The following is a 70481-nucleotide window of genomic DNA, read 5'->3' on the forward strand; positions in this document are numbered from 1 at the left end:
TTTCTGTGGGACGGGTGATTCTCCAGAATGACCTGTCTGTTCCTCCGGGACATGAGTTAGTTTTCTCTGGTTTTGTCCCGAATTCAGACTACCGTGGCCCGGCTATGATGGAGCCGTGCGCTGATATTGAGGGCCTTGAGTTTGTCCCCTCAATTGTGTCCGTATCTGGTCAGTCGGTTCCGTGTGTGGTTAGAAATGTGACAACCCAGCCGGTGACGATTCCTAAGCGTTCAGAGGTCGGCCGGCTGGAGGTCGGTATCGCAGAGTGTCCGCTGTCGGGCGATCAGACCGCTGAGCGGGATTGGCGTGATCGGCTCGACCTGTCCGGTAGTGATCTTTCCGACCAACAGCGTGCCGCGCTCACTTCTCTGCTCGCTCGGTACGAGGATATGCTTGATGGTCGCCTTGGATTCACGTCTCTCGTCCAGCATCACATAGACACAGGAGACGCCCCTCCTGTCAGGTGTGCTGCTCGTCGGGTTCCCCCTTTCCTCCAGGAGAAGGTAAAGGCTGAGCTCGATCGTATGGTTGAGGCTGGTATTCTCGAGGAGAACTTTGGGAGTAGTTGGGGTTCTCCAATCTGTGTCGTTACCAAGAAGGACGGCAGTGTTCGGATCTGCGCTGACCTGCGCAAGGTCAATGCAGTGACCCGGATTCCTGCATATGGCATTCCTCGAATTGATACCATTCTTGACTCTCTTGCGGGTCATTCCATGTTTTGTGTACTCGATCTTAAGCAGTGCTATTACCAGATCGGAGTAGCTCCTGAGGACTGCGACAAGACTACCATAGTCACTCCATTTGGTTCATATAAGCACAGGCGGCTTCCACTAGGAATTAATAGCGCCCCGATGACATGCGCTCGACTTCTAGATCTAGTGCTCCGTGATGTGCCTCCAGATACTGCTGTAGCATACTTTGATGATATTTTGATAGGTGGAAAAGATTTTGATGATGTCATGAGCAAACTCGAGTTGGTTTTACAGAGGCTACGTGCCGCAGGCTTGACAATCAACCTGAGCAAATGCTCCCTGTTCCAAAGGTCTGTGAAATTCCTTGGGCACGTCATTTCTGCCGACGGTGTCGCAGTCGACCCTGAGAAGGTCGAAAAAGTCCGCAACTGGCCAGTTCCTCGAACCGCCAAGCAACTCGCTTCATTTCTTGGCATGGCCAGCTTTATGCGTAAACATGTCAGAGACTTTGCTAGCATTGCAGCCCCATTGCAGCGCCTGCTGCACAAGGACGTTCGTTTCGCGTGGACAGACGAAGCTCAGAACTCGTTCGATAGGCTACGCACAGCCCTGTGCGAGGCTCCGGTTCTCACCGTGCCGGATTTCAGTCCCAATGCTGGTGTGTTTATCCTGGAGACTGACGCGTCACAGGAGTCAGCGGGTGCTGTCCTGAAACAGCGGGTCGGCGATGATGAGAAAGTCATTGCGTATGGCAGTCACAAGTTTTCAAAGGCGCAATCCAATTACAGCGTGACTAAACGTGAGTTACTTGCAGTGGTTTTATTTGTTGATAAATTCGCTCCGTATTTGCTTGGTCGGCAGTTTTTAATCCGGACTGATCATGCCAGCCTCCGATGGTTACTGAATTTCAAAAATCCATCTGGTATATTGGCCCGGTGGTATGAGATTCTTGGCCAATTTCAGTTCGTCATCGAGCACCGTCCAGGGTCAGAGCACGTCGTGCCTGACGCTCTCAGCCGCAGACCTCCAGATGTGGACGACAAGGCCTGTCAGACTGAAGGTCTTTCTGTCCCCGTGTTTCGTGTCAATGCTTCTGACTGGTCAGTAAGCTACATTCGCGCTGAACAGGACCAGGATCCAGACTTGTCTGAGATCAGCAGACACCTGTCTGCAGGTCGCAAACCGAAGAAGAAAGAATTGTCTGCGGCAGCAGGTCGGTTTCTGTCGCAGTGGCACCGACTACGACTTGTGAATGGGGTACTTTTTCGTCTGTACCGAAGGAGACCGTTTGACTCTGATCAGCTCCAGATTGTGTTGCCCAGAGCTCTCATTTCCAGTGCCCTGGCGTCACTGCACGCTGGGCCTTCCGGTGGCCACTTCGCAGCTGACAAGCTGTTCGAACAGGCCAGACTCCGGTTCTGGTGGCCTCAGATGTTCACCGAGATAGAGTCCTTTTGTAAGAAATGTCCCCAGTGTGGTTCGCGCAACGCCCCAATTCCGGCTCCGAGGGCTTCGCTTGGTGAGCTCTCAGCAACAGAACCACTCGAGGTAGTGGGTCTGGACATTCTGTCATCATTGCCAGAGACTCCAAGTGGTCACAAGAATCTTCTCGTTGTAGTAGATCACTTTTCACGCTGGGTAGAAGCGTATCCGTTAAAGAGTCAAGAAGCAGCTGAAGTTGCTACAGTGTTCGTTCGCGAGTTTGTTTCCCGATTCGGCTGTCCGCGCCGGATTCATTCAGACCGCGGTGCTAACTTCACGGGTGAAGTCTTGAAAAAGACGTGCGAGCTTCTGGGTATCGCTCAATCCAAGACTACCGCGTTCCATCCCATGTCCAATTCCATCGTAGAACGCACCAACCGAACTCTGATTAACATGTTTGCAAAATTCCTTGAACAGCATGAGCACGCTGAGTGGGATAGAAATCTTCCGTTACTTTTGCTTGGGTTGCGAGCTCAAGTGCATCGATCTTTAGGTGTGTCACCCTATTGTGTCATGTTTGGAAGAGAGCCCCGGCTACCGATTCAGCTGGAGCTCGACACCCCTCTGAAGGGCCGAACCCGACCCATCACTGACTATCTTGATGAACTGCGATCAAATTTGCAGGCACTTCATCGTCTCGCGTTTGACAGTGCCAGGCTCAGTCATCGACGGAACAAGGCGGTTTATGATCGGAAGATAAATGACTTTAAGTTTGCCCCAGGTGACCGTGTTTATTTGCACAAGGGAGTGGTCCCAAAGGGATCATATTATAAGTTCCTCCGACCGTGGAAGCCCGCGGTTGTTATAGCCAAAGTCGGAGATATGAACTATAGGATAAGGTTAGATGGTGCCAAAGCGACACTACTTGTGCACCACAACAGGCTCAAGCCACGAGCTAGACAGGATCCGGACCAGCCGCGGAGCGGTGTCGCGACCGATCCCGCGACTGATCCTGTGCACCCAACAGGGGGGAGGGGACGTGTGGGTGACTGGTCTCGGGAGGTGGTGGGGGAGTCTCAGTGGAATGGCCATGCTGATGAGCCAGCTGTACTCACTCGTATTGCCCCTGATCAGTCGTATGTCCCATGTATTTCGCATCCGGCACTGAATTTGAGCCCCACTGTGCCGCTCTTGACCAGCGGTGTCCCCGGTGATTCGGGAGATGAGAGACCTGACCCAGGCGCGGGTGACAGACTGAGTCCCGCTGGTACTCGTGAAGGGCAGACGGAGGGTTCGGAGACCACCGCATTAGGCGATGCGCCTCTGAGACGCTCTGCGCGGAGCAACAAAGGTGTGGCTCCTGAGCGGTTGACTTATGGGTAATTTTGTTTGGTAGCTGCCGTTGAGCCGTGAGCACTGAGCATTGTCATGTGAAAGTTCTAGCCCGAGTCTCTGTGGTGAAAATAAAGTAGAGCGGACAATGTTGGGTCGAGGGCCCCGACTCCTTCATTTGTTATGTCTCTAGTGGGTTGAATGGAGACTCGTTCGATTATTGCCGCAGATTCAGAGGGATTTAGCTGGAATTTGTGCAGTGTTATAATGTGCTCCTCGATGGTGTCAATTGTCCGGCGCGTGTGTGATTGATTTCTGAATTGTGCTGCCGCTGTTCCGGCCGGTGTTAAGCTGACGTTGAGAGGACTGTATGCTCGTTAAGGGGGAAGTATAGGCGGTGTGCCGCGCAACAATCCGGCGGCTCTACGCCGGTTGCGGGAAAATCAGGTCATGTGACTCAGGTCATGTGACTCCCGCGGGTCGGGAGCCACCAATCGCTGCGCGCCACGATTGGCCGGCGGGTCGGCCGTCCGGGCCGCGCGGCGGCGACCCCGCCATTCGTGCACTGGTTCTGTGTGGTTCGTGACGTGTGCGTCTGCGTGAACGGTAAGATTTGCTATTTTGTTACTATGAATTGTTGTAAACCCTCATTTGTTGTTAACTTTGCTTTGCTTAGTGGTTATTTTTATCGTTGTCTGCATTTGTGCGTTTTAAGTTAATTTTAATCTGTTGCAGGACGCGGGCTAGTCTGTAGGGCTAGTCTGTGGAGCTAATAACAAGTTGATAGCGGAGCTTATGTCTGAGATTTGATATTTGAACTCCGCACCACAAATAAACTTACGAAAGCATAAGCACCGTGTTGTCAATGGGAGGCAGCAGTTGTGACGCAGAGCTCGGCACCCCGGCCCTACAATTAGGTATACAGTGTACCAAATTTCGAAGTTATGGGAAAAAAGCTACAAGAATGGCGAGAGGGGAAAGTTTGATAGAGGTATACCGTATAACTGAACTTGACATAGCGACCTGACCTTAAGTGACCAGTGATAATTTTTACGCAAGTGATGTAGGTAGGTATACCTACCTAATAGGTTATACCAAATTTCGCGGCGCTGCACGCCGCTTTGTTACAAGCGCACACATGCACATACGCACGCACAAAACTGGCAAGTGTGGCAAAAAAAAAACACCCCTACCCATCGGGTGAAGACTAGAAACCCGACCCCCACTCAAAAATCCGTGGCGACGCCCCTGGGTGTAGCTATGTCGAGCATTATGACTTTTTCTAAGGTAAGGTCACTTGACGACCTTGACCTAGAGTGACCTGGTTTGAAGTCTGGATTTGTTTCAGCCTATGCGGAAAAGACGCATGAAAAGGTGTGCCAAAAAAGAACGGTGGCGTGGAGCCCCACAGTTTTTTTAACTAAGCTGTGAAAAACCACATGGGGACGTTCAAACACTCCCGGCCCGGCGTGGATTAACCTGACCTCCGCGTCCCGTAACGGCGCACCTGTTCGAAATTCCGCAAACTGGACGAAATGGCGAGGGGGTTCGCAGGCCGAAACCGCTTTCGCCCCCCCCCCCCAGGTATGAAGAATACTTATAGATCCAGTGATGGATAATCTAGATTTGATAAGTAAAAAAAAACGCAATTTCTAGTGATGATTATAAAGACATTTTACTAATGTTTTCCTCTCTGCGATGATCTATACACGGAATTTTACTCCGTAACCTGTTGTTACATAATCTGCCGCCTATGAGTCGTTACGGTCGCTACAGAGTAATGTATGCCCTGTGATGATGGCGATGTAATTTACGTCGCTGATTTTGCGTCCGATTTCCTACCAGGCGAGTTTCGAGTCAGGCACGCGAGGGCTTAAGCACGGGATTTCTGACCCTTGTCATCTCGCCAATACGGCAGAATTGACCGCACTACGTATCAATTTGGCCGGCATGCTGCGCCGCAGGGGCATTGCGTGCTTATCCCATGGTGGGGAAGGTATAAAACAGGGAGCCCCTTAGTCACCTCTACAGTTGAGGGAACACTTCGCTACTCGCCATGAAGTCGGTACGTATATGGAGGCTGGTCTAGCTGCTGTGTCACGACCGATCCTTAGGACACAACATTGCAGTGTCAAAATTATACATATTTGATCTTCTATCATACCTTTTCTGCTCTTTTTGCTACATAAATGGCTTCTTGCCCCAAAATCTTTGTCTGATTGTTGCTTAAAATTAAAAGCAAAATTATCCAAAAAGATTTATATTTTTAACACAAAACTGTCCAACTTTGTTCAGAATCACTTCTTTTCTTTGAAATCCTAGTCTTTGTCTAGGATCGCTATTTTTTTCCAAAAAAAAATCAGTTAAGTGTTTTCGGTCACTATCCATCATCAGTCGCTTCGTGCGTTTCCACGCGTCAGTTCTGCTCCTTATCAATGAACTGGCTTATGATTGTTTAGTCTTCGATGAAGCAGCATAACTTTCGAATTAAAACGTATTATTTGCAGCTTGAAATTTTGTTTCGATACTATAGGACTTATACTCAATCTTTTTTTCTTCTTTTGAGGGAAGGTGTATTTCTCTCATGATGTACCTAACATGCGTGGCCCGTTAACATAGGTGGGGCATTCCACGATAGATCGTACCACTTTTTTCCAATTTGACACCCTCATCTCTCGGAATTTGACGAGAATTGGTCTCAGGGTAATCAGGGGCTCTGAATCCACCTGTAACAATTTCAGGCTTATCAGATAAGTATTTTTTGAGTTATGGTGTATAACATTTTTTGGATCTTGCTTTGCAGCGCTAGGTTTGGCGGACTGTAACTCTAAGACGGATTATTCAAATGCCAAATATTATATAACATTGAACTTGCAATTAAACAGAGATTAATACGTATTTTTGAAATTTCGAAAAATACGCTTTTTTTGGTATATGACATACCGAGTTTTCTTTCATTTGTATTTTTTGGACTTTGGGACCAATTTTTTTTTGAATTTTTATTTCTTTAAAAAAAATATTTGGCTCATTGTTAAGAAGTATGCAAAAAATTAGGAAGGTGTTCTTTTTATAAATGTATTTTTTACCTCACGATAACGGTTTCGAATAGTGATTTTGGGAGGGGAGCTTACAAATGGCGTGGTAAAGCTGCCTAGTGACAGCACTGGTTACTGAAATTTCAATTGAAGTCTGAGTTATCTGACAAAAAGTGAAAAGAGGGTTTATCCAACCCTCTTTCCTATAAACGCGAGGGTGAAAAAGGCTGTTTGGTTCTGACATTGTTTTGGACGCCAATGACCATAGCTGTCCGAAATGAACGTTACAGGACGCATACATGGTATCCTCCAGAGGTCTCACAACTTGTATATCTGGGAATTTTTTAAGGTAACATGAGGTCAGGTCGGTCACGTGACATCACTACATCATAAGTCAATGGGGAAATATAAAAACTGTTATTTTGGCGCCGAGAATGATCTAAAACTATCTCACGTACATGGTATCGTGATTTCATGCACTCCTTGCAAAATCCAATGCTTCACTTTTGCATTGTTAACCTTGCGTGACGTCATTTATGACGTCACTAGGGTTGTACGAGTTTTTCGTCAATAACTCCCGATCAAATGGAGCTAGAGAGTCGGGAAAGCCACCAATGGACTCGGGATGACCTTCCGAATCGAATGATATGCCATATGATACCCTTTGCCCAGCTTCGTGACCTGAGGGGCTCTGACCTGACCTTGACTCGAGGTCAACTTCTTAAGTTGACCTCACCATAGCAAAAAGTATACCATTCGATGCACCTGAGCTAGACGAACACAATGATGCCAAAATCGTGGCTCTGCGGCCATTTTTTGCGAAGTTATTTACTAAAAACCGAACCCGTAACTTCAGTCACTTGACCTGACCTCAGACGCTACCGGTTAACCTGAGACCTTAAAATCGGGTACCAATCGCTGCGACTTGTAACGGCACACACGCAGGTTTTTTCCGCGAGGCTCTAGCTCCATTAGAAGCGAAACGGCGTGCTGGGGTCGTATGAACCCCTCCGAAACCCATTTTGTTTGCAGGAAAATGAGGAACTTATAGAAAGAACACCTTTCTAATTTTTTTGCATGTCGATTTGCAATGACATGAAGTTTATTTTGAAGAATTAAAAATGTGAAAAATTTTGGTCCCAAAAGTCAATAGAGGCAAATGAAAAAAGATTAAGGTTTTTGCTCAATAATGAAAATTTTTCTTTGGAATTTTTAAATAGTAATATTAATTTTTGATTCATCGCAAGCTTAATGTTATTTACTTTGTGTTGGCTGCTTAACCCGTTCTTGAGTTATAGGCCATCAAACTTACCGTTACAAACCGAGGTTAAAAAATGTAGTGCAATATAACTCAAAAAGTTTTGATCTGAGAAGTCTGATATTTTGCCAGGCGTCTTTGGGGCATATGATTACCCCTAGGACCGATTTTCATTAAAATCTGAGAGATGAGGGTGACGGGCCTGGTACGATCTATCGTGGAATGCCCCAGGTAGTAAAATACCTAATTAGGTAGTTGAAGTGCATTCTGAAAGAACTTGTTACCACAATCAGTCCGTCATTCCTTGAGTGGACGCCCTGCTGCAAGTTTCACATGTAACAATTATTCGGATCTGTTTGCAGGTTGTGTTCGGTCTGATGCTGCTGGTGCTGGCGCTGCTGGCTATCAGCCAATCGGAAGCCACTGGGTACGTAACTCGCTGTCCTCAGGCTCCTATGCGTAATCAACAGAATTAGATGATTCGTAAATGTAAAAATAACTTTTTGACGCAGATTTCTCACCTGAAGTAAAACACCTTTTGTCCTTTCCCGTGCGCAAAATAAGTTGAATGACATTTAGCCATTAACCGTTACCAAAAATCGACATTGAATGTTGATAACGCTATGAATACTGTTTCGTTCAAGCTCAAAATAATGTGCACAAATGGGTACAGTTTTCTATGGGGAGTCATTGCACGATGCTTCAGAACATTTCACGCATTTTGAGTAGCTTATTCCCAATGTCCCAAGCTAAAAGAGCAAGCAGATACATCCGAGTTGTATGTACGTTTCCATTTATACCTTTATCTGTTACTGTGCGTTACTACCTGATGCTTGAACGCTATTACATTGTTTGTGCTTCGTGCTCGTTTACATTTGAACGTAAAATTGAAGCACGTCTCTCTCGCATGAACTCCCCTCTGGTCCCCATATTTCTAGCACACATCATCTCCACGGCCCGCCCCTATGTCGCTGCGACCCTGAACCCTAAGTTGACCGGTTTGTGCACATCCCCAACAGGTTCGGATACAGGAGATACCCGTACTACGGTGGCTACGGACTGGGATACGGCGGGCTGGGCGGCTTCGGACGCTACAGCAGTTACGGATACGGCTATCCGGGCTTCAGCTACTACGGCTGATCTCTTCTGTAGCTCGCGACGTTGCGTGTCTTGGTGTGCCAGCCAGGGAGGCCATTGACCTCCGATGCAAATGCTGATGTAAGATGGTTTTACCCGTATTTTACTGGCATTTTTATGTGGTGGTTTTGGCACCAGAATTCGAATATGGTGGAGGTAAATCTCTCGCCAGGTAATGTCATCTGGCTCCCCCTGCGATGAGGTGTTTTGAGTAATGTGTCTTACATGTAACGTTCATACCACAATATCAAATACATTCGTTGGTTACTGAAGCGAACGTTTTAAGGTGAAACATCAAAATGCCAGTGACATTCTTAATAGAACCTTCCAATACTTTTTCTCCTAAAGGTTGCTAAATCGCTTCGCATCTGCAGCAATGATCTGGTTAATAAGACCCACTTGATATGTAATTGCACGACACGTATACCAACTAAAAAAAAAACAAAATGGATAAAACATCATACTATGGACATCATAAAAGCATCTATATTATGCTCTCGATGCACGTCATGATAATAGGATAATTGTCTTTTCAAAAAAGTTATCCTAGTATTACGTACAAAGCAATACTTTCGTGACGCTTAGCACAAGTTAAAAACTGTAATGTTTGTCTGTCATTGGTCAATGGTGATAACATTTGACCGGGTGTTTTAGATCTTCCAATGCTGCTCGAAAAAAATTGCGCAGGGAGCATTTAACAACCACACAGTGACACAGGTACTTACAAACGAAAACACATTTCACAAACATTGGCCCATGCTTTAGAAACTGATAGTAAATTTCATCCTCATGCTAGGTGCATTTTTATTAGAATCTGTATGACACCACAAAGTATACAAATATAAAACACGATTTTGACTCAGAAACCGAACAAGGCGTCATACTTGCGCACGTCGATCCAGGCGGTTCCAGACTGGTCGGGATCACCGTGTTCCTGGTGGGATGATCAATGACATCACGTATTACAAATTACATAACGTGCAGGCTGCCGGCGCAACGAGAAGTAACCTTGGCAGCCCACGACCTAACCAACCATTGCGGATTAGCGGCGCAGTGATTCAACGCAAACGCTCAATGTCAGACGCTTAAAAATGAGAAATGACCTTATAGGGCTGTTGGTCAGAAAGAGGGAGGCGGGAACATATAGAGGCGGGGAACAGGAAGATGGACGAGAAGCAGAAAAGAAGGCGGGGAACAGGTAAGGATGGAACCGGAGAAGGAGGCAAAAAGATAGATGGAAACGGGAAACATGATGAGAGGCGGGGATAGGAGAGGCGGAAAGAGGAAGAGAGACTAGGAACAGCTAGAGAGGCGGGGTCAAGAAGAGGGTCGCGGAGCACAAAGGAAGACGACAGACATTCCTAGCCCGCGCCCAGCCGTGCGGTCCGATCTCTCGGGCAATCAGCAAAGAGGGAGAGGTGTTTTACGCCCCACTCTAACTCTTCTTCTGGGCCGCATAGCGATAGACAACGGACGACACTCAAAAGGTCGTTACGATCCAATATATCAAGAAGTTCTGACAAAAGCAGAGCGGCTTGTTGCTTGTTGGTGCAATTGAATTACGAGAATTATAATATTCTAAGCCTGAAATTGTGCAAGAACTAGCAGATCCTAGGAATAACTCATGAATGATGAGTTATTCTTGAGTTAATCTTGTATACAAACAAGATTAAGGCCAGATAGCCGTCTCGACACACTGACACAATTCTTAAATTGCTTGTATTGCGACATATGAGCTCGTTATGACCTGGCTATAACCATATGCCATCCACTGAATGCGTCATGACGCGAATTATAGCCTTCATCATTCGGCGTTTATCTTAACACCAAATTGGCTGATATCAGTTACCTTCAGCTTAGTCAGACAATGCTGTAAGAGACTATTCTTACCACTACAGTGTCACGCTTTGAAGTTTGACATTTGGCAACTGGCAGCACATGCAACCAAATCGCTGATTTGCCGCAAGTGCCTCTGCAAGTATTGAGCAATGCCAGCATTGAGCAGGTCGTACAATGTGCGCATTGATTCACTACTGCCTTAGTATCAGCCTACTGCACGTGTTTTGTGAGTGATTTGTTCCATTAGGTATACCGTATTCCTTTGGTCTTTGTCTGTAGCAGAGTGGCTAGACGGACTTTTTATAGTATTATCACGTTGCCGAGGTCATTCTTCAATCCACCCCAGACACATCAGCTCAGCTCACATATTAAATGCTCCAGAATTAGAACTGGCAGTGATACCATTGCCGCATGCTACGACAGGAAACAACTACGGCCATAATCTGATAAGGATGTCTAAAACCATGCTTCACGTATTTCGACCAGGATGTGAACATCGTTGATAAGATGGGATGGGATGAAAACTAATTCCGTTACATACCATCTCTCCTAAACAAAAGAGATATTTTACTACAGCTGCAGAAAATGTCTTACAAAGATGGGGAAAAAGAAAGAATAAGCCAGCAAAACTAGTTCCGAAAATCGACATTTCAATGTTTTCCTAATTTATTGGATATAAGTCATAGATTAACAATTGTCTTTCGATGCTCTGTGATTCCATATTTGTAGTTAAAATGCAATGGCTAGTTGTATTACGGACTACGCATGGCACCTTATGCCTCTTATGCACCTTATGCACCATCGCCTCTTGATTTAATTGTGGCAGAGGCTTGCTCGAAAGCTCACCAATCATCGAGGAAATCGTTTAATTAAATCATCTGCTGGCACATATCGGTAACAGCAAAGGATTTGAAACTCGCCAAAGGTAATGGGATAATGAGCCCGATTCAGCCGTATGAGAGCAGCTGAGTACTTGGTGATGCTTTGTTGTGTTTGTTGAATAGCAAGATCGGGGTCAGTCATGGGAGTCTCCACTCGACTTTCCTCCTTTCTCTAAAATGTTCATCCGATGTGTCAGGCACGCCGTGGTTGAGCTGTATGTCTAAAGTCTTCATGTTTTATCTTCTTATTTATCTTCTCATTCTAGCAGCTGCACGCCAACATAACTGTGAAAGCCGCAGAATATTAAAATGCTCATATCAGTTACTCTCTTCCCTTCTCTTCCCTCTCACTCTCTCTCCTCTCTCTCTCTCTCTCTCTCTCTCTCTCTCTCTCTCTCTCTCTCTCTCTCTCTCTCTCTCTCTCTCTCTCTCTCTCTCTCTCTCTCTCTCTCTCTCTCTCTCTCTCTCTCTCTCTCTCTCTCTCTCTCTCTCTCTCTCTCTCTCTCTCCAAGAAATAATTGAAAAGTTTAATTTTAAAAAGTTACCACAGCCGCGCGGTTATAGGGTGACCGGAGGGGTCATATTAATTTTTCGATGGATCAGACATTCTCCGTGCGCATGCGTACAGGGCTTCTTATTTTGTTCCTGTAAAAGGGTTATTTTCCGCAGGCTGCTCATTCATAAAAAGATACCTTTTTGGAATGCAGGTGATCAGCTTAAAGCTTACATAATATAATGCGTATGTTATATAAGCGGCCATTATGAAACACAGGGTGATAAATTTCACGCGAGGATCATCTTACATTTTGGCTTTGGCGCTTGAGGTGTTCCAGGGAAAATTTCAAGGGAGCAAGCACCAGGCTTTGGCTTTGTGGTACCCAACATAAACGTTGGAATTTATTATTATCCTCGACACAAATAGCAAAACGATGAAATTACAGAAGCCGGAAAACGTGACCACTTTTCTGGAATATGGGTCAATTGAATATAGTTATCTGGCACATCTGACTCACATATGGCAAATGAATGAGACCGAGAACCCAGTTACAATGAATTGTGCAACCACACTCTGCTTGATCGCGCAATCGATAGCGTTGCTAACGATTCGTGCACGATTAACACAGAAGCAATTGAGAACACTGAATCACTACCGTAAAAAGACGACAAGACCTTTGTAGCTGACAGGAAAAACGCAAGCTTTGTCCCAGATCTTGTTGATTTCGTTAGATCCCGTTGCCACACGGGGACCATCTAGCCTCAACTGAAGGGCGCGCCGGCTCCGGTGCAAATCCAAGGTCCGGCTCCGAGTCTGGTCCATCGTGCTGTTTCACGGGCGACGGCTGGCGATGATAGCGGACATTTCTACAGAGATTACTGCGTTAAGCGATTCAATCCCAGCGGCGGCGCCCCGACGCTTCAGGGTTTTCCGCGATGCACTAAGCCAGGTGTGAGTATAAAGAGTAGGCCGTCCGACCGACTGGCATAGTATCTCATCGGCAGCTCTTCAGAACACATCATGAGGGCGGTGGGTAACAGACAGTGCTGGAAAGGCGCGGCAGTGATGGGGTGGACAGAGTTCTATACTAGCGAAGGGCTGCGAAGGGGCGTTGCCGCAGTGTCAGTGCGAATGAAAACAATGGAGCCACCTTGTGCAGCATTTTGTGAGATCAGCGTTGTGCTTAATTTGATAACTGGAAGTGAAAGTTTTATCGGAAAAGTAAAATTGTGTAGCGTTTTTGGTGTTATTGCATCGATTTAGATGCATATTTGCTGAAATTACTTCATTCGCTCATTACTCATAACTTCATTGGCCGTCTTCTGCTATGTTATGCTAGGCATTTATCATGAACTCTTTTTCGGCTCTTCTAACACCTTTGGTTTTCATAGCTGACCATTCGCTCCCCTTTTCCGGCAGATCGCTATCCTGTGCGCGCTGGTGCTTCTGCTGGCCGTGGCCAACGCCACAAAGGGCAAGGGCTTCGGCGGCGGCGGCTACGGGGGTGGCTACGCGGTACACCACGTCTATCATCCTGTCTACTACCACCCGCAGCCGATCTACTACGGAGGATACGGCCACGGCGGCTATGGCTACGGTCACGGCGGCATCAGCCACGGCGGCGGCTACGGCTACTGGAAGTAGATTGACACGGACACGGCATGAATTATTGCTCAACCTGGGTCAGTCGGAATGGCGCTGAAAAGCTGTTTCGGCTGGGAGATGTGAAAATTATCGCAAACATTTTTTATACGGCTCACTGCGTTCATTTCATTGCTGGATATATGAACCATGAACTGTGAACAATACCTGTGACTGTTTGGCACTGATATCACCGTTTTAGTGTTGAATACATGTGATATGAATGTGTAGATTACATACATGCGTTTAAACGTTTCAAGATTTCCCACGAATCTTTTCGGATTATGAGCATGTGTAAAATGACACAAAAAGGTCAAAAGGGTGAGATTAAACTGAGTGACCATCCCACCTTTATATTAGTTTTGAGTTTTGAGTTTGAGTTTCGAATTGGCGAATGGGCTAGAGAGAGAATTTTTGTGATGCCTTCTGTTAGCGGGTGCAACTGATTTGTTTTTTCAAATTTGGGCACGAGTTTCCGGATTTTACCAAAAACCTGTGGCAGATGACGGGTCAAATTCTTAACTTTACGATCAAGTAAATCTCAACTAATCCTCTGCGAGTAGGGTGGCTTCCGTTGACCACATGCCTACTGCCATCAAAAGTTCCGGACGGCGACTGCCACCTCCCCTTATCCCTCCGCAGTCCGCAACCACTCCCCTCGGCCCGGCCCGCTGCGCTGGCTGCCTCCGCGTGTCAGGCTTCGGTCAGTGCTACCAGTGGCTCTCAAACATTTCCGCTCAGCCGCGGCTGGGACAGGTGGCGCCTTCCCTCAGAGTCGCGATACTTTCAAGAGAGACTATACCCCTATTCCTGGCGGGGGGGCCTCAGGAGCCCCCCCCCCCCCTGAGGTTTTTTGGTTATATCTCCCAAACGCTTTGAGCTAGGAAGCTCAAATTTTCTGACTTTTTCTAAAAGGCTTTTATGCAACATTTCTGAAAATTTTGAGTTGATCTGACCTCAGGTCAGGTCACCAGAGGCGGTTTGGTGACCCTACCTCAGAAAAGTTTGCAATCACGCCAGAGCTAGAGTTTTTGACCGATCAATTTCTTCTCTTCAGGCTTTAGTTAGCGTACCAGTATGTGCAATTTGTATATCTCAGAATTTTCATATCTGTGACCTGAGGTCAGGCCAGACTCGTGACCTTTACATTGCAAGCCTATGGGAAAATATTGAAACGCCTCCTGCTTCGTGTAAACGAGTCAAAACCACCCAGTTCTTTCAGTATTATGGAAGATTATCTCATCGGTGATGATCCTGGTGCCGCTAATTGACAGGGGCACCGGCAAAGGTCATCTGAGGTCATGTGACGTCATAAATCGTTTTTCTGTCAATAAATCACGACATGATGGTGCTAAAGGCTTGTAAGTGGTACCAAACTGCTCGCCTGGTCAAGGCGCGTCGTTTGGTATGCAGCATGACCATACCCCACAACCTCATTGATGAATGACCTGACCTTGACCTCAGGTCAAATTCTAAATTGACCTGTGAAGGTCATCACATACTTATTTCGCATCGCCTCGGCGAGAGCAACAAAAAATGTATTGGTTTTATGTCTCTATGTTTCTTAGTTTAAAAGTTATATAGGTAACTAATTCCAAAACATTTTATCGGTGATGACCTCTGGTGACCTCAATATTGACCTGACCTGAAAATGTTTCATGTAAAAGTTGTAGATCTTTAAACGACCTATCAAACGCCGTTCGCCGTTTGTCGCTGCGATGTGTAGTTTTTGAGATCTGAAGGGGGGCCGAATCGGCCTCCCCCCCCCCCCCCGCCAGTTTCTTGTCCCGGCGGAGCCCGCCAGGAATAGGGATACAAGGGCAGCTGATGACCAGCGATCACTCAAAAGGTCATGTTAGGTCATCAAAGGTCACCAGCAGTTTTTCGACCATAATTATGGTCGAAAAACTATGTATGTCCCATCAAAAGTTATAACTTTTGATGGGACATAGTACCTAGAGCAATCGATTCGAAACGGGCGGGTCTGGAATGTGTTCAGGTCATCAATACGAATCGACTGATTTGCATCGTGCTCGTTTCCAGTCAAGGCATGAACTTGACCTGAGGTCAAATTTTGAATTGAACTTTTCTGGTTCATTCGTTGCATCTTGACAAAATAAAGAATGATGGTAAATGAATTTCAAACGGTTTTTGACACCACTGTTGTTACAAAAAGTTTTGTCAAAACAATTTCGGCAAAATGCGTCTATCTTTTTTTTTTTGCCTCTTTGGCCAAATCGTTAACCCGCGCCGGGCCGGGGGGTGTTTGAACACCCCCCCCTGCGGTTTTTCGCAGATATCTCAAAAAACGGCGGCGCGGAGCGCCGCCGTTTTTGGCACACCTGTTTGTGCATCTTTTCCGCACGCGTTGTGAAAATTTCAGACCCAGGTCACCTTAGGTCAGGTCACCAGGTCACGCCAAGTGACCTCACCTCAGACAAAAAAATAAGAATGCTCGTCATAGCTACACCGATTGATCGATTGCCTTGAAACTTTCAGCGATTGATAAGAGCAACATCATCTATAAAATGTATATCTCGGAATTTTGATATCGGTGACCTAAGGTCAGGTCAATTTTGCGGCCTCTCCATTATAAGTCAACGAGAGAAAATTGAAAAGCGTCTGTTTTGCACGAACGCTATTCTAGACACTCTCAAACATCAAGATGTAGGTAAAATTGACACACTGAACCGGAAAATAGCACCTGTGACCCCTCGTTATGTCCCCGAGGTCATCTCAGGTCACGAACAGAATCTAACAGTTTTTCGCTAATAACTACTGATAGATACGTGCTAGAGCGCTGAAAACGCCTTAAATGTGTTCGGCTCGACGTTACGGATCGACTGATATGCAATATGACCTTTTCCGGTCAGGTCAGACCTTGACCTGAGGTCAAATTTTCAAGTTGACCTTTCAAGGTCAAATTATAGTTCATTCGACGCGTCTTGACGAGAGGAACACAATGGTGACAACAGTAATGTCATTGCTCTTTTGAGTCAAAAGTTATTGCTGAAAAAAAAAAACGCTTTTCGTAAAAAACGGCTATTTTTGGAGTTTTTGCCCTCTGGAGGCTAAACGTTTACCTGAGGTCAAATCTGAGAACAATATTCAGAAAGGTCTGTAAAAGGGCTATCGAATGCGCTTTCCGCGGCGCTGTAGCTCTATCGGTTCCCGAGATAGCCGTGGGCAGTTTCCAAAATGTTGAAATAGTCAACATTTTACCTTTGGTGACCTCTGGTGACCTGACCTTTGACCTGACCCAAAAAATGACCGAAGTGTTTTCGTCCTTATTTTGGACGTTCTTTCGATTGCCGCTTACCGCGTGTCGCTACGTGTCCCAGGAGCCGAGTTAGAAGGGGGAGGGGTGTTCAGACACCCCAGGCGAGTGACCTGGCCCGGCGCTGAATCTCAGAGCACCGACCCGGCGCGGGTTAATGTCAGGTCAAATCTGATGAAATGTTAGCAAAACCCTTTGAAATACCTATTGAATGCGCTTTTCCACGACCCTAGCTCTTTTGGTTTACCTACGAAATATACGCCAACGTATTACAGCTGTCAAAAAGAGGAATTTTCGCATTAGTTTTATCTTTGGTGACCTCTAGTGACCTCAGCGATGCAATCGAAAAATGACCTTTACGATTCTGAAAAAAATCGATAGTGAGCTATCTATGGCTTTTTCGCGTCTTGTTACTTATAGCCTTCTCAGTTTTTTTTTGGTGTGTGTGTTTGGGGGGGGGGGTTATAGGGGAAAGTGGGGTAAGACGGACACCTTAACTTTGGAGCCATTTTTCGGCCGGTTAGAAACATCATAGAAACGGGAAACTGAGTGAAAACCTCTTTTAGACATTTTACTTCCATTTGCCAGAAGATGAGACTTAGACCTGATTCAACAAATAAACTGCAGCTATTTTTGCAAAACCTTGCAAAAACCCGTCTTACCCCACCCCATGGGGTAAGACGGTCACATGGGTAGGGCAAGACGGCCAGCTTCTTTCACCGACCAGTACAGCTCGCAACAAATGCCCGAAATTAGCTGCATTGATACAGTCGCTCGTTGGTCTCAAGTGCCTCGGAAATGGCAGTATACAAGATTTGTGCAGAAGGCGTATGCTCGTATATAGGCCCTAGATCAGAAGTCATGTAGAACCGTTTTTCACATTCATCATTCGAGAATAAACTGTGCCGAAGGAATATTGCTAACATGTCTGTGAGTATCGGAATCGAAGATATTCTTATAAGAAATGCTTCTTTTTTTCCTACAGCAACAAAAATATTTTCACCATTACAGACCCATTGGATTCATAGTTGCCCGTCTTACCCCTAACTCAATGTAAGAAGTTCAGCACAATTTTTCTCTGTGGACAATTTGATGCAGACAAAGCAAATCCGCGGTAAATGAACACTGGTGGCATATGAGTGTACCACAAGTGATTGCGAGTTTTTAGCTGTATAGTGCTGCACACAAAAACTTGCACAATACATTATGGATGTTTTCAATGAAATTAGTGTTTTAAAGAAATCAAAATAAAAGATTATCGACTGAACACAAAATCACCAAACTTCAATGGTGGTGTGTAGTGGGAAAGACAATTCTGGTCCTAATTTTTCTCGCTCGTAGCGCTATTGGTTTGGTCTGCAGAAGGGGTGCCCGTCTTACCTACCCTGACCGTCTTACCCCACTTTCCCCTAGGGTGTGGCCAATTACGCCCCCCCCCCGACACACACACCACCGCCACTGTGACAATGTTTACTAAAATGCCCACCAAGGCGCTGGTCTCATCCATCAATCATCTTTTACCTTCGATCTGATCAAAAACACAGGAAGGAACAACTCATAGCATTTCTGACGAACTTTTGCTCCCATCTGTCGTTAGTGATTGAAAAGAAGCAATAGACTGGCCCCCTCCCCCTCATCCACCTGGAACCCCAGCTAAGCTGGTGCTAAGCATTAGCACCTTGCAAGGCTAGGCTATGCAAACCGGCACTTGATAGCACAGGCAGCGTCGCCATCGGTCGATTTGTCTTACACTGGTGTTCGTCTTACCCGCTAGGTGGCGCTGAGTGCGGCGAACATCGGTGGCTGGTGTATGCTTGCTGATCAATGAGGATGAGATGTTCCTAAAACCAAGTTCTTGAATTGAGGGGCTTTGAGCCATGATCTTGACCTGATGTCAACGTCGTTTCTCTTACCCATAAGTATTTCGAAAACTGATAAGTTCGACAAGAGCTATAAATGCGTTTGAAGCATTAAGATATTTTGAAGGCCCTGGTGTGGGGAATAGGACGGCGGGAGGAGCAGGTGCTCTTTCCTATAATTTGGACAAGAGCCCGTTGCAGATAGGTCCGACTAAAAAAAAAAAAATACCCGGCATCAACATAGGTAATGAGGTGGGCACCTATGCGACTATACGTATTTCGGTATTTGATCCGTGCCACGTTCTTCATTACGTGGCATCAAATATGAGGAAATCTCAACCAATCGTATTAACCCGCGCCCCACTGGGGGGGGGGCTATTTATAGCCCCCCCTCCCGTTTTTCTGCAATAACTTCCAAACCGCTTGACGAATCGACGCCAAACTTTCAGTACCTTCGGCTGCATCAATTTGACACCTTGTGTCAAAATTTGAACTTCGTAGCTACCATAGGTCGGCCGGAAATGACGTCAGAGTGACGTCATGTTCGTCCGATTTCGACGCAAAACATTGAACCACGGCAATCGCTCCCAAGAGCTCAGTTTTTAAGCTAGATCCAATTTCTTTGCATGAAAGAACTCAGAATTGACCGCGCTATCAAACTGTTATCTCGGATTTTCAAAATTTTGAAAATTTCGAAAATTTTTGTATAATAATATTCAAAATTTATATTTTTATATTTTTTTCAAAAAGTTTTTGACTTTTCGAAAAAACCGGAATATATGTGACAGAACGCATGATTATGACTAACTCTAGCAAGTTTTAGCTACATATCTTCAAAAATGGCCAAGTTATACGCATTATTGCAAAAAATTCACAATTATTAATTTTTCAAATCAATTTTTCAGTACGTATTTGGCATCGTACACCAATATAAATGGCACCATCGTGTTCCTGAGCTCAAACTGCATCCAATAGACACCTTTTTTGTTGAAAAATTTCAACTTCAAAATTTGACCTTTTTTGACCTGAAAGTGATCTGACCTAAGCTAATTTCGACTCAAAATGACCTTGAATGACACAGACGACATCAAATTCGAAATCTATGGCCTAAATGGACCATAAATCATGTGTCACGTGACCGACGCATGATATAATATTTTCGTGACCTGTGATGACCTGACCCTGACCTGAAAATCAAAGTACAAGTTTGGTACCCTCAAGGTATCTAGAGCATCTGTTCACGAGTGCGGAAACCAAAAATGAGCCTGATCTGACTTGTAAGACGGCGGCCAGAGCCCAAAATGTGAACAAGCCAAAGTGCTAATAATTTTTACTTTGACCTGACCTGTGACGTCATCGGTGACCTCGAGGTCAATGAAATTAGGTTTCGCTCGACAGTTCTTCCGGGGCTATCAGACGCCGTTTGAATTTTGACGATCGGCCCAGTAGTTTCGGAGTTAGGAGGGGGGGCTATGAATAGCCCCCCCCCCCCCCCCCAGTAGGGCGTGTTATACACAGACCCCAGTGGGGCGCGGGTTAAGTTGAGCCTTGGTAACTCAGTTATATTTGACACACAAAATTGACATGGACACAAAACAGTATCATCACAAAAAAACGGTCATAAAACAATTACAATTACATTATATGGCACAGGTATGGCAGCACTTCTTTCCTCTTGGAGACTCCGCAAGAGATCTCGCTGGTAAGGACTTCATTGCATTACCTTCGATAAGACGCCAATGATGCTAGCACAGCCTGTTTAGTAGCCATAGGACCCAGCGTAGCCGCCGTGAATCCCACCATGATATCCGCTGTGGTATCCACTATGGTATCCGCCGTGGTATCCGCCGTGGTATCCGCCGTGGCCGTATCCTCCGTAGTAGATCGGTCGCGGATAGTGGTAGACAGGGTGATAGACGTGATGCACTGCGTAGCCACCCCCGTAGCCGTAGCCGCCGCCGCCGAAGCCCTTGCCCTTGGTGGCGTCGGCCACGGCCAGCAGAAGCACCAGCGCGCACAGGATAGCGATCTGCCGGGGGGGGGGGGTAGGGGGAGGGGAGGTCATAAATAAATCCAGTGCGCTGGAATATGTGAATGAGCCGATTGGTAGAGCTGGAGCCTTAACCTTCGCCCCAGTGGGGGGGGGGGGGGCATATGTTACCAGTTACCACCCTGTCGCGTTTTTCGCGTGTGAATAAAAAACCGCGGCGCGTAGCGCCGCGCCGCTTGAGGTAGCTTTTGGTACATCAATTTTGGACAATGTGTGAAATTTTTGACCCCAGGTCATGTCAGGTCAGGTCACCAGGTCAAGTTGACTGACCAAGTCTTAAAAAAAGTTTGCAATCATGTCCAGCCTGCAGTGTTTGTCAGAAAGGTTTTAAACTTGGTGGATTGCATGCTGTTATGGGATCCTACAATTTGTATATCTCGGATTTTTTATATCCGTGACCTAAGGTCAGGTCAGTGGCATGACCTTTCCATTACAAGTCAATGGAGAAAAATGAAAATGCCTCTAGATCCGTGTGTACGCATAGGAACAGTCCAAATATTTCAGAATCACAATGATTTAGTCCACTCGTGATGACCAAGGTGTCATTTTTGCTGATAGCCTCTAGAAAGGTCATCCGAGGTCATTTGAGGCTACAAACAGTTTTTTGCCAATAACTCGCGATTGGAAAGAGATAGAACGCTGGGGATGGTCTCATTGTGTTTGTCTTGTTGAGACGCATCGACTGATATGCAACATGACCTTTTCCGGTCAGGTCATGACCTTGACCTGAGGTCAAATTTTTAAGTTGACCTTTCAAGGTCAAATTATAGTTCATTCGACGCGTCTCGGTGAGGGGAACACGATTCTGGCAATAGAAATGTCGTGGCTTTTTGTAGTCGAAAGTTATTGTCGAAAAACACTTTTCGTAAAAACAGCTATTTTTGGAGTTTTTGCCCTCTGGAGGCTAAACCGTTGACCTGAGGACAATATTGATTATAACCTTTTCAAAAGAAGAGTTCAAAAGCTATCGATTGCTTTTCAATGCGTTTTTCTAGCTACCATAGTTCCTGAGATAGCGGCATGTTTTCTGAAAAATATAATGACAATTGGCAAATTTTGACCTTTGATGACCTCTGGTGACCCCAATATTGCTCTAAGGTGAAAAATGACCGAAATACTTTCAAACGTACGTATTGAGAGCTATCGACTGCTTTTTACCGCGTCTTTCTAGCCCTCTTAGTTTTTGAGTTAGAGGTGGGTGGTAACATATGCCCCCCCCCCCCTCACTATGGCGAAGTTGGCCGAGACCGCCACTGGGGCGCGGGTTAACTACTAAGCAGAGGCCTTTACGCAGGTCTCAATCCCTACTGTCTGATCAAACGAGCTCGTGATGCATCGGTATAATTTTGATAACGAAGTTATTTTTGAGCATCCATGAGTTGTGCTTGGAGTTCAATAAAAAGAGACCTTATTAACCCTTCCACGCCTCAACATGGGTCGGAGAACATAAGCTCGATACAGATGAAATCACCTAAAAAGTTCTCAAATATATCCAAGATCCAAACAGCCATGCAATATTTCGACTACAATTTCTAGCTGAGCTCAGGGATCCTCAGCTCACAGGAAATATGAGCATTTCTCTAGATAACCTTACTGACGGACGGGAACGCGGTCCCACCGATTCAGTTCGTTCTTCTGCACTCCCAACACCAACACTGCGTAGAATCCGGTATACCCACCGCCTTCATGATGCCTTCGGTGTGATCCTGGCGAACACTGTGTCCGGTCACACGCGCTCCCTTCTTTATACCCCCGTCGGGATTAGGTAGCGGTGTCTTACCAGTGCCTGGAAAAGCCGTACGGATACAGGAGCAGGACTGGTAAGAACGGTGCCAGTCATGCTTTCTGTGTCTGTTTGCGTCATTTGTGGTAACGTTTCACTATTACTAACGGATACATCGGTGTTCGAGGCTCAAACCACTGCAGATAGGCAGAGTTGTAGGGGGATGTTATCTGCCGTAGTTGCTACAGTTCAGTCATGAAAACAGTGTAGGAGAGCAGTGTAACTCCAACTTTATGATGTGCAAAGCAGTAAATTCACAATAAAGTGCTGCAATCTCAGAAGGCAGTACGCAAAAATGTTTCGGAGGACACGATGGCGTGTTTTCTGATACTTATTTTCGATCTGCGTCAATAAGAATCTTAACAATGGAAGAAAATATCCCTGTCAGCCAACAAGGAGTGAATTTTTTTAACAAAATTTTAATTGCAAACAGGGTGTCCGGAAAGTTCTGACACCTCTCTTCGACGCCATCTACCGCGCTGTTGTTGTGATTATTGGACGATCAATCACCTCTGGCTGACCCCTCGTTGACGAGTGAGCTGTGGGAAATGCAAATGTGATCTTGAAATCGTGAACAGCGATGGGTAGACGGGCGAATATATGCGCCTTGTCGCTGAATGCCTGCGCGCGGTGGCCGGATGCGACTTGAACGAGGCGTGAGTTGCAGCACGATGTGGCGTTTCTCGGCGAATGGTTCAGCAGGTGAAGTTTATTCCGACTCGAGAACTCCTTAGAAAATATCCTCATGCCAGTATGTACGGCCGCGGTAGGTCAAAACTGCCGAGAGCGATGCAGCATTTCAATGGCAATCGAAGAGAATTTCTGATTTTATCTGAATTTCTGATGGACATAAATGTCCCACAATCTTCGTGAACGTCAAATAAATGAATAACATGCTGCTCATTAGGGGCTCCTAAACAGGCACATCGCACATCTACCCGAGGGTCAAGGCGAATTGCTCTAACGGTCACCTCGCATTTCAACAGCGCGAAGCATCCTCCAACAACGCCGCTGCCATCCAAGCAAAACTGACGGAGGAGCTCGGCGGGCCAGATCACCTGTGGCGGAATGAGATTAGGCCACCTTATTATCATAACCTTAACCCGTTTGACTAAGACGTGTTGCGCGATTTGCAGAATAAGCTCTAGGGCCACCACTCATCCCAACCGGTATCAGTGACATCAAATAACTAGCAACACATGTGTTTGGCAAACAATTATCCATCGATGATTTTCAACAACATCGCTTTTGCTCGATTTAAATGAGACATTTGACCTGACCTGTGACATAATCGCTTGGACCGAGGTCAATGAAACTGGGTCGCAAGTTCTCCGGTAGGGCTATCCAACGCCGTTTGAATTTTGAAAATCAACCGGCAACTTTCCGAGATCTTAGGGGGGCTGAAACGCCCCCCCCCCCTGCTACGGGTGGCAGGGTCCACTGATAGCCCTACGGGGCGCGGGTTATCAGACATTATTTTCGATTAAAACACTGAAATAAACTCATCATGTGAAGATATCTGTTAAAAAGAGATTTGTTGTAGATTTTGTCAAGTTTGGTGCATTTGCCACATAAACCGTCGTGAAATGACTAATAACGATGCTATCATTTTTCCTTTTGGCAATAGCTTGATCGAGGGGGTACAATATGTACGATCTTGCCCCTTCCCTTCGAATTTAGTTAGACAGGCGTGACAAAATAGCAGTTAGCACCAATTTGTAAGTCTCGGGTCAGTCTGTGACCTCTGAGGTCAGTTAACGTAATCTAAATTTACTGTCAGGTTTTTGGTGGATAATTTTGTCAAAATGGTCACTTGGCAGTTGGCAGTTGACAGTTGGCGCCAAAACGCCTGCAATTGTTCGGGAGCGTCGAAAGGTGCACATTTGTTTCGGAAGGGGCAACTTTGATTTTGACCTATGGCAGGTTAAAGCCATTAGGGGATGTTGTGGTTCGAGGGAGGTCATGTGTATCATTCGATTGGTGGCAGCTCCATGGCATGCATCTCCCACCTTATTTCCTCAATTTATGATCGGGAGTTGAGCATCGGTATGCTTAAGTTATGGTCTGCACGCGTTTCCTGTTCTCATGTTTTGTATCTAACTTGCAATGAAAGTGCGTGATAAGCTTACCCTTGAGAACTCAAGAATTAGCACTCATCCGGCTAGCGTTGCGCAAAAGTTGCTCACATCCTGAACACCGTGTCGAGCGTGACTCACTTCCAAGGCGCACACGCTGTGGTTGGCCTACATGAAATGGTGAAATCGAGCCAATTCGATCCGGTCTGGACGACCTTGACACCAGAGCGTTTGGTGCCAAGGTATAGTGAGAAGGCCTATTATGCTGATCGGTATGCGATACTATGCCACCCAGTCATGCGCGATTTTCAAGAACTTTTGTTCTATCGACTGGAAATGTGTGAGTTTTTATAATGCTTATATCATGTAAGGAGGCAGATAAAGCGAAATGAAATAGGCAACTTTAGGAATTGTTAAACATAGAAATCGGTCTTCATAAAATAGTTGTCATGTTCATGATAACCTGCATTCGTGTTATGCCAAGTAGCACTGAAAGCATAGACAAGCAGTCAGCACCTGCGGCCCTCGCCGAACCTAGGTTTTCTAACTACATACGCCGCGGCCAAGGGGGGGGGGTGCGAACCCCCTTGCTGTTTCGCCGCTAATGGAGTTAAAGTCTCGCAGAAAAACGAACGTATGCACCGATACGAGACGCAGCTACTGGTACCCGATTTTAACCCTCGCCGGCACAGGCCATTTTGCGTCCTTCGACGGCTCAATCCCTATAACATGAAATCATGATCTGAGAAGCTTTTACCAAAAATGCAGTCAAAAAACTTAACGAAAAGTAAATTCAGCAAGCCTAAAATGCAATGTTTTTAGATGACCTAGGTTGACCTTGACCTGACCCTGACATCTGCATATCGTCGAATAGCATGTTTCATGATAGGTGGGAGGTAAAAACTAGCAAAAACATACCGAAATCAAGGTGTCAAAAGCTCACAAGACCCATAAGTAACGCAAGATATTGAGTTTTGGTCATTTGGGTCATGACATGACCTGAAAAAAAAAACAATGTCATATCTCCAAAACCCAATGCCACAGGCCCACAGGAACTTGAAATTTTCAGTGGACGCTGAGAATGGATAGAGGAGCAGCTATACGAAAAATCAGGCTTCTAGCTTTGAACGTGTTTAGTGCAGAACAGAAATATACCTGGGGGTGGCAACCTAGCCCCCCCCCCCCCCATGTGCGGGCGAGCGTTATGGCAGGGCGGTCATGGTGTGGTGCGTGTGTTGTGGGGAGTTGGAGTTGGGAGTCGGTGGAAGTCACGTGACCGACCGGACATCAGGTGACTCTTTAGTCTTTAGAACTAATCAGAGATATACAAGTTGCGAGACTTCTCGAGAATACTAGGTCCTGTGAGTTTCGTCTCCCTGTGGAAGTTCCTCTGGCACTGAGGGACGAGGGCGAATTGCGGAGTTGCGACAATTCAGGACCGTGCAAAGGTTTATTTATGACGTCATAGGTTAGTGACCTGACAGACACAGCCTGTAACTGCGGTTTATGTCAACAGCTCCGGTTTGAATCAAAGATCAGTTATGCAAAGTTTCAGCTCTCTATGACCGGCGTAATGCGAGCTATCATGGAAAAATCCTATTGGGGGCAACGCCCGCCTCCCCTTCGGCCGGTGAGGGTTATCAATGTCCCAAGTTGGAGCAGCTACGCACTGTTGCGAATTGCGATGTATGGCTTCCCTTTCAAAAGCATGCAGATGTGTTGACGAATGACGATCATGGGCGATCCACACATGGCGTGGCGATTACTGTCTGATACTGCATGCACCTGATTCATTCTGGCGTTGAATATATGATGAATTGATCGGTTTCTTGTCCAACTACATTCTACAATAATGAAAACTTAGCACCCTCATCAGAACATTCTTCTCTGTTGAGCCAAGCTGAGCTGTCGAGTTGTCAGCCCCGCAGTTCAGTGACCCAATCAAAGGAACTTGCCGGGCTGAACATCCTGCAATGATCGGCTAGACCAGCTCGCTGGTTTAGCCTGACTGCGCAGAAATGCCGTTAAGCTGATCAAGAATCCCCCTTACACCAGTTTCTCAGTTCCGGTCTGAAGTTGCGGCTTAGTGCGTAAATACGTGCGTAAGTGCATAGATTTGTACCTGATAACTCATAACTCGTTCTTGGTACTGGCCATGACTGCCTCGCTCAAAACTGGTCTCCACCGGATTTGGGGACGCGATGCGGTTTTCTGTGACATCCTGATGCAAGGAGACCTTGAAGCTGAGCTACTGGTTTGGTGAGATCAGGCACCCCCCCCCCCCCCAGCTAAGCCTGGACATCCCGAGAAATCGGCAGGCTTGATGATGCAGGGGAGATGTTGGAGTTTGTACTTTTGATTCGGTTATGCCTATAACTTGAACGTGTTGCATAAGCCTTGTAAATATATTCAATTAATATGCATTAGGTACCTATAACTTGAACGTGTTGCATAAGCCTTGTATAAATATATTCAATTAACATGCATTAGATATTCGCCTAATCGTGTTTTGCGTTGTATTCAAATAAGATAAGTTTTTTATTATGTCACCTCAAGTAGCTTCAGCCTTCAAGCGTAACAAATAACAAACACTCTGGCTGCAACTGTAACGCTGCTTCAGAGCCAATCAAATAGGCACTGCATCATCAATTGTACATACAATGTCATATCTCCGTTCAATGTTTCTCGGAAACATTACCCGAGCCACGCCCCTAAACGACCAAGGAAGCCACCAAACAATGGCTCCTGTCTCCTCCTAAAGCCTTCCCCGAATCTTCCTCCTCCTACACCTCCAAATCTTCCCCCTGCTACACTTCCCACTCCTCCCCCTGGCGCTCCTCCCGCTCCTCCCCCTGGCACTCCCCTCAGTCCTCCCTCTCTCACTCCTCCCTCTCTCACTCCTCCCTCTCTCACTCCTCCCACTCTATCCCTTGTCACTCCTCCTGGTCTTCCTCCAGGCAATCCCTCTCTCCTTCCTCCCAATATTCCTCCTTGTCTTCTAAATCCACCGTCGTCTCCTAAGAACGGTCTTTGGCCGCCACCCAGGATACCCTGACCACCTAAAACGCGGTCGAAGAAGTTCCGGAAGAATCTGAAATAAAAAGAAAACGCATTATCATGGTGCATCGCTGTATGTGCCGATTTATATAAAAAGATACATTGGATTTGCCTAGAAGCATTTTACTGCATTTGTAACTGAATCAATGGCTCTTAAATAAATCATCATTTATCCAGCATTAAAAGTGGACTAATTTTATGATTGATTTACAAAAAAATCCTCACGTCCACCTAGGCTAGAACTAACCCGCGGGACTCGGCAGCCTCCAGATCAGCTCCTTCCGATTGTTCCGCTAAGTCGGCTGACGGATGAAGAAGGCCTCTAACCGTAGCGGCCGAACAGCTCAGCAGTGTCGCCAGCACCATCAGCACAGCACACGCGGCTAAAAACTGTAGCGAAAGTTACATAAATCACACATAGATGTCACTGGTGCAGCCGCGTTATGACTGCACCATTGTAAACAATATAACTAACATATATGTAAATAGCTCTTAGGAGGTTTGTCATAGACTACAGTGATACGATTTTGGCTCATTACTAAGACAACAAACATGCGGAATGACAACGTCCTAACTAATCACCCGGTCGTAATGTGGCTTTATTACGTCACCTAAGTAGTAAATACATGTTTTAGCTGTTCCATTTAAAAAAGGAAGCCCTACCAACGAAAAACTCCTCTCACGCTTCTAGAATCTTGGCAGCTTACCGATTTCATGTTCGATGTGATGTGTGTCACATATGCTGAACAACTGGTCAGTGAGACCTTCTGCACACCGCTTTATACGTGGTTCTTACGTCGTGGTTCAAAACTAGGTCAGCTTCTTATCAATCGTGATTAAGGTGTATTTGAGACAGGGATAGATAAGCGCTGCAAACCGCAGCATTGTAAAATAATATTTCTATCGAGGATTGGTGTTCGTAGCGGCTGAGATATCTGAGATGACAGCAGTAAGTGCTTACGGGTGCAATTTTTTGCTAGGAGATTATGTATTATGTAAGGTCAGTGATTTGTCAAGCTATGAAATTTCCATGTGCTGCCTTTGCCGGTAAATAGCTGTTTTCGCGACGGCATTTGGCAAATGTGTGGTCACAGTTGGCGTAGATTGATCAAAGTAGTTCAGAGTTGTTCTTGGGTAGGTTTTTAGCTTCAGTAGCAATTGCTGCCTATATAATTGATTTATCGAATTATCGTACACTAATAACATTGTCTATCAACCTTCGCCCAGGTGGAGGGAGGGGGGGGTGAGGGGGTGCCACATCAGACGCTTGTTTACGTGTGTAAAGGATGGGGGTAGACATTTAAATACTAACTATACTTACCGCAACCAAGGGGTGGAGACGTTTTTTACTCCCTGTCTAACTCCATAGATAAATAAATTAGGACAATTAGCAGTGCCAAACGAATGGTCTCCACAAATGATTCTAAAGTATCTAAAATTACTGATCCCACTTCAATTTTCAGTATCATAGGTCAAGGTTAAAGTCAAAACCGGCACATGTGTGGTGATCTCAAGCTTTGTGGTTCAGAGGATGGTAGGATGTATACGATTATCGGGCAAAACTGGATGGCAATAAAAGAAGACGTTCTGAGAAATCCGATTACATGATTAAAGTTCAAGGTCAAGGTCAAAGACATGTTTGAAATTCACCTCAAACTTTGTTTTGTTATAAACTTTGTATCCTAAAGAATTCCTAAAACCTTTGAACTATTTTCATGCTCATCAGGTCCCTATATGTGGTTCATGTAACGATTCAAGACTGCCCCAAGGTTAAGGTTATGTGAGAATATCCCTGCTAGAAGCTAAGTCACGAAGCTCAGCCTTAGCTATAGATATTTGTGTATATTTGTTTTCCTATTTGTGGTGCATAAGTACCGGTTACTTTGTTTGTAATATATCTGTCCTGTAATTTACGAATATAAGGCAGCCGTTATAATTCTTCCATTTTCCCTTTCTGTAGCTTCTAAATGAATGTTTAACATCAGCAAGGTTGCCACATTCGTGATCAGCGACTGTGAATACATCAAATAAGACCTATCATGCGTCAAAATCATCCAAAGGTCATTGCAGGTCATCTCAGGTTCACATGAAAATTGAGCATTTTCAAGCAAAATATGCATATGGCATTCGACATATGACAGGACGAATGCGTTGGTATCTTCATCTTGCTCTAGCGCCATTTTTGTTGAAGATATTTGCGAAAAGAAAACTGATAGCTCAGCTCGGGTCTTTGACCCGAGCTGTGACCTCAGGTCAAGGCTTTTGGTTTCTCTTGGTCATACGCTACACTTCCTTGTTGATATTTTGTATTTATCTCTAAAATTATATTTTTAGTAGTTATCTATAACTTTATTACCCTGCGACGTCATCAAAGGGCTAGTTTCATATTTGTACTCCAGAGGATGTCAAATTAATGGAGAAAAGGGTAGTGAAACTTTCGACTTCCAATCTCTAGGCGTTCGGGAGCTATCGCAAATATTCGTCCAGGGGAGAGAACCCTCGCCCCCGGCCCGCGAGAGTTAAAAACGTAAGAACTCTTAAGTTCGCTGAACTTTAGGTGAACTATAAAATTCACCTAAGCTAGTAAAGAAGAGTTTGCATTTGATTGACATGGACACGCTGAGCTCGCTGGTGCTTTAATATTTGTTCTGCGTTTGCTGGAACAAAAGTCATACGCGAAAACAGTTGACGCGTTCCAGCAGAACCTTTTAGGTCATTATACTGCAAAGCCCCTTAAATATTGACCTAAAGACACAAAATTTGCACATCGGCGAGATTCTCCACAATCCATGTACATACGTGGTGTTTTTACGCGCATATAGGAGCCAATCTCCATAGGCTGGTACCAAACCCCTTGGTCCTTCGCTTTATGGACAGGCTGTGGGCTGGCTATGGGTTAACTAATAGCTTGTGTCCAGATGAATTGACAGTTTTATGCAATGTAGTCTATATCGAGGGACACACTGATCATATACCTAGAAGATGTTCGCGACAACACGTCTCGAAAATATGTAATATGTATGCGCACAGCGTACAGTATACTTGCATGGTGACTTATGCTGTGGATAAAATATCCTGACGTTTCGTAGTTTAAAAAAAAGATCAGCTCGCAGAAAAAAGTGCAAACTTTACCAAGGCTTCCGCTAGTGGAGTGGTGCTCGGCAACATTCCGTAAATATTTAGACATTACGCTGCAATTTATTTTGTTCGAAAAATTCACAGAATTCGACATTTTCCTGAAACCACAACAAGCTCGTCTCTGGCAACATATTTCTAAGTTTCACGTCCATCAAAAAGCCCTCTATTAGCCGTCTGCATGGATAAGGCAGTGAGTGCACTAAACGAAATGTTCAAAACAAAGCAAAAAAAATACGGAAATTAACGTCCAACGAGTGCTCCAGTGCCCAATCCGCGTCCGAGACCACCGAGACCTCCCAGTCCGCGGCCAAGACCTCCTCCCAGTCCGCGGCCGAGACCTCCTCCTAGTCCGCGGCCAAGACCACCTCCTCCCAGTCCGCGACCAAGACCTCCGCCGAGCAGACTCCCCAGAACTTGGCCGAAAATACTGCGGAAAAAGCACATGAAGGGTGTCAGCTAATCTGTAAAACAGGCACTGAAGTTCCCTTGGTTGCAAACAAAATGTAACAATACTGCTGTAAAGCTGCTATGAATATGCAGCTGTAGAAGATTAAATCAGCGTGCAAGTTTTTAGTTTTTTTTCTCACATTGGACTAGTTAGTCTGCATATGTACATATAGATGGCATTGCAATGGGATTGGATGGGATGTTTCTCTTCTGGCCGATCTACATAAATCTTCTCAAAGTCATTTGCTAGTGGATAATAGCTGTTTTCACGAACGGCTATCTGGCTGTCTGGCTTTATTATGAGTATGAGTAGGCTGAACGTTTTAGAAACTTACCCAGTTTCAGCGCCCTGCAGGTCTCCAGCTTCGGCCACAGGCTGGCCAGCATCCGGCGTGAGCTCGGCGGCTGCCTGCTGTTCAGGTCGGCAGGTCACCACCGCCACTAGCGCCGCCAGAAGGCACAGCGTCACAAACTGAAACCAAAAGTAACCGCGGTCCACCCACAGTGCACACATGACTCCGGAAGATGCTTTTAATCCAACCTGTGGGAATCTTTCGTCGATGTCGCCTTGCCTTGTTGCTAGATCTTAATTCCTATTCATTGCGTAATACAGTTAGACCCCGAATACCTGGAAGTTGTGAGCTGACTCACCGGGATATTATCCCATCCAAAAAGGTACCTACAGCTACTTTGCGCCTCAGTCGGTGGTTGGAATCAGTCCAATTTTCTGTTTCTACCCTCCCCCCATCTCCCCTTTATATACACTTATACCTACTCTAGTTACATGATCCTGAAAGGGCTTCACTAAACCGAAAAGTATTGCAAAATACATTAATCACCTATGGGACTTGGTGGGATGAATAATTGACGCTTTCATTAGCTCGGTAAAAATTGAGCAGGCAAAAAGAAAAGCTGCCCTTAAGCCCATAAACGACAACAACAACGAAAGGCTTAAGATCAGCACGAAGTTTTCGGTGCAGGGACCCTTACACGACCGGAAGTGGAACAGAATGAAACAGCGATGCTCGCCCCAAAAAGTTTCGTCGATATTCATCGAATTGCTCCTTCCGTCAGATTTATAACTTTCGCGTATAAAAGGGCGCGACTCAAACTATATATAATAAGCGCACCATTCGCAGTCTGTTAAGCCACACCAGCAATCACTCGAATCCCAAACACAGTCGTTCACCCTCACCGTTTTCATGTTGATCACTTCTCGCTCAATCAGCGACTGATGCTACCGAGCACATCCTCCGTTTTATAGGTAGCCTCCGGGATACGTCATTCAGGCCCCGGAAAATTCCAAATGACCTCGGGTCGTTCAGAATGCTTGCCATACCGGTCTATGAGTGTGTCCCAGATTAAGGTTAAATCTCCTATCCCTCAGGGGATGGAGGAAGGGTTCTTCGACCATTTAGTGAATCAATGCCAATCCCGTAGGCGTGCATTTTATCACCATTGAATGTTTTCTGAAGGTCATCACATCAGCGTAGGAGGTTAGTGAAACAAATTGGCACATTTCCAAGAAAGTTAACGCGTCACACTTTGCAGAACTCCATGATTGATACCTTAACCTCAGAAAATTGCCAAAATCAGCAAAAATACAGCGGAAGCTGTGCAGATCAAAACACGATGGCATTGAATTTCCAGAGATCGTTGAGCACGTCGCTGATTTTTCAGGCATCTGATCTGACTGGGTGTTATATAATTGTGGCGGCGGGCCGGGCATTCCAGGTTCGCAGAGATCCGCGTCGTTCATTGCCTCGATGACGTCATCACACGTTTGGGAGGCTGTCAGACAGTCTCGTATGCAGCTGACCGAGGGGCAATATACGCCTGTCAGAGAGTGATGGAGGAAGCTGACGGAGGGGCAATATACGCCTATCAGACAGTCGTTAAAGCAGCTGACCGATGGGCAATACACGCCTGTCAGCCAGCGGTGGAGGCAGCCATGACCGAGGGGCACCGGGAAATATACGCCTGTCAGACAGCCGTGGAGGCAGCTGACGGAGGGGCAGGGCAATATGCGCCTGTCAGACAGTCGCGGAGGCAGCTGACGGAGGGGCAATACAGTAATACACGCCTGTCAGCCAGCCGTGGAGGCAGCCATGACCGATGGGCAATATGCGCCTGTCAGACAGTCGTGGAGGAAGCTGACGGAGGGGCAATATACGCCTGTCAGGCAGTCTCGGAGGCAGCTGACGGAGGGGCAATATACGCCTGTCAGACAGTCGTGGAGGAAGCTGACCGAGGGGCACACGGGATTCATCCAAGGATCACGAACAAGCAAAGGCGTGCACGTTAGGTGCCGGGTATTATGCATGGCGTGTGTGCGCTTAGTTTTCACACAAATTTCTGCTAGAACTTCGGTTTTTGAGCTTGGATTACAATGAAATTTGGCACACATATTACACAAGCAACAAACGAGCTAACGGTTAATAAAAGTGCAGGGCGGTATCGAATCTCAGACAGTCTGCATGATCTGAGGCACACTTCTGATTAACATCTTCGGGCCAATGTATGGCGGCAGGAAGCAGCGTTTTTTTTTTTTTACTTGAACCAGACGCCAATCTGCACTTACAATCTTCCTTAGTGCGATGCTTGCTTTACCAAGCCCCTGCAGAGTCCCCATCCGGTCGCAGTTCAGGCATGCCGAGAGAATTATCATTGCGGCTTACAAACGGCATCCGCGCGCTATTCAGCTCCACGCGTACAGTGGACTGCAGTGTGCTCTAGGACACGTATGCTTTCCTCCGGTAGTGCTCCCAATATGGAGCCTTGGGCCGCGTGTTAGCTATTAGCTCCCTTCCTAATAAAAACACTTGGAGGGGTGTCCTCTATTGATCTCGTTCTCTAGTTCTAGCTCTCTCTATTCTCCAGTTCCCTGTTGATCTTTATAGTCTATTGAATAATCATTTACTATGCTTAAGTATGTATTATGTATATGATAGCTACGACAGTACGAGATACGGACCATAAGACACCCTTCGAGGGCGACAAATGGGCGGGCGAGCGAGTGAACCTGGACACGCGGAGGTGCGAGAGTGTACTTCCAGTTCCAACTGGCTTGTAAGTTGTAAGTACAGTTTGCACGGCACCGTACTAACCGGTGTCGAGCGGTGTGCCACCTTTGAGTGGAAATCGGCCCAGAGACGTGCAAGCGTCACCCTGCACGTGCGTACGTGAAAACTGGGTTTCAACTGACTTTCCATGGTACCCAAATCGGCGGTCCTTACGGTGTCCCAAATTTGAGCGTAATCGGCCTAGCCGCGTTTTCGAGATCTGAAAGCGACCCCTGCACGAGTGCACGTGCACGTGCAGTAGTGCACCCAAACAGTGACACATGGAAATAAATGCCTTGCCCGGTGGATGCCTATAGTTTCAGCGCCATCGGCCCGGTAGTTGCCGAGATAGCTTTCTTGTTACAAAAGTGACAACTCTTCATTTTGCACGTTGCACGTGCATTAGGATAGCCCACATCTATCAGAGCAGTCTAATACTTGGTAGAAGGAATGAAACGACCCTAAAAAATACAGCAAGTGAATCGGTCTATTGGTTGCTGAGACATAAGCCTTGAGAAGCGTGACCATGCGGCCGCCCGGCCGCTCATACTCAGAAATTTATGTTATTCGAAGTAAGACTTCGCTTCACTCGCTTCACCCCCTCGCTTGTATTAACCTTCCAGGCGGTGGGGGGCATTTTTTGCCCCCCCCCCCCTTTAGTTTTTTTTCAATATATCTCGAGAACCGCTGCGCCGATCGTCACCAAACTTTCAGTGCCCTCCCGGGAGCAGCTAGCGCACATGGTGACCAAAATTTTTTCCAAAGGCTATGATAGGTTGGCCGTTAATGACGTCAGAGTGACGTCATTTTTGCCATTTTCGACCAAAAAAAAGATTTCGCGGGAAGAGCTGTCAGGCCTACAGCTTTAGAGATACGGAAAAATGCTTCAGACATAAAAGGTGTGAAATCAAAAGGGCTACAAAACTGTTATTTTGGTTTTTCGAATTTTTTGGATTTTGGCCCCCAAAATTCAAAAAATATATTTTTTTTAATATAATAGCCAAAAATTTCAAAAAGTTTTTTGAATTTCGAGAAAACCGGAATATGTGTGATAGTCCCTACCGCCTTCTATCTACATACTAAATTTGAGATCGATACCTCTTTTTTGGCCAAGTTATAGCGAAAAAACTGTTCAAAATTGATGACGTCAAATTTTCTTACTCAATTTTTAGCAATTCTAGATCTCGTAGCACAACACAAAGACCACCATTAGACTCCCCGTGACGAGCTGCATCGAATCGATACCCATTTTATGCAAAAATATCAACTTTGAAATTTGACCTTTTTTGACCTGACCTTGACCTGACCTCCACCAGAAAGTGACCTAAACTGTACCTGATGGTCTTATAACCAACACCATTGAGTTGGAAATGAAAAACTGGCCATAAAACATGCATCGCATAACCTTAGTAAAGTTGGGCTCATGTGGTGAACCTTGGTGACCTTTAGTGACCTGACCTGTGACCTGACCTGGTATGACCAGTGACCTCTAATAGCAACATATGTACTAGACAAATGACGCCTTATCGCTGATTTTCGACAAAATGCGTTTTACTTGGTGTTATGGCGCTTTCCCTAGAAGCCCCGTGAACGGTGAAACATTTTATCTTTGACCTGACCTGTGACGTTATCGGTGACCCCGAGGTCAATGAAATTTGGTTTCCCTTGACAAATTTGACAGGGCTATCGAACGCCGTTTGCATTTTCCGGATCCCTTCAGTAGTTTCGGAGATACGGGGGGGTCAAAAAATGCCCCCCCCCCCCCCCCCACCGCGCAGAAGGTGGCTGGTAGGCCCACCGCCTGCCAGGTTAATCGATCCTTTGTCCAGAAACTAAGTGCATACCGGTGCACACCCGTTATGGATATGAAGAGACACTTAAATCTGTTAAACTCATTTCGAAGAGTTGGTCAGTTGGTTGGGAGCAGAGTTGGTAAGAAGTGAAGACGTGGCCTCACTCTCCATTTTTAGCCAGTTTTCCGTGTGCAAGTAAAATCGCCTCTTTATTTGGTATTGATGATAATGCACAAATTTTACATGCATCAATATCTATGCCTAAACTGCGTCTTTTATGTCAGGTAATTAGGTCAACTTGAGTAGTTCATGGCCTCTAAACGAATGTGACTGAGCAAATTCCCTACAATTTGCTTGATGATGGTACCTATGTGTCTGTAATATTAAAGCCCTTTTTCCACTAGCAAAAGATTGAAACACTTTCATAAGTAGCATTACACTTTCGTTTATTTGTTTCATCATCTCCTCGGCACGGAAGAAGAATTAGCATGGGTATACACACAGAAGAGACACAAAGGATCAGAAGCACGGATATTATCCAACAAATCCGTAGGGCCCCACCCCGTACGGATATCCTCCGTAGGGCAATCCTCCGTAAGGGAATCCTCCAAACGGATATCCGTAATACGGATATACTCCGTACGGATAGCGGCCGTAGAGACCGCCGTATCCGATTCCTCCCCTCAGGAGGCCGCCTCCCAAAAGACGTCCGAGCAATCTGTGGTAGAGATGGTTCAAGTCAGCATCGTGAGCGAAAAATGCAGATTTTTGGCATCTGGCAACACATTATATTTATGGAAACTGGTATAGTCAAAGAAATTAAGTCCATTGGCAAGCAACAGGTTTTTTTTTTTTTCAAAAATAATTTTCTACTTTTGGGGTATGTAGGTAATATGTATCTCTTCAGGAATTTAAAAAAGGTTTAATAAAGTCTAAGTAAAGAGGCTCTGTGCTATAAATTTATGTAGTGCGTGAGCCGAATCAAGGTGTACCATAAAAAGTAGTCAGGAAAGGGGACGGGTATGTACGCCTTTTAAAAGATGTAGTCAGCAGTCGCTTTATTTGTCGTTCATTACAACTCACAAGCTTTCAGAGCCCTCCAGGTCCCCCTCTTTGGAGGCCACAGGCTGGTCAGCGTCTGATTTGATGACCTCTGCGGCTGCCTGCTGTTCGGGTCGGCAGGTCACCGCCGCCACTAGCGCCGCCAGAAGGCACAGCGTCACAAACTGAAACCAAAAGTCACCGTAATCACCAATAGATGATGTTGAACATAATATCTGTTAGGCAATAAATGCAACGACGCATCTTGCGATTGGAAATACGTTTCGTTCAATCGTATAGCATCACAACTATTCAATGTTACAGAAACATTCATTTCACGTTGTCCTGTGAAAGAGAAAATATCAGTAAGCGTACCGAAAAACTTCAAAGATTGTAAGCTCCCACCATGTTTAGAGGAGAGTGGGGTAAGATCCCCAGGGTGAGAAGACGCCCCACCCCGTCTAACGGCAAAACAAAAAATCAAACCTGGAAATTTATGTTCAAGTCCGTAGGCTGCCCTTCAAGGAACTCGTCGAATCATTTAGTACATACCTTCTTGTGAAGAGAGACAAAAGCCGATTCGGGACTATTGAGAGCACAATACGGTCAGGTGCTCGCCATATCGGTCTCTTGGCCCATACGCCGACTTTTTGGGCAGCATCTGACTCTAAGAGCCCTCACGACGGCCTCTGTGGGCCCGATTATTGGCTCCGAAGCCCCTTACAACACTCTTTGAGAGCTCCCACGCTGGCCTCACGTGCCGCGCTGGCATCTGAGGTCCCTATACAATTGTCTTGAGGGCCCTCAAGTCTCATGAAGACCTAATAAGGGCCCAACAACGGTCTCCGAACGCCACCACGGAGGCTTGTTTGACGGCGTTGGACTATGATGGCACTCACGATGACCTCTGAATGAAGCCCTCATGACGTTTTTTAGGGCCCTTATGATGGCCTTTAAGTGTCTACCGCAGGCTCGAATGGAACTGATTCGCTTAGGCAATTCACGTGCCCATTTTTGTCACTTGTAGTGCGGAAGGGCATCTTACCCAACCCCAGGGGGCGTCTTTCCCGCCCTCTGGGATAAGGTGCCCCCTTTCACTACTTCAGGAAAATGATCAATAGCAAAGAAAAAAGTTATAATATTTCAAGCAAAAGTGTGGCATTTTGTGAAAAAAAAAAATGATGTCGGCTTCTTCCGTTGAAACTCCAAGTTTTTGCTTTCCGATTGCCATTTTCGAATAATTTATGACATTACAAACCCCTGGGCATCTTTCCCCACTCTTCCCTACATGATATAACTACTACAGAAACAAATAAAATACGCAGTGACTATTGATAAACTGGCATATACGTAACGTTTGATCATATTACGTTTTTTTGCTTATATCACCATCCCATGCGTTAGCCCGCGCCCGGCTGGGGGTCCTGGATTTCCACGCCCTGCTGGGGGGGGGGGGTGTTTGAACACCCCCCTTGTAACTCAGCTCCTGGGCCACGTAGCGATACGCGGAAAGCGGCGTTCGAAAGAGCGTCAAAATTAATGACGAAATCACTTCGGTCAATTTTTTGTTCAGGTCAAAGGTCAGGTCACCAGAGGTCATTGAAGGCAAAATTTCGCCGATTTCCAGGTAAAATGTCGAAAATTTCCAAGAAGCCAACGCATAACTCGGGAACCAATAGAGCTACAGCGCCGCGGAAAAACGCATTCGATAGCCCTATTAACGCCCTTTCTGAGTAATTCTCTCAGATTTGACCTAGCGTCAACGGTTTTGCCTGCAGGGGGCAAAAACTGCAAAAATGGCCGATTTTTTCGGAAACAGTTTTTCTGCAATAACTTTTGACCCAAGCCTTGTACGAGCTTACTTTTACCGGCATCGTGTTCCTCTCGTCAAGACGCATCGAATGAACTATAACTTGACCTTGAAAGGTCAACTTGAAAATTTGACCTCAAGTCAAGGTCATGACCTGACCGGAAAGGGTCATGTTGCATATCAGTCGATCCGTATCGTCGAGCTGAACACATCTAAGGCGTTTTCATCGCTCTAGCATGCCTCTATCAAAAGTTATTTGCGAAAAACTGCTAGATACCATTCGTGACCTAAGATGACCTCAGGGCATAAACAAGGGTCACAGACACCATTTTCATGTTCAGTGTGTCTAAAACACTTGTAATTCGGTGTTTAGGAGTGTTTATAATGTCTTTCGTCCAAAAGAGGCGCATTTCAATTTTCTCCCATTGACTTATAATGGGGAGGTCGCAAAATTGACCTGACCTTAGGTCATCGATATCAAAATTCTGAGATATACATTTTGCACATGCTATTGCTCTTAGCAATCGCTGAAAGTTTCAAAGCGATCGGTCACTCGGTGTAGCTATGACAGACATTGAAACTTGTTATGAGGTGAGGTCACTTCAAGTGACCTGGTGACCTGACCTTGAATGACCTTGGTCTGAAATTTTCACAACATGTGTAGAATTGATGTATGATAAGGTGTACCAAAAACGGCGGCGCTCCGCGCCGCCGTTTTTGAGATATTCGCGAAAAACCACAAGGGGGGTGTTCAAACACCCCCCCAGCAGGGCGCGGGTTAGGTAAAGGTATTTTAAACATTGCATGCCCTCAGGTCGCCTGCTCGTATATCTAGTCCACTTGAGACTACCCTTAGTCATTGGCTAATCAAGTTGCACTATTGGCGCTATTTTGTTGATGTAAGTCGCTGATTGTTAGGTGAAAATGTCCTCTCTAGGTAACACGGAAAACACGCCGCAATAGTCAAAGCAATGCCGCAGCAGCCCGGTAGTCACTAACAAACCCATTGTGCAATCCTACTTACCGATTTCATGTTGATTTCTGCTCACTGGCTTAGCGACTGACGCTGAGGAAGATGACCTTCCGTTTTATAGTTGGGAGCGTGCTACGTCATTGGACGCTCAGAAAATAGCCATAGCCTTGTATCGGTACATCAGCCCGGTCAACGCAAAGTAGTGGCATCAACATCCTGGTAGCAGGAGCCAGGAAGATACATATTACATACTCGTAGTTGTTTTGTGTCTGTTAATGATCATGAAGGTTCAGTCTATAAGCATTTTGTGTTGCGTTGTGATGTATAAGTTGCATTAAATTGGAAGAGTGTCATCAAAATAGGCGACGTCATGCATACGCTATGTGCCCCATGGCAGACTTGTTATTCTCAGAATTGTTGCGATGCTGTCAAGCAATTCATGTTATGCGATATTTGAGGTTTTCAAGACAATCGGATTAGTTAGGCATTACGTGAGAGCAACTGCAAGTCATGCTGTCTATTGTCAAAGGTTCACATAAAATCAGCCGTAGCAACGCTCCTCTTGGACCGCATTAGCCGTTTTCACGACGGCCATCTGGTACACATTTGGTGCACATCTGGTGCAGATCAGGTGCATATTTGGTTAACCCTCGCCCATGTAGGGGGGGGTTGGTGCAACCCCCCCCCCCTGAGGTTTTTCGGAAATAGTGCAAAAACGGCGGCGCGCAGCGTCGCCAAATTTTGGGTACCTTATGGGGCAAACCTTGCGCATCTTTTGATAAAAAAAAAATTGACCGGGTCATGTCAGGTCACGGAGTTATGACGTCACAAAGGGAACAGCCTCCGGCCGGATTTTCACAAACTGAGTGCCAATGCCCGAGGTTTCCTGCCGGTGGTACGGACATCGGTTGATGGATCGTGATGACACTTCTCATGCATGTTGGGGCAAGTATTGGCTATCATATGGTATAAGAAACTTGACCGGGTCAGGTCAGGTCACGGAGCTATGACGTCACAAGAAGAACAGCGTCCGGTACTATTTTTGAAAAGCGCCCGAACCACTATTTTGCTAATTCTTGTCACCTCAATGGGAATATGCAGCAATATTAGCTTCTATAGGGAGCAAATGGACCTTCCAAATCCAAAAATACAATCAGATTTCAAAAATTTAAATCTTGATTTTTCGAATTTCTGCCGCCGACTGTGACCTTGCCGACTTCCGGCGCTCCCAACGCGCCATTTTTAGAGCTAGGGAAACGAAATACATACCAAACGATAGAGAATTGATCAAGGAACACGATAGTGAAGGTTTCAAGTCGATATCTCCCACCGTTTTGCCGCAATCGCCGCGGAAAGTTGAAAAAAGTCTATTTTTCCGAAAATTTGACCTTTGACCGGTCAAAAGTAGGTCAAATGTTGACCTAGGACCAAAAAATATACCACCAATCGCGAGATCTCGGCGAGAGCAATCCGTTGGTCTTTTCCGCTAAGCTCTACGACGCTCCGTTTTCAAACGCCAAGGGGGGGGTCGCACCAACCCCCCCCCCCCCTGCATGGGCGAAGGTGGCAGATCGCCGTTTACGGGCGAGGGTTAAATCAGGTTCAGTGTGTCTCTTAGTAGCTATCAGCTAGGGTTGCACTAATTGCTTATATGCCTGCTTTGTCATATTATGATCAGAGAGTATCATCGATTAAAACACTGAAATAGTTAAATTCATAAAATAAAGATATTTGCTGTAAAAAGAGATTAGGTGCAGAATTGGTCAAATTAGGTGCACTCGCCGGATAGCCCGTCGTGAAAAGGCTATTATATACCCCAAAAGACAGCCTCTATACAGGCATCAGTCGCTTGAATTTATTAAAACCCTCGCCCCGTTGGGGGGGGGCATTTTGGCCCCCCCCCCCTGTGGTTTTTCCTGAATAGCAAATTTACCAAATTTTCAGTACCTTCCCGGGCATCAATTTGACACCTTCACACTAAATTTCAAGTCTTAGGTCACCTTAAGTCAGGAGTTATTGAGGTCAAACTGAGGTCATGTTCGAGCAAAAATGAGCAAAAAACATGCAATCTTGAAACGCTCACCAAATCTACAGTTATCAAGCAATTTCAAAGTTCTTTACATGGACTGGTAGACAAAAAGCGGCGCTAAAAAACTGCAATCTCGGATTTTCAAAATTTTGGGTTTTTGACCCTACAAAATTCACAAATTGATTTTTTTAGAAAAACTATAAAAAATCCAAAACATTTCCGAATTTCGAAACAACCGGAATATATGTGATAGTCCCTGCGCTCTTTTATATACATACCAAATTTCAGATCGATATTTCGTTTTTTGGCCAAGTTATAGTGAAAAAACTGTTCAAAAATGATGACGTTAAATTTTTTAACTCAATTTTTAGCGATTCTAGACCACGTACGGCAAAACAAAGACCACCATTGAACTCACCGTGACGAGTTGCATCGATTCGATACCCATTTTATGCAAAAATATCAACTTTAAAATTTGACCTAATTTGACCTGACTTTGACCTGACCTTGACCTGACCTTGACCAAAACGTGACCTAAGCTGGCCCTAAAGTCTGTCTGATCCACATAATCGCATTTGTCATATAAAATGGACCATAAAACATGTATCACACCGCACACGACACTTTCATATTGTGACCCCCCAGTGACCTGACCTCTGTGACCTGACCTGGTATCAGTGACCTCAAATAGCAAAACATGTGTTTGAAGAACATTTCCCCATCGATGATTTTCAATGAAATGCATTTTACTCGATTTTACAACGCATTTCTTGAAATGCCTATAAACGGTGAAAATTGGACCTTTGGCCTGACCTGTGACGTCATCGGTTTGACCTAGGTCAATAAAATTGGGTCACAAGGTAGTTCCCTGATAGGGCTATCCAACACCGTTTGCCGCTTGTCGCTAGGTTGCGTGGTTCTCGAGATCTTAGGGGGGGCCAAAATGCCCCCCCCCCCCCAACGGGGCGCGTTGCTCGGCAGAGCCCAACGGGGCGCGGGTTAACTCAGGTACGCCTACATCTTTCTCTTCTCAACTACTAGTCAGTGATTCATGACTTGTGCAAATAAACTTGCCGGAATTGATTTTGTGTTCGAAATGTAGAAGATAAGAAATTAAAAAAGAATTTGGGCCATCGTTATTATTATCGAAGTACATATGTGAGATCAGCCTTTAAAGCGAATTTTCGATGGATTCGCAATTGTTGCATGTTCACGCAACACTTTCAAGTCGTGGTTTATGACTAAAATGCTCCTAAAGGTAGAGCACCTTCCTTAGGAACTAAATGCGTATTACAAGCGCTTTTTTTAGCGCAGCGACCGCACCTCCGTATGTAGGCATTAATGTAGCAAACTGTATGCCTGTTCATTGATTGCTCGTTGCTATACACAGTAGCGCTTGATCCGATTAGCCTTTATCAACATTACCTGTGGATCCAAGAAATAAGAATGAAAGAGAAAATCGCGTTTCAACTTTAAAGTGCCAAGTACACATTTACATCCAAAGTATTTTGGATCCTATCCTGCTAAAGACAATGCTCACATTTGTGAAAATGAATGTATTTCAAGCACCCGACTAGAACAAAACTAAGTCTACACATCAAAATGAGTCGATCCGAACCGTGCACATTTGAGCAAAAATCCATCGCAAGGCATTCATTCGGTTTCGCCACGTGACGCCAGAACAGCAGCGCAGCACGTTCCCAGTGCGAGGTTGAACAGTGTACACAGATTGTCAAATATTATCCGTAATACGGGTATCCGTATCCATATCCATTGCCAAGACCGTATCCAAGCCCATGTCCATATCCAGGGTATCCGTATCCGTATCCGCGGTGTCCGTATCCATATCCCGAGCCGTACGGGTATCCCCCGAAGTAACCGCCGTATCCGTGTCTTCGACCGTAACGGCCGCGACCCAGGAGGCCCCCGAGCAGGCGACCGAAGATGCTGAAAAAGTTGGGATGTCGTCAGGGCTCGCCGTAAAATCTGCCGGACTCGCATTTTCATATGTGAAAAAAAAATATTAAATTGCGGGAATATAAAGTGAGAACTAAAAGGTTACCGCCACTAAGTTTTGGTTCCTATCTAGGAAATTGCATTAAAGTTGATTATTTTTGCCATAGTGCATGTCTTAAACTCTTAATCGCGAGTGTCTACTTTTGATAAACAAGTTTCTAATATACTGATCAACCAGTAAATCAAGCTCTTTTAGCCTATGTTTGTGACCTACCCAGTTTCAGAACCCTTCAAATCTCCGGCTTCAGAGGCCACCGGCTGGTCGGCATCCGGTGTAAACTCGGCGGCTGCCTGCTGTTCAGGTCGGCAGGTCACCACCGCCACTAGCGCCGCCAGAAGGCACAGCGTCACAAACTGAAACCAAAAGTAGCCGCGGTCACTGATGACAGTGATTTTCCATAGAAGTGACACCCGTGAATCGCATTTCTTGGCAATGTACATATGTAGTTATAGAGACAATCCAATAGGCTGGCCCAAATGCTTCATAACCAGCTCAGCAGCAGAAAAAAAACACAAAAAAACACACGATAGAATTTATAATTCGGAAGAAAGCTGGCGTAGCTTATCAAAGTTGTGCAAGCTTTTTTAATAGCTCTGACTTTTATAAGAATAAATATAATATGCTTAAAGCACGCCACATCATTCCCAGTAAATACTCCTCAGCCATTTAACAGTAACTGCGGAAGTCCCCTCCCCATTTCAACACCCACACACGCACACAAAACACAGTAAACTATAAGGACCGAATAAACACAGAAATTATACAACTCAAATAATGTATCAATCAACAAAAAAGCAATAAAGTCAAACACCAGGTAATACAAGCTAATTGGACCAAACGGCTGAACACTGAGCACAGTCTTGTTGCACAGCACTGTGGTATATGATCGGACGTGCATTCTCTCACCGGCTTCATGTTGCTGACCACCGACTAGATTATCGACTGAAGACGCCGCCGGTGACCTTCCGATATATACCTGGCCGCCGCGCGGTGCGTCATTCGCCCCCAGGAAAGGACACGTGACCTCGGAGCACCGCAAGGCGCAATAGATGTGCCTGTGACACTGACACCCGTCTGTCGGGTCGGCTAGTGCCGGAATAGGGTCAAACTATTGCAGCAAGACCGAGATCCGGGGTGTTCCGGACGCTTCAGGGGTGAATCAGAACAGCTCCGCAACCGTACGATTTTTACAAGCGAGTCCTTCGACTGTACTTAACTGGGAGGGAGGGGGCTCTCCAGGGCGCTTTCTTGTTTCGCAACATCTGCTAAGTCTAAGCCTATCAACATCATACTACATACCTTCATCATACCTTCTGGCTGCATAAACATGCACTGGCGGATCCAGGGGGGGCCACGGGGGCCATGCCCCCCCCAAAGGCCTAAAGTGGCCTGTTTGGCCCCCCCAAAACGCCAGAAAAATTGCTAAGAAAATATACCTTGATGGAGGTTTTTAGCCACTTGGTGAAGTAAAGCTTTCCACAGCATAATATGGAAGCAATATAGTAGCAGTGAGCAGGGGTGTCGTTTTCCGAAAATGATTGGTAGTGCCCAAAGGCGGCGGCTGGCCATATATGACGGGGCTTACAAGGTAGGGTACCCCCAAATCTGCCTTTCTCATCGGATTTCGGCCACTTATTTTTCGCCCTGGTCATTGACAAGACTAACCGAAATCTAAAAAAAAAAACACAAAAAACTTTGGAAATCTGGGTCCACACCGGACGCCATGCACAAAACGTGCAGTTATTACGGAGCGAGCGAAGCGAGCGGAGTCTTTCCTTAGATTAACGGAAATTTCTGAGTATGAGCGGCCGGCCGGCCGTGCGGACGCTTTTGCGAGGCTTATATCTCAGCAACCACTTGACCGATTTACATGCGATAATTTTTGTAGGGTAGCTTCATTCCTTCTACCAAGTATTGGACTATTCCCGATGCATGTGGGTGACCCCTTATGCACGTGCCACGTGCCAAACGAAGAGGTGTCAGTTTTGTAATTGTTGCAATATCTCGGTAACTACTTGGCCGATTGCGCTGAAAGTTGGCATGTAGGTAGGCACCCACTAGGCACTGCATATTCATGTGCCAGAGTTGGGGTGCTGCTGCACGTGCGCACGTGCAGGGGTCGTTTCCAGATCTCGAGAACGGCTGGACCGATGGCGCTCAAACTTGGTACACGGTTAGGGACCAGTTAGTAGGGTGCCGTGCGCAAGTCAGTTGGGACTCATTTTGCACGTGCGCACGTGCGGGTTGCCGCTTCCAGATCTCGAGAACGGCTGGGCCGATTGTGCTCAAATTTGGCACATCGCTAGAGGCCGGTTAGTAGGGTGCCGTGCACAAGTCAGTTGGAGGTATCCCCTCGAAATTTCGCACGTGCAAGGCTCACCCTCTCGCTCGCTCCGTTACTCGCCTCAAAAGGCGTTATACTGGTATAGGCAATAGTGTCGGAGGAATGCACGCCATTCTGAAAGAGGCCCACATCGACTTAAAAGGACGGCTGTGCTGAAAGGGGACAGGAACAGCTTTGAGGGCCCAAGCCGACTAAAAAAGACGGCTGCGGGGCCAGGAACGGTTTTGAAGACCCACGCCAATTGAAGGGTTCGACAACTAACGAGGACTGGAAACACAACGATAGTTAGAAAGACCTGCTTGCCAAAATAAAAGGATGACAGTACGAGGGGCGTTCAGAAAGCTACGGGCCCGACCATGAAGGAGCAGAGAGATACAGCATCGACTCATTAGACCAAAAAGTTCATTTATTCAAATAAACACCGTTAAGACAAACACATTTCGCGCAGCGCTTCGCGAGAGCTCTCAAGGCCTCCATAACCAAGTGGGTTTTGGACCCATCCTGCACGTCCAAGACGGCTGATTTCGTCTCCCTGCTGTTAGCGAGGTTGCCGCTGCTAATTTTCTTATGTTGGGGAAGAGGTGGCAACCACTAACCAGAGTGTGCAAGGTTCGGAGAGAAAAAAAGTGGATGCGACAACAACTCGAAGCTCATCGCTTCACTGTTCGTCATCCCGCCCTTGTACGCAGGTGCGTGGTCGCGGATCAGGTGCACACTTTACGTCAGCTTCCCTATATAGCCTCTCCTCGATGTTTATCGAACGGACACACATCATCAATTGTGTGCTCCTGTTTTGGAAAGTTGACGAGCGGAGGGGGGTCGCATCGACCCCTCCCCCCTGCCAGGCCGTGTTATGAAAAATGCCCAGGGCGAGGGTTAACGCTTGGTGCCTTTTCTGCACTAACTACTATGAAACGAATAACTGCTCTCTTCTGGGCGTCGCCCATCCTATCCGAAATGGCGAACTATGCTACGAATAGAAGCCCGAATCAATCACAGAAGAGACTTAATTAATGGCCACTTACTTAATTTGCGTAAGTGGACATCCCAATAACACATCATTTAACACACCGCCTTGCAGGCCAAAATTGGCCAACTCCTTCATTGTTCGGCCCGAAACTTTTTGAACGCCCCTCGTAGTCACGAGCTTCAGTTTTCGGGGTCTGATGCGGTAATGACCTGGCGTTGAACCCTGGGGAATCAGGCTGCATCACCCACTCAAATCAATACGAGTATACCTATGGCCTAATCTGGAGCACCGCGGCACCTTCCGAAGTCGGTGTAGGGCCTCCAGCGGCTGGTGTGGAGACGGATCGGGGTCTATTAGGGGCGGTCGCGTGGTATGCGGGACTCAGAGGCAGTTATGGACCTCTATAACCAATTGCGTTTTCGAGCCTCTTAAAATCCATTAAGGACCGGAGTCCTAGACACGTGAAACCTCATTGTCAGCTACATGCACCTACTGTGGCTAGAACCTTATTTATGTACTTGCATATGTGCTTATTTAATATTTGCTTATCTGTTTATTTTGATTTTTTATCAACTGATAAGTGACAAAAGATTGGTAGGGCTCAGCGAACATTGGTAGGGCCCAAATAAACATTGGTAAGGCTCGGGCCCTACCAGGCCTATACAAAACGACGCCCCTGGCAGTGAGGGTCAGTCAAAAGTTGCGCGAGCGGAGTCGACCTTAAAAAAAAGACTGTTGTTGGCACGTGTTTATGGCGCGGCAGCTGGTAGTTGGCGGTGTTTCGCGTGGTGTGGCATCACTGGCGGATCTGGGGGGAGGGGGGGGGGGCACGGGAGCCTGAGGTGCCCCTGACAGGCCCGTGGTGCCCTTGCTAGGCCTGTGGTGCCCCTGGACCCTGGCAGGCCTGTGGTACAGTCCACAGCAGAAGTAATGTGGGGTTTCAGTCATGGGTATGTTCTGCTTCTGAAGCTTAGGAACGATTAGCCAGACTACAATGAAACTTTGAATGTAGCTTATATGTATCGTCACCCTTGCAGCTGCAACTTTAGCTATTGACATCTTCTTTTCAATCACTTCGCATTAAACAATCACCAGTCAAAGCCAACCGTTGAGTTTGGTAAAACCCTACATTACTTTAGCGGTGGGCTGTACCTCTGGCGGGCCTAGGGTGCCCCTGCTAGGCTGCTGATGCCCCTGGGACCTGACAGGACTGTGGTGCCCCTGACAAGCCTAAAGTGCCCCCAACAGGCCCGTGATGCCCCGACAGGCCCAAGGTGCCCCTGCGTGATGCCGTGATGCCTGCGAGGCCGGTGGTGCCCCCTGCGAGGCCGGTGGGGCCCCTGACAGGCCCATGGTGCCCCTGCTAGACCGGTGGTGCCCCTGGCAGGCCTGTGGTCACTTTTGACGAGAGCATGACCTTCTCAAATCATGTGACTGATGTAGCCCGCCGATGCACCGGTATTCTGAGCGGCCTGAGTCACAGTAGGCCTAGGCACTACCTACCGAAAAGTACGCTGGCCACTCTGGTTCAGGCTCTAGTAGTCTCATCGATCCGGTACGCCATTGTTGTCTATGGTGGATGTGATGTCACCCAGATGTCTCGGCTCCAGCGGCTTATCAATTTCGGTGCTCGTGTTGTGTCGGGCAAGCGGAAGTATGACCATGTAAGCGAAGTGCTGAAAGAGTTGCGGTGGCTCTCGGCCGAGAATATGTGGCGTCTACAGTCTGTCACGCTATTAAAGAAAATCCTCGAGGCTCGAGACAGGAGAGCCCGAAGCCCTATCCAACGCGATTGTGTCGCGAGGTAGCGTGCATGGGCGTGATACGCGTCAGGCCGACCTGCTCGATTTACCCGTGATTAGAACGGAATCCGGGCGCCGCCGCACACTGGTCGGAAACGCCCTCACGAGAGGCCACGGGCGATTCCGGAGTTTCGGATTATTGTTTATATAGATCGATTTGAAATTGATCAAATTATTATAATTAGGCCAAAAAAACTAATCCGGGTGACCAAAAATAACTGTAATCAGCCCCCGAAGATGGGGTATCCCAGAACTCGGAAACTGACGCGGAGCAAGAGGTTTCTTGAGCCGGATATTCAGAGTCTTATTGCTGATAGACACCAAACTGAACTCCCACATATTATGCATCAAAATGTTTGTTATGAGGTTGCCGACTGGTCAGTGCGAATTTTTTGGTATACTTTTTCCCCAACTAGGATCTACTGTAGCTTTTTTATGAGGGCTCTCCTAGAGTGATTCTGGAATATAACTGCAAAGTTTAGGTAAGGAAACAACAGGTAGTCCCATCTAGTCCCACTCTGATTTTTTGTGAGATGAAGCAGGATTTAAATTTACACCAGGGCAACATAAAAGCTAACTGCGCATATTTGCGCAAAATTTGCAGGAGCCCCTAACCAACTACCGCCCGCCCCGCCCCAGTTTCGGCTCGGCCGCCGCGCCCGGCTTACGCTGACCTGTGTGGCCTGCACGCATCCATGCGTAGTTGACTGGTCATTAAAAACAGACGCGCTTGAGTTTATGAATTTTGTGGAAAGCGCATACAATATGGTTTTATTATTGCATTTATGTATGTATTGACATCAAAAGCCTTCCACATATTGCGTGGCGATTACGGCTTGCATTTAGAGAGCCTTGCTATTAGTAACCATCACTCGGCTGAAGAAAGTGGAAATTGAGACCTTCGTGAATATAAGACGCTGCGAATATAGGACACCTGTCACTGGCGTCAGGTTACCTTGGGCCGTCTTTTTACATTAGATCACAATTCCGGTATTTAGCCCTGGCCGGACCGATTGGTTTTCTATATTGACCGGGGAGGGTTGATACAACTCCCTCGCCGTTTCGCCTCTAATTGAGCTAGAGCCTCGCGAAAAAAACGAGCTTGTGTGCCGTTATAAGACGCAGCAAGTACTACCCGATTTAAGGTCTTAGGTCAGCCAGTGACCTCTTAGGTCAGGTAAGTGCCACAAGGCACGGGCTCCGTTTTTGGTTAATTACTTTGCCAAAAATGGTCGCACTGCCGCGATTTTGGCATCATCGTGCTTGTCTAGCTCAGGAGCGTCGAATGCTATACTTGGTGTTCGGGTGAAGTCAACTTAAGGCGTTAACCTCGGGTCAAGGTCAAGTCGGAGCCCCTCAGGTCACGAAAATGGTTGAAGGAAGACATATCGCATATCACTCGATTCGGCAGGTCTTCCCGAGTCCAATGGTGGCTTTCCCGACTCTCTAGCTCTATCTGATCAGGAGTTATTGACGAAAAACTTATATGGCCTTAGTGACGTCATAAATGACGTCGCGCAAAGTCAACAATGCTAAAGTGAAGCACCGGACCTTGCAAGGAGTGCATGAAACCATTCCCGGTGCCCGAATAGCAGCTTCCAATTTCCCTTGTTCACTTAAAGTGGTGCTAGATCCTGTATTATACTCAATTATGACGTCATAACTTAACAGATTCACGTCATATATTTAGTGCTTGACATCCAAATGATAGCTTACATATGACAGAGAAGGTATGCCAAGTTTTATGAAGTTTGCTTCACTAGTTGTGGAATAACAAGCAAAAAACTTTTGCGGAAAGGCCGCTGGCCTCTCGCTGGAGCGTTTCCGACCAGTGTGCGCCGGTTCCTATACGCCACTGTATCGCAGTATAACGCTCTGCCTCAGGCGCTGCGCAATCTCGGTCACAGGCTCTTTCGGAGGGAGTATCGGAAGCTCCTACTGCGTGAGCAACACGGCGACCCGGCCAGTGTGTAGCGGCGCGGTGGCGCAAATGTGAATATGTGTGCAAATGTGATGCGTGTGTGTTGTGTGTAATGTTGTGCCCGCCTCGTTCGTTTCACCTGACTCGGCAGCCAATAATAGCCATTTTCGGATGGATCGGCTTGCCACGATAACTACAATACAATACAATACAGTGGTGCCCCTGCTAGGCCGCTGGTGCCCCTGGGCCCTGACAGGACTGTGGTGCCCCTGACAGGCCCAAGGTGCCCCTGCAAGGCCCAAGGTGCCCCTGCAAGGCCGGTAGTGCCCCTGTAAGGCCTGTGGTACCCCTGCTAGGCCTCTGGTGTCCCTGACAGGCCCATGGTGCCCCTGCGAGGCCGGCGGCGCCCCTGGCAGGTCTCTGGTGTCCCTGACAGACCTGGGGTGCCCCTGACAAGCCTGTGGGGCCCCTCACAGGCCCGTGGTGCCCTTGCTAGGCCTGTGGTGCCCCTGGCGGGCTGGTGGTGCCCCTACTAGGCCGGTGGTGCCCCTGACAGGCCTGTGGTGCCCCCGGGCACCAAGGGGGTCATGACCCATGTGGCCCCCCTTGGATCTGCCACTGATGCATAATATATTGATTTGTAAAGGCGTTATGGCTTATGCAATATGCAATTGCAGGCACTTGGTATCCCTCACTTATCCCTCATTGGGGCTCTGGCGGGCTCCTGAGGGCCCACGTCTATCTCCGGGAGCCCATATAGACAGGCTCCTTTGGGTCCTTTCAGTACACTATAGCATAAGAGGTCTCCATGCGAGTCCTATACATACATCTGAGGGCGTACCCTGATGTCTGAGGTATGTACCCAACTGCAGCTCCAATGGTCTCTTCTTACACTGGCGGATCCAGGGAGGGGGCATTTAGGGCCATGCCCCCTTCCCAGAGGCCTAAAGTGGCCCGTTTTCCCCCTCCCCAAACGATAATGAAACATAGTTCAATCAGGGCGTGGCCCAGGAGCCGAGTTAGACAGGGCTGTTTTACCACCTTCCGGCCCGCAAAGGGACCCAAGCACTGACTCGAAGCGGGTTAAAGAGACCCTCCCACCTTCAAAAAAAGTTAATGAATTGGCATGAAAGTGATGTCGCTAGGTTCAGAAAGGGCGAGAACGAATATCTACCAAATTTTATCGAAAAATATTCACCGGTTTTCAAGAGATTAGACTTTTATTTTGTTTACTTTTTGGGATATCCGCTGCTGTTCCTAGCGACTTTATTTGAAAGTGCGGCATTTGTTGCGCGCAAAGCAGCCTATACCACCGCATGCTACCAAACGTTTTAGTAAAATATTAAAAAATCATTAGATCTCCGCTGACGTCACACATTCAGAGGGGTATCCAAAAGCATTAGCCCCTCTGAATCAAAATGCTGCAATTTTGAAATTCAATATTTCCGATTTAAGGCATTTCTCGATGTTGTGAGTGCGTGCCGAAACCGGTAATTGTGAGCCAGGGACCCCATTTTGGCTATCTCAGCTCAAATCTAATGTTAAGGTGGGACGGTCCCTTTAACTGGTCGATAAAAACAATGGTAAGTGTTTACAAAGTAATATAAAGGCATGGGTCGGGTGGGCTACCATTTATATATTTTTCATTTTAGTTTAAAAAAAAATCATAGTGTCAGGGCTGTGACGAAAAATAAGTGGCCTAAATCCGATGAGAAAACAGGATTTGGGGGTACCCTAGGTTTGGCTCCTGCATGAGTTGGCCCCCCCCCCAAAACGCAAGCCTGGATCCGCCAGTGTAAACATGTCACAATGTCACTCAAAGGACAACTTTGTATAGATTGGCGGAAAATGACGCCCAGAGTAACGTCATTTTTATGCTGGTGGGATAGGCAGTGGCGCAGCCAGGGGGGGTCAGAGGGTCAGCTGACCCCCCCGAAATTTCTGTCAGGGGCCCGCTCGAGAGAGAGAGAGAGAGAGGGAGAGAGAGAGAGAGAGAGAGAGAGAGAGAGAGAGAGAGAGAGAGAGGGAGAGAGAGAGAGAGAGGGAGGGAGGGAGGAGAGAGGCCCTAATCTAATCGGACGAGCCCGCTTCGAGAAATGCCTACTGGGACACCACGGGTGAGGGGTCGGCCTGGGGCCCCAGGTGGATGGGGCCCGGGCCCCCGGGAGAACGGTCCCGGGCCTCCTGGGTGGATGGGGCCCGGCCCCCCCCCCCGTTGATGGGTCCGGGCCCCGGGAGATTGGAGAACGGACCCGGGCCTCCCGGAGAACGGGGGCCCGGGCCCCCGGGAGAATTGACCCGGGCCCCTGGGAGAACGGGCCCGGGCCTCCTGGGTGGATGCCCCCCCCCCCCGTTGATGGGTCCGGGCCCCCGGGAGAACGGGCCCCGGGAGATTGGAGAACGGACCCGGACCTCCCGGAGAACGGGCCCGGGCCCCCGGGAGAATTGATCCGGGCCCCTGGGAGAACGGGCCCGGGCCTCCTAGGTGGATGGGGCCCGGGCCCCCGGGAGAACGGGCCCGGGGCCCCAGGAGATTGGAGAACGGGCACGGGCCCCCGGGAGAATTGACCCGGGCCCCTGGGTTAACGGGCCCGGGCCTCCTGGGTGGATGGGGCCCGGGCCCCCCGTTGATGGGTCCGGGCCCCCGGGAGAACGGGCCCCGGGAGATTGGAGAACGGACCCGGGCCTCCCGGAGAACGGGCCCGGGCCCCCGGGAGAATTGACCCGGGCCCCTGGGAGAATGGGCCCGGGCCCCCTGGGTGGATGGGGCCCGGGACCCCCGTGGATAGGTCCGGGCCCCCGGTAGAACGGGCCCCGGGCCCCGGGTGGACGCCGGACCCCCGGGTGAATGGGGCCCGGCCCCCGGGAGAACGGGGCCCGGCCCCCGGGAGAACGGGGCCCGGCCCCCGGGAGAACGGGGCCCGGCCCCCGGATGGATGGGGCCCGGGCCCCCTGGTGGACGGGCCCCGGAGCCCCGGGTGGACGGGGCCCGGAGCCCCAGGTGGACGTGGCCCGGGCCCCCGTGTGGATAGGGCCCGGGCCCCTGGTTGAATGGGGCCCGCTAGGGTGACCCGCTTGCTCCGCAAAGCGAATAAGGGGTATTTTCGATCGGTGGGCGTTTGGTTGGTCTTGTGTCCGTGGGTGATGTATCCATTTCGGTTGATTGCTTTTTGACGGCTAAGCATTTTGGATTGGGAAAAAATATCCATTGCATCGAGGTGCTCGTGTCTGATAAGCATGCGTTCTACTATAGAACATGTCATGTGTAGTTAATAACAACGGTTGACGTAGGTTATTGAAAAATGACAGCCATCGATGAATTACTATGTAGAGGTTGCCAACATTTATATTTTTAAGAAGTTGCTCGTCATGCAAAAGCGATGATTGGATTTTGGACAAAATTGAATGCTCTTTCCAACTATGCCATTTTCAACTGTCAAACGTACCAGGTTATGCAGTAAAACCCGTGTAATTAAGTAAGTCATTAACAAATACCATTCTCTCCAGCGATTTGTTCCACCTTGTTTTTGATCAATTAGCTTTTCACAATTTTTCCATGAGAGGCGGTACATTTCTTTTGCCAACAGGCGTTGTTTGAACCCGCTCCGTCAAACAGTCACCCGAAAATAGCATTAAGTCCCAAATCTGTCCGAAACGTAAATTTCCCAGCATAAGTGCCCTCACGGGTGCACGTGGCGCGTGCCATCCCTGCACCGCACACCATTCGATAGCCCTTTCGATTCTCTACACGATACCCCGTGGCGATTGGGCCCACGGTTACCGAGATATTGCACGGGGACCGGACCAGTGTCTGGCAAATTTAGTCATTTTCGCCCGATTTTGCAAGCCGATTTATACATACATGTAAAGTCCATAACGCGAATTTGCACTTTTTTAGCACGCGTCATGTGCTCGCTATCAATCCGATCGAGCTGAGACCCTCAAAGGCACGTTGCCCAAAGGCACGTATAAGTTGAAGTACCCCGCGCTAAGTAACACCATGCCGGGACCTCGATAGCAGACAGAATCTACGTCACCACATCACCACGCCACAACAAACCCGGCCCATGGCAATACATGTCCCATATGAGCGCGTTAACCCTCGCCGGCACAGGTCATTCCGGCCATTTTGCGTCCTTCGACGGCACAAGAGGGGGGGATGGTACGACCCCTTCGTGTTTGGCCCATGATCGAGCTAGAGCTTCGCGGGAAATACGAGCGTGTTCCCCGTGACGAGAGGAAGCCGACGATACCCAATTTTAAGGTTCTTGGTCATTGGTTGACCTTCCAGGTCAGGTCAATGACTGAAAAATCGGGAAAATCGGGACCTGTTAGAACGTCGTTAATTGTGGCTGCTATAGGGTTTTTCGGGGTACTGATCATGAATAGTTATCATGTTAGTTTTGATCACAGATGATGTCTTTATGCATTTAAGCCAGGTCGGGTCAGGTCAGGTCAGGTCAACCAGTAGGGGTCCTGCCGGGTATTCGTAGTACCTACGTGCCAGCCGCCTCTGGCATATGACCTTTAGGAAAAATCCGAGATATACAAGTTGTGAGACTCATAATGGATACTAGATCCTGCAAGTTTCATTTCCCTGTGACATCTCCTCTGGCAGTGAGGGCGTTGCGAAGTTGCGACATCTGAAGACCGTGCAGAGGTTCACTTATGACGTCATAGGTCAGTGACCTGACCTGACCCAAAAATGCAGTTGGTGTCAAAAGATCCGGCTTAGATCAAAGGTCAGGTATGCCACGTTTCAGCTCTCTATTGCCAGCGTGTTCGGAACTATCGCGAAAAACCCTATGGGGGGACGGCACCCGCCCCCCCCCCCTCGGCCGGCGAGGGTTAATTCTTTCACAGTGCGGCTCAGAAATGATTAGGGAATGCTGTGGTATGGTGCACTAACACTTAACAGGCACACAATATGTTAACTGCTGTAGGTGAAACCAAAGCAATTTTTAAAGTAAAAAACTGCGATTGCAACATGATGACAAATTGTTAGATCACCGCCAAACCAAAAGAGATACGACTTTTTGTGACCCAGCATGAGAAGCAGCAGGCTTTAGGGATCATTGCCATGTATAATTTTTGCCACTTGTATGAAATGAACGCACGCTAGCGGCGTTTAAACTTGCGAGTATCTGACAGTCATTTTACGACATAGAAAATGTCACGACTTCTGACAATCATACACGAGGCCGGTTTTGACAAAAATATGAAAATCATGTATTTTCAGACACCCCCAACATTTGCCTGACTGGCCATATTACTGTTACAGGGAGTATGCGATTTCAGTTAGTTTGCAACGACCCTAGGGTGGTTGTAACCTCCCTGAACGATCAGTTTGTTTGCAACGACCCTAGGGACGTTACAAAATAACTGCTCGTTCCGGGACGTTGTAACGAAACTAGGGTCGTTGCAACCTCCCTAGTTAGTATGCAACGAACCTAGGGTTGTTACAAAATAACTAGGGAGTTTAAGAAATCATCGAGTCTCGTTTCACAGGGGGCACATGGGGGGGGGGGTGGGGTGGTTGCCACTCCCCCAGGTAGTCTTTCTGCTCTGCACTCAACATTTTCAGAGCTAGAAGCCTGATTTGTGGTATAGCTGCTCCTCTATCCTTTCTAGATGTTCACTAAAAAATTCAAGTTTTTGTGGTTTTTGGTTTCGGAGATATGACCTTGTTTTTCAGGTCATGTCATGACCCAAATGGCCAATTCTCAACATCTTGCGTTGGCTATGGGCCTTGTGAGCTTTTGACACCTTGATTTCGGCCTTTTTTGCCAGTCTTACCTCCCACCTATCATGGAACATGTTGTTCGACGATGTACAGATGTCAAGGTCAGGGTTAAGGTCAACCTAGGTCATCTAAAATAATTGCGTTTTAGGCAAGCTGAATTTACTTTTCGTGAAGTTTTTTGACTGCCTTCTTGGTGAAAGCTTCTCAGATCATGATTTCATGTAATAGGAACACAAACAATCGGTGCACACATCATTATACACACAGACACACACAGACATACAAACACATATCATTGACCTCGACCTAACTTGACCTGAAATGACCTCAGCAGCAAAAATCTGGTCGGGTAGTGTGACAAAGAGGTTCTAGCTAGCTGGGCACCAGAAAACGGCATCGTCATCGCTATATGATAAGCAGCGCACTTGATATCCAACGGTGACCCAAAACAGCAACATTTTTTAGTTTGACTGACTGACTGACCTGAGAAGGTAAAACTAGGTATCATTGGATTCGTTTCTTCCCAAAGAATCTTTTTGGTCTTTACCGCGAAGCTCTATCTCCAAAAGGAACGAAATGGCGCGGGGGGGTGGCAACCCCCCCCCTCATGTGCGTTCTAGGATGGGAAAATGGCATGTGCGGGCGAGGGTTAACTCTCGCCCTTATTGGTGTTTTGCTAGCTGCAAACGCACATGGCGGGGCTAGGTTATTGGTTGACTTTCCAGGTCAGGTCAGTGACTCAGAAGTCGGGAAAATCAGGACCTGTTAAAACTTTGGAGAGTTAGCTTGTTACGAGGTTTTTCGGTGCGCTGATCACGAATTTCATGTTAGCTTTGATCACCGATGATGTCTTGATGTTTTTGGGTCAGGTCAGGTCAGGTCAACCAGTAGGCGTCTTGCTAGCTGTCCATAGTAGGTGTCAACCACCACTGACAGCCTCGTGACATGGTATGAAGGCGCCAAAATTACTTCTTAAATGTTCAAATGGGTGCTAAATTCGAAATCAGCTCCAAAAACTAGCCTAAAGAATATATGAACCCAGAAGAAGTGAACTAAGGTCATCAAAGGTCAATGACCTTGACCTGACCTTCACGTGACCTTGACACCCACTATAATGCATGGGACCATCATCATTTCACATGTTAGAACGTTAACAATCACAAAAAGACTGGAAACGAGCGGATAATAACCGTTTTTACGAAGGGCTTCCTGGCAAATGCCCATCTAATTTGAACAAATCTGCACCAAATGTGCACCTAATCTCCACAAAATGTGTACTAGATGGCCGTCGTGAAATATTCCTGAGCTGAATGTTCAAATTTTGCTCTTCTTTTCTTTTTAAATGAACTAGATTGAACAAGATTTTCAATGGACAAGATTGCTGACGGCCCTCATGTGAAATGAGACTCGATGAATTCTTAAACTCCCTAGTTATTTTGTAACAACCCTAGGTTCGTTGCATACTAACTAGGGAGGTTGCAACGACCCTAGTTTCGTTACAACATCCCGGAACGAGCAGTTATTTTGTAACGTCCCTAGGGTCGTTGCAAACAAACTGATCGTTCAGGGAGGTTACAACCACCCTAGGGTCGTTGCAAACTAACTGAAATCGCATACTCCCTGTAACATTACGATTTAATCGATTAGGTAAACTTTAAATTTGGTCTTTTTCGGTATTTACAGCTACTCGTGAACCCCATTTGCATCACTGTGTTTTGGTCGATGCTGGTGTCCCGATCACCAATGGCTACACCATGGCTACACTTTACTGGATGGTCCAGTAATGCCTAAGGCGTAGTACGCACGTGCGTAGTTTTACAACTCTCCGTTCAGTGGCGGTCACAGAGATTAGACTCCGGGGTGGCATGCCCCAAATGGAGTGAATATTCCCGTTTTTCGATTATGGCGAGCATTCTGTTGCAGGTGGAACTGTGACGCGTTAGATAAAGTTGTCCAACTGGAACACGAATCTGTGAGATACTCTCTTTTGATGATAGGCATCACCATTAATGATTGGTGCTAGGTTTCGTCCGATTACAGTATATGCGCACATTACTTCAGCGGTGACCTGTACCTCAGTCGCCGAGGCCCCTCCCCACCCACCCAGTCGAGTATCCGGTTAGGTCGGTTGATCAGCCATGTCTACTGTCTAGCGCACCGAGCCCCCGCAGTTTCAGGGTCGCCTCGCCTCCACTACGCCGTCTTCCGACCGGATGGTGATGTCAAAACGACGACAGAACTCTGGAGGGATCCAACAAAACTGCCTCTGACCACAACGCCCGTGCCGAAAACCCACAACTAGCAGACACAGGCGGAACTCGGGGCCAATTTGGGACTAGCGGCTGAGAGTAACCCAGTTCTTAGTTTGATGGTAGCAGTGCGGCAGAAACAGACTGGGCAAGTTTTCTATCGTTGTTGCATAGCGTGTTGTCGGGTTTGAAAGATGGAAGTGTGTATGGTCTTTTCACGTCAGTTCTGTGCAAAATACATTAACGCTTGGCGTCAGAGGTGCAGCCGGCCCCCGTTTTCCTGGAGGTGTCCGGCATATGAGGGAGCCAACCACAGAGGGTGCGGGCGCCAATTGGAGGCTAGATAAGCGCCAGCGGTCGGGTAAGCAAACACAGCCCGCCCGGCCTGGCGAGAACACTGCGCCGGGCGCCCCCAGTGCGTGAGTGGCACGCCACACGGCGGCCGCTCATGTTTTCGTTTTTTTCTTCTTTCTTATTTTTCCTTTGTCTCCCTCCGTCAACTCCAGCGTCTTTCAGCTAGGGAGAGCTGGAACACGCGCAATAGGAGCTGGCGGAGGTCGAGGCCGCACTACGCCAAATCCTCCCGGATACCGAGGTAAGAGACGGGTAGGTCCGGCCCCTCAGTTCAGGCTCATCACACCACACAGGCGCCAGCGACGCCAACGTTCACTACGGTGTGCGCGATTGCCTAGTGTCAACAAACGCACGGCAGATGTAAAGAGAGGGCCAGTTATTCAGCTGTTCTCCGAAAGAATCGAAAGTCAAAAACTGTAAGGTAGCTGCTGATTTGCAGCAATGACTTTTTTTACACTTTATCGTTTAAGCACAAGTATAATATAACCCGTAACATATAAAAACCAGAGAAGTATAAATGCTGGGGTGTAAAAACCAACGTAAAAAAGCAATATGTATTGACAAACAGTTTCGGGGTTGACACAAGCACAAACTGCCATCGAAAACACAAAGGCACAAAAACGTAGGAACTCTCATTGCTTTAAATGACACACAAAGGAACATTCACTGACTGAAACTTTTGAACTCCTTTTGAGTTATGCAGTACCCCGATTCAGCGACCATCGATCAGAAGTATCTCACTATTGGCGCTTCCTCATCCTGCTCAGGGTTTCAAGAGATCAAAATCACATTGACCTACCCGGTTGCCTTATCGGAACTAGGCAAGGTCATTGTCCATGAAACTATATGAACTACATGGAACTACATGTCCATATACCTACCATACCTGAGCTGGTTTTGAAGAAGAGACGTGTTTGTACACTGGATTATCACAAACAAGTCTACAGGCCGACGAGCACAGCCTTCAGTACGTCATATCATCGCACTGATCAGCAGACAACAAACATGAGCAATATAAACAGCTTAAATCACGACTTCTGAAGCTGAATGTAATTAATGAGCTCTCACTGCGTAATCATGTCAGCTCATTACACTTAACATAGCAAATGTTCTTACATCCGCAACTAAAAAAGCCAGTCTGTCTTTCATGAAGACCATCGTCTACTACTCAGCCCGGCGCATAGCTTCCGAGCGCAAACGAACTTTCTCATGGTCATGGCTTTGATACAACGTATAATCTGAGCTCCGAATCTTAGCACATATGAGTCTTCCGCAAACACAGCCAAATTGCGTAGTGGAACTTGCACTATAGTCCACAACTAAATCTTTTACGAATCTTTTTTTTTTCTCGGGACACAGCACGCGGCTCAGTTTCTGCTCCAGGGCTGAAACACAACGAACAGTACACACTCATCACAAAGAGATCGCGCATCACATGGTTGGTAGAGCGCCGTGTGGCGGCGCTTACACTGGACTTGGATCGTTGGTGTCCGGCTCGCCCCCGCTTGGTGAGTTCACATAGGCCGGTGGTGGTGTGGCCGCACCAGCGACTTCGTCCGGCTGCGGGGACCCCTGCCCCTGCATCACCATATACACCTGTGAGGAACAGCCAGAGTCAGATGACACTAAAAGACACGGCGAGGATACACCGGGTTTCAGATGACATAGTGACACACATGGGCGGATACACCAGGTATCAGATGACACCGTGTTACACACAGGGGCGGATACATCAGGTGTCAGATGTCAGGTTAGTATGTGTCCGAACTCAACGTCAGTGAGGCGGTTGTGAAGTGTTGTGACGGGCTTACCCATGCAGCACTTGCGTTTCCCGGTTACTCACTAACCAGGTTTACTACACCGCTATCCTCGTAGCTTAACCCTCGCCCGCACATGGGGGGGGGGGGGGGGCGGGGGCGAAGGGCCACCCCAGGTAGTTTTATTTCTGCGCTGCACTAAACATTTTTAAAGCTAGAAGTCTGATTTTGCGTATCGCTGATTTTCTATCCTTTCTCAGCGTCCAACGAAAATTTAAAGGTTCTGTGGTTTTTGGTTTCGGAGATATGACCTTGTTCTTCGGAGACCGTTTGCTGGGGGGGGGGGGGGGCGTTAACAACCGATAACTCGAGAACCAAAAACGCAGCGAAACGCACGAGGCGGCAAACGAAAGAACGCGACGAGACGCTTCAGATGAGTACTTCAAAGTTGAATTTTGAGGTCACAGGTCGGGTCAAGGTCAGGTCAAACGCCTGAAATCGGGCTTTCAGTAGCATGGACTTCAGGACTTTGCAATGGGCGCCTCTCGTCATAAACTCTGTCAAAACGGTGCACAATCCATCATATAAGGCCTACAAGAGTGTCAGCTCCATGTATGGGTCAAAAAAGCATAGGTCAGGGTCAAGGTCAGGTCAACCGGGTAGGCACATATCCCCGAAAATAAAAACTGATATTCGCAGCCTGTGACAAATGTTTTATTACGGAGCGAGCGAAGCGAGCGAAGTCTTTCCTTAGATTAACGGAAATTTCTGAGTATGAGCGGCCGGCCGGCCGGCCGGCCGGCCGGCCGGCCGGCCGTGCGGACGCTTTTGCGAGGCTTATATCTCAGCAACCACTTGACCGATTTACACGCGGTAATTTTTGTAGGGTAGCTTCATTCCTTCTACCAAGTATTGGACCATTCCCGATGCATATAGGTGACCCCTTATGCACGTGCCACGTGCAAAACGAAGAGGTGTCAGTTTTGTAATTGTTGCAATATCTCGGTAACTACTTGGCCGATTGCGCTGAAAGTTGGTATGTAGGTAGGCACCCACTAGGCACTGCATATCCATGTGCCAGAGTTGGGGTGCTGCTGCACGTGCGCACGTGCAGGGGTCGTTTCCAGATCTCGAGAACGGCTGGACCGATGGCGCTCAAATTTGGTACACGGTTAGGGACCAGTTAGTAGGGTGCCGTGCACAAGTCAGTTGGGACCCATTTTGCACGTGCGCACGTGCAGGGTGCCGCTCCCAGATCTCGAGAACGGCTGGGCCGATTGTGCTCAAATTTGGCACATCGCTAGAAACCGGTCATTAGGGTGCCGTGCACGAGTCAGTTGGAGGTGCCCCCTCGAAATTTCGCACGTGCAAGACTCAACCCCTCGCTCGCTCCGTTAGTCGCCCCAAAAGGCGCTATACTGGTGGGTAATTTGGGGCGTAGAACACGACGGTGACATTCATTTTATCATATGTGTACGTGTTTGGCTCAAAAAGTTCAATTTAAGAAATGCATGTAACATGGTGCTGAAGTAGTCACGAGAAATTGCCAAGATTCAGTTCAAGATTTTGGAAAGTGGGGAGCGATAATCAATAATCGAAGATAGTCATTTGATTGTTCATGGTATTGGCAGTCTAATGGCGTTTACGGCATGTCTGTATGTCTATTCTGTGATTTTATATGATTTTTTTAACATATGCCGTTTTTGGTCGAAAACTCAGAAATCATGACGTCACTAAAACCTCGATATCTCAAAACATTTTCGACCGATTTTTTTGAAACTTTGTCACAATAAACTTCAATCAATTCCCTACAGATACCCAAAATTTGGCGCGCCTGCAGCGCCAAATGCCAGCGCCCGGCGAAAAAAGTGGGGGCGTTTAACGCCCCCCCCCCCTCCAGCAACTCGCGGGCTATGTGCGTTCTAGGATGGGAAAATGGCATGTGCGGACGAGGGTTAAGTATATACAGGATGTTGCACCAATACTGGTTGGTCACATCTTAGCTGCTAACACGGAGAAAACTGGAGATCTCGGGTCAGGGACACGGCTCTTTCTGGCTGCTTGGGTTGAGAAGGAGCGGAGAGATGTCTAAAGCTCCTGTCAGGGTCGCAACCTCTAGAAACAAGCCGACAGCTCTGGGGTCAAAGAAAACGCTCTACGTGCCGGACTTTATGACAAATCAGCGAGATTGTGGAATGTGGAATGAACATTTTGCAGTTGTGAAACCGCCGCCAAGTTTGGGCGTGACGGATGAGTCGCATTTCAACTTGTGAATCAATGCTTTTGTTTTTAGTGTGTGGGCTCTACACACACACACACAAAAAAACTAGTGGTTACGTGAGTGGGCGAATAAAGGCCGCCGTCCACGGTGCGGAACGCTTGCGGTCCGTACGGAAATCGTGTGCGCTCCGTGCGGACCGTATCCAAACGGCAATCAGCTGTTGATTTTCCGTCAGCTCTCCGCTTGTGTTTCGGAAGCGGTTGCCACGGAAACGAAATAACAAAGTCCGACGTTGAACTTTTCTGCGGAGAACGCAGACGGAACGGACACAGACAGGGGCCGTCTTCCGTCTTCGAGTTTTCCATTGCAAATTTAAGAAAGAATTTCAACTCTTTCAATATGAAGAAAGTAAACATAATTTCCTTGACATGGCAGCACTATGTTATGCCATTAAATTGCTATATTTTCTTTTGTAATAACTGATAACTGCTCTTCACAAAGTGTTCGCCAGTGTCCGTGAGCTTTCCGTCTGCGGTCCGGATGCGGTCAGCGTGCGGCGACATTCCTGACGGACTCCGGACGGAATTCCGTTACAGTGGACGGCGGCCTTAAGTGAATAAAGTGATAAGTGCTAAGTGAATGAGTACCTGAGAGTGAGTGAGAATTGAGGAACGTAAAGTAAAAGAAAGATAGAAATAGGTAGAGATAGATAGATAGATAGATAGATAGATAGATAGATAGAGAGAGAGAGAGAGAGAGAGAGAGAGAGAGAGAGAGAGAGAGAGAGAGAGAGAGAGAGAGAGAGAGAGAGAGAGAGAGAGAGATAGAGAGAGAGAGAGAGAGAGAGAGAGACTACATTCAACCCGACTCAGACGTGGACCCGGCTACTCACATTTGGTGCGAAGCCGTCGACCATGGTGCCGATCCGCTCGACCAGCTGACAGAAGCTGGGTCGGCTGTGGGCCTCGAGCTCCCAGCAGTGCAACATCACGGCGTACCTAGGGGATTCGGGCAGTGTCATACCCCCGACACTTCGTATCCAATATCCCGATATACAGCTGAGACAGCTGTGTCTTTGACATCGCGTAGCCGGCACTTCATTTCTTAGTACCTATGAGCACTTCTGCGAATAGTTTTATCTTTTAGGGAGGCGGTGAGGCGAGTCATACCCGGGGACTGCAACAACAGCATAGGCGTAGGAACAGGGGGGGGGGGGCAGGTGGGCAAGTGCCCACCCACTTTTCGAGGTTGGGGGGGGGGGGGGCAACCATGTGTTTTGGTCCACCCACTTTTTACTCGAGGCCCCTCGTCTCGATTTGAGAGGACGTCGTCACCTTCCAGAATAAACAAACTCGGTAAAAATAAGTTCCACGAATCCCCACGCACGGACTCCAAGGGGCCGTGATGGATCCAAGGAGGCCCTCTGTTCATACTTGTCAGTCGAAGCCCCTGAGACTGATGGCCTGAGAGGCCCTAGTGGATCTGAGTAGGCCCCAATATCCACACTGGTCTGGGGAGGCCCCTGACACTGGCGGTCTGGGAGGCCCCTCTATCCACACTAGTCAGAGGTCTGAGACTAGTGGTCTGGGAGGCCCCTCCATCCACACTAGTCAGAATAGGCCCCTAACACTGGCGGTCTAGCCGAGGCCCCCTACCCTCACTCCTCCTCTATCCTCAATAGTCAGAAGAGGCCCCTGAGACTGATGGTCTGGGATGCCTATCCATCTACACTGTAGTCAGAGGAGGCCCCTGAGACTGATGACCTGAGAGGCCCTTATAATCACACCAGGCAGAAGAGGCCCACGAGACTGATGGACTGAGAGGTCCTTCTATTCATACTGGCCACAGGAGACCCCCAAAACTTTCGGTCTGGGAGGTCCCTCAATCCCCTATGGGCGCATGCGGTCTCCGTCCGGAGTCGGTCAGGAATGTCTCCGCATCCGGACAGCAAACGGAGAGCTCACGCACGCTCGATATCAGCTGTTACAAAAAGAAAATATGGCCATTGCCTAGCATCACAAGATGGTGCCATGCCAAGGAAATAATATTAAATTACTTTGTCTTGAAAGAGTTGAACTTCAATCTTAAATTTGCAATTGAAAACTCGAAGACGGACGACGGGCCATGTCCGCATCCATTCCGTCTGCGTTCTCCGCACAAAGTTCAACACGTCGTACTTTGGTACTTCGTCTCTGCGACAGCCGCGACAGCCACTTCGGATGTCGATTGATAACCCGATTTCGAATTTAGCTCGAGGGAGGTCACGCGCGACTTGCATAACGTGACTTCCGAGTCGGGACTGAATATAATTACGCCAATTATCAGCGATATGTGTCCACACAACATGGATGCGGTCCGCACACGATTTCCGTACGGACCGGATGCGCCCACCTAAATTCCGTACGGACCGCAAGCATTCCGCACAGTGGACGGCGGCCTTAAGGGTTTTCAGGGGTCATGCGCCGTTTGCGGCAAATAGATTCTAAAAAAATCGGAGGGGGAATAAGTTTTAAAAATGGTGCAGACGTTCCGCACTGTTCACTTAAGCGGTTACGCCCCTGGGTAGGTACATCTGCCCGATCTCAGAAGCTAGATTTGGAGGTCATACTTGAAAGCAACCAGCAGGACGAGGCAAAAGTTGGAGGCCCCTGAAAATAGGAGGCCCCCTGGAAAAGGAGGCCCCTTGACAGGGTGGCCCACCCACTTTTCATGACGTTCCTACGCCCGTGAACAACAGAACAGCGCGCATTTCTGGGCAGGCTCACTGACGCCGCGTTCAAACAATGCTATCGCATGGCTTACGCTCCAAGGATTCAGAGCTGTCATAAAGACGCATTTCGAGTTCAGCGGATATGATAATCGGATTCAAGTACGCGTAACTGTTCGGGAAATCCACCCTGTCTAAGTGGATATCCCAAAGTTCTGCGAATAGTTCAAAGGCGTGTTTTTTTCTCCTCACGGAAGCCGGTTACTGAGCAGTACAGCCAGACTGCGGTGGTCTGACCCCGCGGCTAAAGAGTTGAAGGATTAGGAGCGAGCTGGATCCAAAGTCGGGGCAATCCGATGGTTCGGATGTGTGAGGTAGGTAAAACCGCCGCGGAATTATACAGCTACCTAACGGCACGAAACGAAGCGAGGAATATGGTCTGTCTTAGCTGAACCGGCAGGCTACCGTATCAGTGGGCAATGGGGATAGGAAGAGATGAGCTCTCTGGGACAGGGCCTCGGCTAAGGAATTTTGACTACTGGGGCAAAAGTGTGTTAGCCCGCGCCCTGCTGGGGGAGGGGGGTGTTTGAACATCCCCTCTCATTGCTGTTTTTCGCGAATATCTCAAAAACGGCCGCGTGGAGCGCCGCCGTTTTCGGCACACCTTATCATCAACCAATTCTACACATGTTGTAAAAATGTCAGACCAAGGTCATTCAAGGCCAGGTCAATACATCTTATCATCAACCAATTCTACACATGTTGTAAAAATTTCAGGCCAAGGTCATTCAAGGCCAGGTCACTACAAGTGACCTCACCTCATAAAATGGTTCGGTATATGCCATAGCTACACCGAGTGACCGATCGCTTAGACACTTTCAGCGATTGATAACGGCAAGAGCATGTACAAAATGTTTATCTCGGAATTAATTTTCACATTGGTGACCGGTTTATTTTGCGACCTCTCTAGGTATTTAACCCGCGAGTTGCTGGGGGGGGCGTTAAACGCCCCCACTTTCTTTTCGCCGGGCCATAGCATAAAAACGGCGCGCCGCAGGCGCGCCAAATTTTGGGTACCTGTAGGGAATTGAAGTTTATTGTGACAAAGTTTAAAAAAAAATCGGTCGGAAAATGTTTGAGATATCGAGGTTTTAGTGACGTCATGATTTCTGAGTTTTCGACCAAAAACGGCATATGTTCAAAAAATCATATAAAATCACAGAATAGACATACAGACATGCCGTAAACGCCATTAGACTGCCAATACCATGAACAATCAAATGGCTATCTTCGATTATTGATTATCGTTCCGCATTTTCCAAAATCTTGAACTGAATCTTGGCAATTTCTCGTGACTACTTCACGACCATGATACATGCATTTCTTAAATTGAGGTTTTTGAGCCAAACACGTACACATATGATGAAATGAATGTGACCATCGTGTTCTACGCCCCAAATTACCCATAAAACATGTGTCACAGGCTGCGAATATCAGTTTTGATTTTCGGGGATATGTGCCTACCCGGTTGACCTGACCTTAACCCTGACCTATGCTTGATTGACCCCTACATGGAGCTGACACTCTTGTAGGCCTTATATGATGGATTGTGCACCGTTTTAACAGAGTTTATGACGAGAGGCGCCCATTGCGAAGTCCTGAAATCCATGCTACTGAAAGCCCGATTTCAGGTGTTTGACCTGACCTTGACCCGACCTGTGACCTCAAAATTCAACTTTGAAGTACTCATCTGAAGCGTCTCGTCGCGTTCTTTCGTTTGCCGCCTCGTGCGTTTCGCTGCGCCTATTGATTCTCGAGTTATCGGCTGGGGGCGTTTAACGCCCCCCCCCCCCAGCAAACGGTGGGTGGCGAAATACCCCAGCAACTGCCGGGTTGAGTCAATGGGAGACAATTTTAAACCACCTCTTTTGAACGAAAGTCATTCTAAACACTCTCAAGTCTCAAACACTGAATTACAAGTAGGTTTGACACACTGAACATGAAAATGGCACCCGTGACCCCTGTTCATACCCCTGAGGTCATCTCAGGTCACGAATGGTATCTAACAGTTTTTCGCGACTAACTTTTGAAAGAGGCATGCTAGAGCGATGAAAACGCCCTATGTGTTCATCTCGACGATACGGATCCACTGATATGCAACATGGCAATTTCTGGTTAGATCATGAACTTTACCTGAGGACACATTTTCAAGTTGACTTATCATGTAAAATTAGAGTTCATTTGATGCGTCTTGACGAGAGGTTAACACGATGTCGGTAAAAGAAAGCTCGTGCAAGGCTTGAGTCAAAAGTTATTGTAGGAAAAACCGTTCCCGAAAAATCGTCTTTTTGGGAAATGTTTGCCCCCTGCAGGCAAAACCGTTGAAGTTAGTCAAATCTGAGAGAAATACTCAGAAAGAACACTAATATGGCCATCAAATGCGCTTCTCCGCGGCGCTGTAGCTCTGTTGGTTCCCGAGTTATGATCCGGCATCTAGCAAATTGTCGATATTCGACCTGAAAATCGGCGAAATTTGGTCTTCAATGACCCCCAGGACATGAACTTTGACCTGACCAAAAAAGTCGCCGAAGTAATTTCCTCATTATTTTTGACGCTCTTTCGAACGAAGAGCAACTTCTGGATTATGGGGATGCAAAAAGATATGTTTGCCAATGCACGCCTATGTTTTCTTATGAAAACTGAGGGTGCAGCTGCACACCATGCACCCCCTTTTCCTCAGCCCATGATTTCTTGCCACAAACGTCTTCAACTGCTCCCGAGTGAAAGAATGTACGTACGTTAATATTGAGATATACTCATTTTGTGGAGGTTGGGCAAAACCTGACCACTACTGGGGCATTCCTTGACTCTACTGGGGCATTTGCCCCAGTAGTTAACATGTTAGCCGAGGCCCTGCTCTGGGATGGCATCCGGCATCAATTATTATACATTGTTACAACATTGAATATCGCCAAGTTTTTTCCAGACCTTTCATAATAAGTTGTGATAACATTTACAGTAAAGAGCAAATTTCACACCGAATTACAAAATAACGAATAAACATCAATATACGAGTAGAATCTTTGCATCTTCAGAAATATTGCATGTTAACCTTCCAGGCGGTGGGGGGGGGCATTTTTTTGCCCCCCCCCCCCCTTTAGTTTTTTCGATATATCTCGAGAACCGCTGCGCCGATCGTCACCAAACTTTCAGTACCCTCCCGGGAGCAGCTAGCGCACATGGTGACCAAAAATTTTTCCAAAGGCTATGATAGGTTGGCCGCTAATGACGTCAGAGTGACGTCATTTTTGCCATTTCCGACCTAAAAAAGGTTTCGCGGGAAGGGCTGTCAGGCCTACAGCTTTAGAGATACAGAAAAATGTTTCAGACATAAAAGGTGTGGAATTAAACGGGCTACAAAACTGATATTTCGGTTTTTCGAATTTTTGGGATTTTGACCCCCAAAAATCAAAAAGTAGATTTTTTGAATATAATAGCCAAAAAATCCAAAAACATTTTTGATTTTCGAAAAAACCGGAATATATGTGATAGCCCCTACCGCCTTCTATCAGCATACTAAATTTGAGATCGATACCTCTTTTTTTGGCCAAGTTATAGCGAAAAAACTGTTCAAAATTGATGACGTCAAATTTTCAAACTCAATTTTTAGCAAATCTAGACCTCGTAGCGCAAAACAAAGACCACCATTAGACTCCCCGTGACGAGCTGCATCGAATCGATACCCATTTTGTGCAAAAATATCAACTTTGAAATTTGACCTTTTTTGACCTGACCTTGACCTGACCTCCACCAGAAAGTGACCTAAACCGTACCTGATGGTCTTATAACCAACACCATTGAGTTGGAAATGAAAAACTGGCCATAAAACATGCATCGCATAACCTTAGTAAAGTTGGGCTCATGTGGTGACCCTTGGTGACCTTTGGTGACCTGACCTGTGACCTGACCTGGTATGACCAGTGACCTCTAATAGCAACATATGTACTAGACAACTGACGCCTTATCGCTGATTTTCGGCAAAATGCGTTTTACTCGGTGTTATAGCGCTTTCCCTAGAAGCCCCGTGAACGGTGAAACATTTTCTTTGACCTGACCTGTGACGTCATCGGTGACCCCGAGGTCAATGAAATTTGGTTTCCTTCAACAAATTTGACAGGGCTATCGAACGCCGTTTGAATTTTCCGGATCCGTCCAGTAGTTTCGGAGATACGGGGGGGCAAAAAAGTGCCCCCCCCACCGCGCGGAAGG

The 70481-nt window shown here is 47.2% G+C and overlaps 6 protein-coding genes and 1 long non-coding RNA gene across 9 annotated transcripts; 2 read left to right on the forward strand and 5 right to left on the reverse strand.

Moving 5' to 3' along the window:
* Positions 1-3839: 3839 nt before the first annotated feature.
* On the forward strand, positions 3840-9148 carry LOC122375882. 2 transcript variants are annotated; one of them, XR_006255483.1, is made up of 3 exons: positions 3840-4052; positions 8102-8166; positions 8759-9148. It is a non-coding gene; the product is annotated as an uncharacterized LOC122375882 (long non-coding RNA). The 2 variants fall into 2 exon arrangements; XR_006255484.1 differs by lacking the exon at positions 3840-4052 and adding an exon at positions 5474-5511.
* Positions 9149-12938: 3790 nt separating this feature from the next.
* LOC122375883 (prismalin-14-like) lies at positions 12939-13962 on the forward strand. The gene is made up of 2 exons (XM_043355455.1): positions 12939-13121; positions 13512-13962. The coding sequence occupies exons 1-2, from the start codon at positions 13113-13115 to the stop codon at positions 13734-13736; spliced, it is 234 nt and encodes a 77-aa protein (XP_043211390.1). The 5' UTR covers positions 12939-13112; the 3' UTR covers positions 13737-13962.
* Positions 13963-20405: 6443 nt separating this feature from the next.
* Positions 20406-22994, reverse strand: LOC122375887 (glycine-rich protein 3-like). Its single transcript, XM_043355460.1, has 2 exons — positions 22599-22994; positions 20406-20898 (listed from the first exon to the last, which is right to left on the reverse strand). Exons 1-2 carry the CDS (start codon positions 22605-22607, stop codon positions 20629-20631), a joined length of 279 nt encoding a protein of 92 aa, XP_043211395.1. The 5' UTR covers positions 22608-22994; the 3' UTR covers positions 20406-20628.
* An 8026-nt stretch (positions 22995-31020) lies between these two features.
* Positions 31021-32646, reverse strand: LOC122375888 (glycine-rich cell wall structural protein-like). The gene is made up of 3 exons (XM_043355461.1): positions 32615-32646; positions 31755-31891; positions 31021-31399 (listed from the first exon to the last, which is right to left on the reverse strand). The coding sequence occupies exons 1-3, from the start codon at positions 32621-32623 to the stop codon at positions 31213-31215; spliced, it is 333 nt and encodes a 110-aa protein (XP_043211396.1). The 5' UTR covers positions 32624-32646; the 3' UTR covers positions 31021-31212.
* A 4100-nt stretch (positions 32647-36746) lies between these two features.
* Positions 36747-40158, reverse strand: LOC122375885 (sulfur globule protein CV1-like). Its single transcript, XM_043355457.1, has 3 exons — positions 40150-40158; positions 37358-37500; positions 36747-36992 (listed from the first exon to the last, which is right to left on the reverse strand). The coding sequence occupies exons 1-3, from the start codon at positions 40156-40158 to the stop codon at positions 36809-36811; spliced, it is 336 nt and encodes a 111-aa protein (XP_043211392.1). The 3' UTR covers positions 36747-36808.
* A 3505-nt stretch (positions 40159-43663) lies between these two features.
* LOC122375886 (shematrin-like protein 1) lies at positions 43664-45194 on the reverse strand. 2 transcript variants are annotated; one of them, XM_043355459.1, is made up of 3 exons: positions 45051-45194; positions 44358-44497; positions 43664-44074 (listed from the first exon to the last, which is right to left on the reverse strand). In XM_043355459.1, the coding sequence occupies exons 1-3, from the start codon at positions 45057-45059 to the stop codon at positions 43867-43869; spliced, it is 357 nt and encodes a 118-aa protein (XP_043211394.1). In that variant the 5' UTR covers positions 45060-45194; the 3' UTR covers positions 43664-43866. The 2 variants fall into 2 exon arrangements, with proteins under 2 accessions (XP_043211394.1, XP_043211393.1); XM_043355458.1 differs by lacking the exon at positions 45051-45194 and having other exon boundaries at positions 44358-44638.
* A 14872-nt stretch (positions 45195-60066) lies between these two features.
* On the reverse strand, positions 60067-64588 carry LOC122375884 (tyrosine-protein kinase receptor UFO-like). The gene is made up of 2 exons (XM_043355456.1): positions 64398-64588; positions 60067-61123 (listed from the first exon to the last, which is right to left on the reverse strand). Exons 1-2 carry the CDS (start codon positions 64524-64526, stop codon positions 60992-60994), a joined length of 261 nt encoding a protein of 86 aa, XP_043211391.1. The 5' UTR covers positions 64527-64588; the 3' UTR covers positions 60067-60991.
* Between the last annotated feature and the right edge of the window lie 5893 nt (positions 64589-70481).

This window comes from Amphibalanus amphitrite, unplaced genomic scaffold (assembly GCF_019059575.1).
Source record: "Amphibalanus amphitrite isolate SeventyFive unplaced genomic scaffold, NRLGWU_Aamphi_draft 001947F_arrow, whole genome shotgun sequence".
NCBI lineage: Eukaryota > Metazoa > Arthropoda > Thecostraca > Balanomorpha > Balanidae > Amphibalanus > Amphibalanus amphitrite.

What these genes read in the sequence shown, in the direction of transcription:
- LOC122375884 (XM_043355456.1), bottom strand. Translation starts at nt 64,526, where the DNA reads ATGACACTGCCCGAATCCCCTAGGTACGCCGTGATGTTGCACTGCTGG. An exon ending in TCGACGGCTTCGCACCAAAT is followed by an intron (nt 61,124 to 64,397) that starts GTGAGTAGCCGG and finishes TGTTCCTCACAG; the next exon opens with GTGTATATGGTGATGCAGGG.
- LOC122375885 (XM_043355457.1), bottom strand. An exon ending in CTGGAGGGCTCTGAAAGCTT is followed by an intron (nt 36,993 to 37,357) that starts GTGAGTTGTAAT and finishes TCTCTACCACAG; the next exon opens with ATTGCTCGGACGTCTTTTGG.
- LOC122375888 (XM_043355461.1), bottom strand. An exon ending in CTGCAGGGCGCTGAAACTGG is followed by an intron (nt 31,400 to 31,754) that starts GTAAGTTTCTAA and finishes CTTTTTCCGCAG; the next exon opens with TATTTTCGGCCAAGTTCTGG.
- LOC122375886 (XM_043355458.1), bottom strand. Translation starts at nt 44,584, where the DNA reads ATGTACATTGCCAAGAAATGCGATTCACGGGTGTCACTTCTATGGAAA. An exon ending in TTGAAGGGTTCTGAAACTGG is followed by an intron (nt 44,075 to 44,357) that starts GTAGGTCACAAA and finishes CAACTTTTTCAG; the next exon opens with CATCTTCGGTCGCCTGCTCG.